This window comes from Mytilus californianus, unplaced genomic scaffold, assembly GCF_021869535.1.
Source record: "Mytilus californianus isolate M0D057914Y unplaced genomic scaffold, xbMytCali1.0.p SCAF_14, whole genome shotgun sequence".
In the NCBI taxonomy this organism is placed as follows: domain Eukaryota; kingdom Metazoa; phylum Mollusca; class Bivalvia; order Mytilida; family Mytilidae; genus Mytilus; species Mytilus californianus.
The window spans coordinates 21,976,801-22,045,264 of NW_026262626.1; the positions used below are offsets into that span (position 1 = coordinate 21,976,801).

The following is a 68,464-nucleotide window of genomic DNA, read 5'->3' on the forward strand; positions in this document are numbered from 1 at the left end:
AACTAAATTTGAACAAAAATTACATTGCAAAATGTATGTTTATGACTGAAAATGACTCAATCTAAACAATGCTGAACAAGTCTGAATATTTCTTTTCTACTTCTGAACTGTAAAATACGCATTTTTGAACGGACGATGTTGTGAACTGATGAATTATGTCTATATTTTAAAGTGTTTTACAGTGTCTTGGTGGGTTCTTGTTTTTTCGATCGAGCGGTTATATCAAGTCAAATTCTTTGAGTGTGAGCTGTTTTCGTTTGGTAAATATGATGAAAAATGTAATTGACAATCAGTCATAGCCTTTAGCTTGAAGACTAACTCAGTGACCAATAAGTCTTATTTCATTTGTGGAAATAGCAATAAATAAATCCGCATTATCCATTTTGACAATACGTGTGAATCCATCGTCCATTTCCACATGATCCTTGCCCAGAAACCTACAGTATCCGACTGTTTCTTTACGAATGACATTTCCCCTTTGAATGATTAAAAGAATTATAAATGTTTGTATGGTTTCCAGCGTCTCTGTTAAATCCAAATACAAAAATACTCTGAAAAAGGACACTTAAGCTGTTGTGTATTGAACTAATTCGTGCCTATATACAAAACTAAGTACCTCATACCCGATTTCTTATAATTATTACATTTATATCAAATCCATAACGTATTTGGACTCATCATAAATACCAACATTAAGATTTGTACGCCAAACGCGCGTTTCGTCTATAAAAGACTCATCAGTGATACCGGCGTCACACATCAGCGTATGGCACCGACATAGGCCGGGCGTGGTAAAAAACCATATACGCTGGCAATACGCTAGTAATTTTGAACGCATTCAACTTGTCAATCATATCTGTATCGTGTTCACAACGAGGTTTAAGCGTGTTAAGGGCGTACGAGAAGCGTACATACGTGTTTATCGGGCGTTCAAGTAACGTATGTTGGCGTATGTCTTGCGTTTGTCTGACGTAGATGAAATGCATGCTACGAAGGAAAAACGTCCCTTGAACGTATTTGAGACGTGTCCCGGTCGTACCTAGGACGCCTATCCGTGCTTTCGGCGTGTCTGGGACATGTACATATGGGGTGTTTCACTGAATTAGTACACATTTTTTTTAGGAGCAAGCTGATGCCCACCTCCGCGTGTGGAATTTTCTCGCTGCATTGAAGACCCATAGGTGGCCTTCGGCTGTTATCTGCTCTTTGGTCGGGTTGTTGTCTCTTTGACATATTCCAAATTTCCATTCTCAATTTTATTGTTTGTACTACTTCTGGATACACATGGTCTTGTAAATTCACGGACATATGCCACTATGTTAATGTCACAGCAAGTTTCGTTGAATGTCAGAATACGTTTTGATACGCCACGGGTACGTTTTATACGTTCACGGAGCGTTGAAACTACGCCAGGCGTATGTTACAAACACGCCCCTCATACGTCCAAGTAAGAGTCCAAGTAAAAGTCGAACGATCTTGGGGCGTATACAACGTGCCCTAAATGTGTCTCAAACTTATCTGTAGCATTTTCAAACGTGCTTGTAACGTATGTATTACGTGCGTGTAGCGAAGAGGTATACGCTTGAAAAACGCTAGAGCTAGATGAAAATTTTTATGCTGCATACAAATTTCCTGGAGTTAAAGTGTTCACCAAGCGTATACCTTAACTTTGCATTTCGACGTACTTCAAACTTATGAACGCGCGTCTAACGATTGTTTAGTATTCCTCTTGCGTGCACCTAACCTATACATACTTAGTCACTTTTCTTTGTACGTCCGATGCACGTCGGTCTATACGCCAATGTGTGACGCCGGCATCGGTAGAATAAAAAAAAGGTAAAAAGCTTAAGGCCAATAAAAGTACAAAGTTGAGGGGCATTGAGGACCCAAAGTTCAGAAAGGTTTTGCCAAAGACAGCTAAGGTAGTCTATTCCTGGGGTAGAAAATCTTTTGCATTTCGAAAAATGTAAAGTTTGGTAAATAGTTTATTCTATGACCATATCAATGATAATTCATGTCAACAAAAAGATGCTGACTACTGGGCTGTTGATAGACTCAGGGAAGAAACTTCCGCCTGCAGTGGAATCGACCAAATGGTTGTGAATAAACTCATCATCAATATAATTAACTTTCCAGTTTTATTGCCGCAGATTACCAATCCTGATCTTAATTAACAATCAACACAGAATCATTGACCACATAATAATAAGTTATATAATAGACATGCAATAGAACGATGTTTACTTTCTTTTAGACTCAATATCTTACTTACACGTTTGTTTAGGGGTAAATTCAGTGAATACATATACGTCATCAGGGACCGCCCATTTGGGGGAGAGCTTTTTGTATAGCACGAAAGTCATGTGCCCTTCTGATTGGAAGATAATGTTTGTAATAAATATTTTTGGATAGATGGCTCAAAACTAGAGTTAAAAAAAAAAAAAAATAAATGAATGCTTGATTTTTTTACTTCAGAGTTGAAAAGTAATGGGGTTAATATAGGGATTTTGTGCAAAACTACAGTGTGTGTAAAAAATCTATACACTGTGCAGCAATTTTATGCCGTACCTGTGAGTGACTGTAATCAGTTGGTCGGTATACACAGGAACGAGGAAAAGGCAGGTAACATAATTATTATGCCGTCTCTGTTTGCTAATGTACAGATTGTAAAAAGTAATTCCAGGGTCGTATTATAATAAAATCACCAGCCACTTTTGTTTTACTTCATTGTCTAACTTATTTTCCTCAGATGTCAAACATGATGAATTGTGGTTTCAGAATGGATGCATTTCTTCAACCAGAGACGAAAGACGCTTTTTACCTGTTATATGCGAAGTTATTGGGCCACTGATGTCATGCACACTTTCAGCTGCTCACGCTCTTACAGGATGTAACGCGTCTTCTTTCTTCGAAAAAACACTTTTATAAGGCGTCGGAATAAAACCCATGCATGTATCAAAGTCTGTCAATCTAGATGCTTCTAATATTGACTCATCTGTTGCAGTTGAAGATCAGTTCATCGCTGATCTATATGACCCCAGAATCAATGGCCAATAAATATGGTGATCTAAATAAACTCTAGAGTAAAGTCGGCGCTTTCTAAGGATGCTTCCTTATAGTACCTCCTTCAGAGGCATCATTCAGACAGCACATTCTTCGAGCTTCACTCTAAGTCTACATCTGGATAAATGCTTTCATCGCCAAACCACCCCTTTGAAATATGAATATGGGGATTAGCTCCATAGTTTCAGTATATTTTGAATCCAATGTCTTCTGATTTTTAACAGGACCTTGTTTGTACACGTCAAGGCAAAACTACTGTAGCAAATCTTGCGTATACGTATGCTCGAAAATGTGTTCGTGCACGATCATTTGTTGTTGTCAGAGCAGTGGTGATTGTAGAAACCAGCTTATTCATCAGAGTGTTTTAGAAGATTGCTACGATGAGGATGATGTCTGAACTATTTATCCCAATGCTAAATACTTCATGTTTTCTGCTGCTTTTTAACCCAAAATCAAATAAACAAACCTACTAGTGGTATTGGATCATGACGTGGTTTGTGTACTTTTAAAACAACTCAAATTCATTGTTTGTGTTGTTTTATAAAAAGGGTGACACAAGTTTTCAATATGCTATTGCTCTTTTACTGATTGACCTATCTACACAAAAAAAAACTAAATATATTATCGTGTTCATACTGACATTTATTCATCAAGACTTTTAGTTTCAACATTAATTAGGGCTTAAATAATTATTAATGAAGTTCATCATTTTTTCATTAAATCATATGGACTGGGTGTTCACTTTACAGTACATATTTTTCTCCATTGTTCTTAATGGCATATAAACAAATTTTTACCAAAAATATCTTTTTATGTTGTCATATATTATTGCATAGCTATATATTAAATATAAATATTTTTTGTTGATAATTTCTGTAGATTCGGATTCATTTTTTATTATCTTACATGTTGAAAGCGGGGGTATACATCTCTCATCTCTGGAAATCAGACATGAATATGAAAAGCTGAATTTGTGCAACATTCCCAGAGCATGATTCAATATACATTTTTTTCTCAGTCATCATGAGGGATCACCGAGAAATTTTCCAAAACGTCCAGACATTTTGGTTTTTAAAACCCCCTTTGAACCTTTGAGAACAGTTTTAAAAATATGCACCACTTTGACCAAAATTGGCCGCGAAGTATTTGGGTCCTTTATTTTTTTTTTAATTTACCTTACTTGTCACCGTACTAGTACAAAAAGTATATAAACATGTCATTTTAAACGGAATGTTAGTAGCTCCAAATGTATACTTAATACTGATGTTTAGATTATCGTTTATTACAGAGCGTTTCTGTATGTGCACTGTAATCCATTATTGTTTTTGAAATATAAAGATGCACAGACAATAACAGACAGAAGCCGTATATCAAAAAGTTAAATTAAAACATTTGTGATAATTCCCGTAAACTGTCCTTTAGCTTTCCCTGATCGTATTTAGGGAGCTAGGATGAAATAATTTTGTCCTGCATTTGTTTTAGTTGTAATCTTTGTCCTGCCTTTTTATTTTTCACTCTATTCGGTCCTGCTTTTTTATTAGTTTATCCTGACTTTTTTTACATAAAATGTCATCCTGCCTTTTTTTGTTGTTGCAAAGTTGCTTATCCTGCCCTTTTTTACTCAAAACTTCTGTCCTGCCTTATTTCAAATTTCATCCTAGCCCCCTCCCCCTAAAAATCAAATGGTAGATCTTTAATATCGTATCATTGAAGTATACTTTGATACATTTATGGAAGGTGTATGTACTTTGGTCAGGTTAATGAATTTTTGTCAGATGTTCGGACTCCTTGCTTTTTTTCTTACGATACAGCTGGGTAAAATATGTTGTCCCATAACACCGATTTTTTTCCATATATTGTTAAAATAATTGACACCGAAGAAGGCTATTTGTTAAGCCGAAATATTTGTCAACACGATTTATTAACAACATCTTCGTATAATACCATCTTATATTAGTATCGTTGTGCAAATCTCTAGACTTATATATATATATATATATATATATATATATATTTTAACAAAACGCATTTGACTAACAGGTCGAACAACAAATGTTCTTAAACCCTGCTGACTGCCATTTGCGATTGCCAAATAAACGGATCACCGATGTAATTAATGGATCTTAATCATAAATTTAATACTAAACAGAACACAATAAACTTGCGGAAAAGATGGTATACCACAAACAAAAGGTGCAAAGGTTTTTGTACACCATATCCGGATTTTGACAATTAATGTCTCTTCAGTGATGTTAGGAATCGAAACGGTATTTGGAAAGCCATACAATTTACCTCAAATTAGGATAGACACTTGAATGTTGAGGAGTCAAAATAGGATGAACGGATCATATAAACCCGAAGGCAAATATAATACAAGCCCAAACGAAAAAATATAAACAAGTCTAAATTGAAAACAACGTTCAAACCTATGATTGCGTCGTATAAAAACCGCAATTTTTATACGTGTGCATGCAAAACAAATTTCTTGTTAGAGGGGTCTAAATTCAGCACAAACAACAATATTTTCAGCTTATTTTGTTCCTAAAATAATTCTCCTCTGACTTATAGTATCAATTTTAAATTGTAGATTTTCTTTAAATTCACCTAGTAAGTAAATCATTAACAGGTTTGCAGGTCTAAAATTACTATGAACATAATACTACTTTATAAATTTCGTACGTCCGAATAGCTTTTTTGATTAATTATTATATAATAACTTTCATCGGGGACGCACAAACTAAAACATTTAAAAGCCAGGAATATCTAATATAGTAGAGATGAAAGGACTTTGACTGATTCAAATATTTGATTTATGACAAGGTTTTGTTACGGATGATCTGACGGATTTTATATTGGAAATGTATTCGTCCTGGGTCAGAAGAGCCAATTGTTGACTCGTTGGCTGAAATAGGTTTTACGCAATTTTCAGTGTCATATTAGCAAATATTTGAAATGTAAGTTAGTGATTCTCTTGGTTTGTCAAAATCGTTGTCTCTCTCTCTCTCTCTCCTCCTCCTCCTCCTCCTTGAACCCTCTTTACCGATTAAATTTCAAAGACAACTTACATTTAAAAAGCTGAATTCTTTTCCAATATGAATTATCTGTTAATTACAAAAAGTGGCGTAAACTACACGTAAACAATACTAGTACATATCTATGTATGTCATCGTAATAATATTCTAATCAGTTTTCAATCATTTAAGTCTAATCGTACGCGTGAAAAAGATAAGAAAAAAGATAGTTAATCAATTATAAGATGTTTACTTACAGGAACATAAAGAATGACACGTCTTTCAATTTGATTATAAAGATCCATCATAATTTTTGGTTTTTAAACAATTAATATCATTCTAAATGCATTTCATTATTTCCCTCTGAACTCTTTACACCCTTATCCTAATTAAAATGTGAATCTTAACATAATACTACATTTTTGTACTATGATTTAAAATTCGATCAATCAAATCTTTTCATAAACTCATAAATTGTTTACCTTGCCTTGGAATCTTTTGGGCTTGACTGCAATTGTTCTTTTGTCCACTATGAAAAAACATGAGATACCTTATCAAATATCTATCGAATTAATCATGGTGAAGTATATTTAGCATTCGTATCTTTTTCACTTAAGAAGAAGGCTTTATACGATTTAAAGCAAATACACTGTCACTTATATTTTAAAAGGACAGTTAAAGGAAAAGTTCTGCTAGATGAGATAATGCAGAAGGGTAGTGTAGAAAATTGAAAGTCTTAACTACCATCCAAGTTCAAAGGGATTATAAAAATCACGTGAAAAAACTACTTGAACACGTTTCGTTGTTGAACATTTTCTGACAGCCGAGATAAAATTAGTTTAGCGGTTGATTAGTATTTGTTTAAAACTAGAATACATATTTTGGTGTTAGTAGCACATGTGCAGACCCAAGTAAATCAAGTAAAAAAATTAAGCACTAGTACACTTGATGATCCCCGAACATACAATTATTGAGAAAACAATATTTTCATTTCAAGGTTTCAAAATACTAGACCAAGTTTCCTAAAGGCGACAAATAACCATGAACTAATTCTGCTAATTCGTAACCCATATTAATGTTTAACAATGCAAATGTGGATACTATCTTGTTATCAACTTTGAATTGTAGTAACATGGGCCTTTCTTTTTTACCTGCTTACCCCAAAGCTTCGTTCCCTTGCCTATATCTTACATCCGTGTACTTTTAAATTGAACCAAGCAAGGGTTACTATCCGGAAACCAATTTTTTTTTTTAATTTTTGTCTACTTATATCAACATTTACCTTGCTTCTTGAACTATTGACCCAAATATCGAAGACTATTTCTCCTTCCATTCATGTTCAATCTATATAAGTTGCAATCCAATCAAGCAAGAAAACTCAAGGTGCAATACGGAAATCATTTCTCTAATTTTAACAACAATGACCTTGACATTTGAACTGGTGGCCGTTTTTAAAATGGCGTCTAACCTTTCCGTGTATCTATTCATGGGCTTCTTTTTACTTTATTTTTCATCTGAATAAGTGTTATTCCAATGTTACAAAGGATACCCAAGTTAACATTCGTAATACACACGGATCGGACACATGGATATACGAAAGAATGAAAGGACTGTCGAACAAAGTGATTACTATATCCTCCCGACATTTTTTCGGGAAGCATTCACCTTACCAAATTGCCATGTACCTAACCTGGGCAGTATTTGTTGTTAGTCACATCTTTCCATAGTTACTATTGACTTATCTTAGATTGTTTCTGCATTGATGCACATTTTTTATAGAATCGGGACTGTTGAGAGCTTCACATTATAAATAGTCGCCAATTTGTTGTTGAAAACTGTCATCAAGTTGCTATCTCATTGACAGAAAACGACAAGCCCTTTCTCCTGTTTAATTTTCCTTGTTTGCATCTGTTAAATGTATTCACCTTTTGGTAAAATATTAGCGTCTAGGGTCTTGATAACGAAATAAAACACTTTGGGAATGCCTTTTTGCTAACTCTTACATCGCATTTAATACAGGTCTCATTGGTCTCATTGTGTCGTTGGTTCAGTGTCTCATTTAATCATACCACGCTTCTCTTTTTTTTTACTTTTCAGTTGTTAAGGACGTTTTTGTCTTTATATATCACGTATAAACTAATCAGTATTGTCATATATCTAAAAATAAAAATGTGAATCATCTTCGGCGAGTCATAAAAACAGTCCTAGGACCAAGTTTGCTTTATTTTGATCTTAGGACAGGTTGGATCAGTCCAGGTAAACTGCGACTAGTCACAATGACTGGTTGCCAAGTTAACTTGCTGTATATGTTAGGACTGCACAAATTGATATTGTTCATCAAGCTTTTTATTAAAGCTAAAGGTTGTACAGAATTGTCAGATTTTGAAGAATGTACATTGAAAACTCAAGTTTTTGTTGTGAACGAATAAAGACTAAAAGACAGAACTTTAAGATAAAATGGGAGAAACTGGTTCTTATTTAAGTTGCGTTCATAAAACAAAAAGAAAAAATCAGGCCAAAGGTTTAATTGTTTATTTTGCTTCAAAACAAAATAAATAAAGTAAGATTACCTTAGTTATCTCCTCTTATATAGAGAAATTAAAAAAACTGAAAAACCGAACAAAAATTATTCTTTATTTGTGAAAAAAGTCGTAATAATAAAATAATGTCGAAGTAATTACTTATAGGTCACCGTACGGCCTACAACAATGAACAAAACCAATTAAAAAGTCAAGATAGGAAGACAGATTTCATAGTTTTTTCATTATTTACAATTCAATTTCATCCAACCTTTCCGTTCCAACAATGTAATCAACAAGTTCAACAGGTATCGACCGGAAATAACTTGAAATTGGTTTTTAGATAAATGCACACTTGATATTTAGTAAGATAATACATAAGGGTCTGGATGGAGGAAGATGGGAGTAAGTTCTTCGTTTCTAAATTTTTTATTTCTTAGACATGTTTCTGTTAGTTTCCTATTATTTGTAAGGTTTTTACCTTTCGTTTTAAAATCCTTTTTTTTTTTTAAATATATATTCTTTTATTCTGTACTTGTATGTTGTTTGTGCCTAATTCTCTTAATACGTTTGTGCAGAGACATATAAAATTGAGAATGGAAATGGGGAATGTGTCAAATAGACAACAACCTGTCCAAAGAGCAGAAAACAGCCGAAGGCCTCCAATAGGTCTTCAACACAGCGAGAATATCTCGCGAACGAAGGCGTAATTCAGCTGGCCCATAAACAAAAATGTGTACTAGTTCAGCGAAAATGGACGTCATGCTAAACTCAAAAACATATTAGTGATTTGGATTGAGAGTTGTCTCATTGGCACTCATACCACATCTTCATATATCAATAAAAGTAAAAATCTTACAAGACTAACAAAGACCAGGGCTCCTGACTTGAGACAGGCTAAAACATTCGGCGGGGTAAAACATGTTTAGTGATATCTCAATCATCCCGCAATACCTCTAGGCAATTTAGAAAAAAGCAAACACACAACGCACAGTAACATTCCGTTTAAAAGAAGACCGAGTCCGATGTCAGAATTGGTAACAAACGAAACTAAGCAAATTGACAATGATACATAAATTAACAAAGGACTATTAGCAGTTACTGACATGCCAGCTCCAGAACTCAATTAAACTGAGTGAAATATTATGTCTCCATCATGTGAAAATCAAGCACAATACCTCCCGTTAGGGGTTTAGTAGTATCATACCATCATCATGGTCATAAAATATACGAGAAGAACAACTTGTTTTAGAATCAATGTGTTTTTTTATGCAAAGACCCAATGAGTGAATCAATATTAATACTCTTTAATGACCTGACAACAGTATCGTAACTATATTCCTTCTGAATAAGTCTGTTGGTTAGCTTTTGAGGTGGATGCCGACATAGTTGTGCTTTTTAAGAATATTGATTGGATGTGAAATACCTGAACTTAAACTATAAGATGTCTGCATGTTGATTTATATTTACGAATGATGTCTTTCAAGTCTTTGTATCGATGACAGAATTGTTTTAAAAAATGTTTTGACTAGTTTGTGATATCGAAAACCCTGGTGTAATAATCTTTCAGTATACAGAGATTTCTTTCTTTAAAGTAAATACGTTGTTACATACACGAGAGAATCGAACAAGTTGAGATATATAAAAACCATAAGATGGTCACAACGGAACGTCACCATCATAAGCCAAATAAGACAAATTAAGCTGTATATGTTCTTCAAGAACTTTTGGCACAGTCTTATGGAATCTGTGTTCTTTTACCATAATTTGAATCAGTTTTTAGAATCTTTGAGTTTACAGTGCAGTTACGTACCATCTATGTCATCACATCGCTTACATCCACACCATTTTGAGTCTTGTGTATATTAGACGTCGCGATCAATGACAATCAAACCACATCCTTATTTTTGTTACAAACACACATATATATATATATAATAAAAACTATAACACAATTTTCCATACGTTTCGGCCATTATGGCCTTCTTCATTGGAATAGATTACAACATTGAAACAACAATTACATCGCTTGGATACATTACGCAATAACAACTACTATGACGTTCATTTCCCGCGTTTTTTACTCTTTTTATAAATATTTTCACTATCGTTCATACATTGTGTTGAGTCCATCAGGTTCTAAAGTTTTTAGTTTTTTTTATCCAAAATGCTTCTTTAGTTTTCCTGTAAATATCTGTGCCAAATGTTCTTTCTATTACAGTAACTTTTAAATTTTTCATCGAATGATTATGTTGAATGAAATGGTTTGCTACTGGATCGTCTGTTTTGTTTGTTCTAATTTTTGAAAAGTTCAATTACATCCGTTAATATAGTGTATCACCTGTTTGTCCTACATAAATAAGTTTTTCGCATTTTGTACAGTTAATTGCATATACTACGCCCACGGTTTTACAGTTTATTTGTCCCTGAATGGTATATTCTTTTCCGATGTTATCACAAAAAACCTTGGTCTCATTAATGTGTGAGCATAATGCACAATTTTTACCGCATGGTCCACGGCCATTAGTTTGTTTTTGAACTTTTCTAAAATAAGAACAAACAAAACAGACGATCCAGTGGCAAACCACTTCATTCAACATAATCATTCGATGAAAAATTTAAAAGTCACCGCAATAGAAAGAATATTTGGAACCGAAATTTACAGAAAAACTAAAGAAGCCTTTTGGATGAAATTTGAAAAAAAGGCAGGACAGGAGTTTTGTGAAAAAAAAAAGGCAGGATGACAATTTATGTAAAACAAGTCAGGATAAACTAATTCGAAAAAGCAAGACCAAAAAGAGAGAAAAATAAAAAGGCAGGACCGAAAAGAGTGAAAAATAAAAAGGCAGGACAGAGATCACAACTAAACAAAAATGCAGGACAAAACTTGTCATCCTAGCCCCTATAAAAATCAAATGGTAGCTCCCTAAAATAAATTACGTTTTTAGTTTTTGTGTCGTTTTGGTTGTTGTCTCGTGAACGAGTTTCTGAAATCAGCTGCTTAAATAAGTGACAATCAAAGACCAATAGTCGAAGAAAGACATACACAATACGAACGTCCCTGTATCTTACCCCGCTCCCTTCCCCGGAAAATAATAGAAACAAAAACAATGATGAAAACCGTACTAATTTAAGGCTCTGCAGTTGGAACACAAAATAGTATATCTGCAATTGATTGATTGGTACTTATCGCCACTTCCAGCCCTATTGTGCTATCGTGGCATTCTGTTTATATTGGTGGAGGAAGCCAAAATGCCCGGAGAGAACAACCGACTTTCTGTAGGAAAACTTTCAATCTTATTCAATCAATATTGGAATCGATCGCACCAGTCACGTGCGGAATTCGAACTCACAACCTCAGTGTCGACAGGCTAGTGATACTGTACAGTAGTTCGACTACTCAGACAACTCGACCACCGAGGGCCCGTATATCTACGACATATGAGATATATCCGTTGTCATCAGGGACATAGCGGTCATCCAAGTCATAATTGAGTTCGTGAAATTTCGGAAAGAAGATTTCAATTTTACCATTCAAAATCTATTTGACAAGAAACACAAGCTATGGCATATAGTATCAACTAGGAGATATATATCTTTAAAATTATACTATAGCTTTATAAAAAAAATTTTTAAATTTCGAATCCAAGAGGAAAACAAAAGACTTTATCGTACCTTCTCCTTTACTGGAAAAGAATATTTATATCAGTTTTTTTTTAAACTTCATGATAAAACCTTTACGAATTTTGAATATCCCCTGAGCCTTGGTGTAGGTATCAAACTATGATGCCATAATTAATTTAATGTGACAAAGGATATTAATTATTGCATATATTTCTTTATCTATCAATTGTATTTAGATGTACTGTTGTCATTGAAATTGAATCAATTTATAACCCATACTTTAGAGCCTCTATCGCTCACCTAGGTATACGTGCATATTCAACAAAGGATACTCTCCAACATTGTAGACATGAATAGAACTCATGACAAAAATCTTTTTCTTTTTTTGTTGATCTTGTTTTGCTGATCATTTAGTCTGTTTAGTTTTTCTCTTTCTTCTTGAGTTTTTTGCTCAAAACACAAAAGAGGGTAAAACAAATCCACATTCAAGGGCAATCATTCCTATGAAGAGTGACAGTCTACTAACTATATCGGGAACATTTGACATGTTTGTAGATCTTGCCTTGCTGATCATTTTTGTAATTTGAATTTTCTATTTATCTATTATAATTTTTATCATATAAGACAAAAAGCTAAATCAATGGTAAAAATTGTCATTAAAGGGCAATAACTCCAATAAGGAGTCGTCGGACAATTTCCTCCATATTGTCTTAATTGTAGATCTTGTCTTGCTGATCACAGAAAAACGAAAACTAAAACAATGCACAAAACAAAACAAAAACAATCCTGAAAATTCAACATATCTTTACTTCCCAAATAATTTCTTTGACATGATTTTGAATATCCAAAAGTTATGTTTCAATTACTTCTTAAAATTTCCAAAATCTATCAAAATTGAAGTTTGGGACAATCATTAAACTTCATGATGTGGTTAGATGTTGGAAAGTATGACACGATGATGAAACTAATTTATTGTACTCATATATGAAACTATGATATTGTGTACCTTAGTAATTAATGCTTTAAAAGATAATCATTGTTACAGAAATAACATCATGACGGAATTGCTTCTTCTTAGTTAGGTAGCAAATTCTTCTTCTGTCGACTAATTTATCTCTTTTACTACGAATTTTCTACCCCAGGAATAGATTATCTTTGCTGTATTTTGGGTCCTCAATGCTCTTCAACTTCGTACTTTATTTTGCCTTTTTAACTATTTTGATCAGAGTGTCACTGATAAGTTTTTTGCAGACGAAACGAGCGTCTCGCGTGCAAAATTTCTAATGCTGGTATTTATGATGAGTTTATTAACAACTTCTGGGTCGAAGCCACTGCTGATTGGAGTTTCCTCCCCGTAGGTATCACTAGCCCATTAGTCAGCACTTCTGCGTTGACATGAATTAGGATCATTGATATGGTCATAATTATAAATTAACTGTTTACCTATTTATGCATTTTTCGAAATACTAAGGATTTTCTACCCCAGGAATAGATAACCTGAGCTGTATCTTGTAGTTTATTTCTTACAGTTGATACAGCACTAACACAATTATATAAATTGTTGAAAATGTATATTCGGAAAACTTCTAGCTGTAGAATTTCCAGTTATAGTATTTTTTAATAAATTACGTTAAAGGATTTTCCCAACATGTGAGCAATATAGGCACGCCTACATATTAAAATTGACAGGATGTAACCAACAAATAAGTGTATATAAATATAGGTTCAAAAGTGTTTATGTATTGTGTCATTGATTCATATAGAGACAAGCTGAGCGACTGACATCAAATACAAGGTAAGATATTATATTGTGATATATACTAATGGTTAATTTAAAGGCAACCACAAGCGTTCCATGGTATTGTGATCCTCGAGAAGTCGATCTCTAAACTTATATTTATTAATTTTCATTAGATTTATATTAGTGTAAGTCATACAAATTTTAAAACAATGCTTATTAAATCATTATGTTATGAATATTTTAAAACAGTAATACAGAAAAGAATAAATGATTTGAATGAAAGCAACAATATATATGTGTAATATTGTCATAAAAGTAATTGGAAATGCAAAATTTCAACTTAATCACACTAATTTTCCTTTTGAAAAATAATGTTATTATAAATTTAGAATGAGTGAATGCACTCTATAAAAAGAAAAGGGCAGACATATAAGACCTTAGAGAACAGAGAATATCAGAAGAGGAAAAATACTTCTTCCTTATTTGCAAAAATATAAAAAAAAATCGAGAGAAATATTAAAAAGATATGAGACCTATAAACAAGAACTCCTTAAATTTCGATAAAATCTAATAAACAAATCAAACACTTTTTTAGATAACTTTGACTATTTTATTAGTTATTCACTTGTCTAGATATATGTATTTCTTCATCCTTCACGGTTTTCAACTTTTTTTTGGTTAGCGTGATTCTGATAAATTTTAAGTTAAATCAAGAATAGTGCTTCCGGCTTTTCATTTAATATCTAAATGTCCAATCACTTCACATATTTATAACCAGATAACTGTATGACATTACTTATATTATGTTTGTAGTTATTTACATATACATCTTTGTTTTAGGAACTGACTAAGATACCATAGTAAGCTTATTGCATACATAAAAGACAATGAAGCTTTACCAGAAAGTCGTTGCTTTAATTGTGATTTTTGCCTTCTGTGGTGATGTTGGCAATCTGATAAATTCGGTATGGACTGGACAAGAAATGATATCACAAAACTCCGCTCTCTTGTTGCCTGGAGCCCATGCAATTTGGGGACATGTGGCAAGGACAGTGGTAAGGGGTTTGTCAAGAAGAGGAAGGAAAAAAGGAGGTAGCGAACATACAAAAGGCAAGAGACCGAGCACCAAAGGCAAACATCAGAAAGGACAAAGCAGAAAGCAAAAAGACCAAGACCGGGCAGGTGGAAAGAAACAAAAAGGTGGAAAAGATGGAAGTAGGAAGAGAGGATAAAAATAAGATATTATTTTGTTACATGTGTTATTCCCTTCTTTATAAAGGATTAACACAGTGTTTAGGTGACTGTTCTAGAGATCAACTTGTACGATTGCGATTTCAACGTAAACTGTATATTTTTTTCGCGATCAATGACAATCAAACCACATCCTTATTTTTGTTACAAACACATATATATATATATAATAAAAACTATAACACAATTTTCCATACGTTTCGGCCATTATGGCCTTCTTCATTGGAATAGATTACAACATTGAAACAACAATTACATCGCTTGGATACATTACGCAATAACAACTACTATGACGTTCATTTCCCGCGTTTTTTACTCTTTTTATAAATATTTTCACTATCGTTCATACATTGTGTTGAGTCCATCAGGTTCTAAAGTTTTTAGTTTTTTTTATCCAAAATGCTTCTTTAGTTTTCCTGTAAATATCTGTGCCAAATGTTCTTTCTATTCCAGTAACTTTTAAATTTTTCATCGAATGATTATGTTGAATGAAATGGTTTGCTACTGGATCGTCTGTTTTGTTTGTTCTAATTTTTGAAAAGTTCAATTACATCCGTTAATATAGTGTATCACCTGTTTGTCCTACATAAATAAGTTTTTCGCATTTTGTACAGTTAATTGCATATACTACGCCCACGGTTTTACAGTTTATTTGTCCCTGAATGGAATATTCTTTTCCGATGTTATCACAAAAAACCTTGGTCTCATTAATGTGTGAGCATAATGCACAATTTTTACCGCATGGTCCACGGCCATTAGTTTGTTTTTGAACTTTTCTAAAATAAGAACAAACAAAACAGACGATCCAGTGGCAAACCACTTCATTCAACATAATCATTCGATGAAAAATTTAAAAGTCACCGCAATAGAAAGAATATTTGGAACCGAAATTTACAGAAAAACTAAAGAAGCCTTTTGGATGAAATTTGAAAAAAAGGCAGGACAGGAGTTTTGTGAAAAAAAAAAGGCAGGATGACAATTTATGTAAAACAAGTCAGGATAAACTAATTCGAAAAAGCAAGACCAAAAAGAGAGAAAAATAAAAAGGCAGGACCGAAAAGAGTGAAAAATAAAAAGGCAGGACAGAGATTACAACTAAACAAAAATGCAGGACAAAACTTGTCATCCTAGCCCCTATAAAAATCAAATGGTAGCTCCCTAAAATAAATTACGTTTTTAGTTTTTGTGTCGTTTTGGTTGTTGTCTCGTGAACGAGTTTCTGAAATCAGCTGCTTAAATAAGTGACAATCAAAGACCAATAGTCGAAGAAAAACATACAAAATACGAACGTCCCTGTATCTTACCCCGCTCCCTTCCCCGGAAAATAATAGAAAAAAAAACAATGATGAAAACCGTACTAATTTAAGGCTCTGCAGTTGGAACACAAAATAGTATATCTGCAATTGATTGATTGGTACTTATCGCCACTTCCAGCCCTATTGTGCTATCGTGGCATTCTGTTTGTATTGGTGGAGGAAGCCAAAATGCCTGGAGAGAACAACCGACTTTCTGTAGGAAAACTTTCAATCCTATTCAATCAATATTGGAATCGATCGCACCAGTCACGTGCGGAATTCGAACTCACAATCTCAGTGTCGACAGGCTAGTGATACTGTACAGTAGTTCGACTACTCAGACAACTCGACCACCGAGGGCCCGTATATCTACGACATATGAGATATATCCGTTGTCATCAGGGACATAGCGGTCATCCAAGTCATAATTGAGTTCGTGAAATTTCGGAAAGAAGATTTCAATTTTACCATTCAAAATCTATTTGACAAGAAACACAAGCTATGGCATATCGTATCAACTAGGAGATATATATCTTTAAAATTATACTATAGCTTTATAAAAAAAAAATTTAAATTTCGAATCCAAGAGGAAAACAAAAGACTTGATCGTACCTTCTCCTTTACTGGAAAAGAATATTTATATCAGTTTTTTTTTAAACTTCATGATAAAACCTTTACGAATTTTGAATATCCCCTGAGCCTTGGTGTAGGTATCAAACTATGATGCCATAATTAATTTAATGTGACAAATGATATTAATTATTGCATATATTTCTTTATCTATCAATTGTATTTAGATGTACTGTTGTCATTGAAATTGAATCAATTTATAACCCATACTTTAGAGCCTCTATCGCTCACCTAGGTATACGTGCATATTCAACAAAGGATACTCTCCAACATTGTAGACATGAATAGAACTCATGACAAAAATCTTTTTCTTTTTTTGTTGATCTTGTTTTGCTGATCATTTAGTCTGTTTAGTTTTTCTCTTTCTTCTTGAGTTTTTTGCTCAAAACACAAAAGAGGGTAAAACAAATCCACATTCAAGGGCAATCATTCCTATGAAGAGTGACAGTCTACTAACTATATCGGGAACATTTGACATGTTTGTAGATCTTGCCTTGCTGATCATTTTTGTAATTTGAATTTTCTATTTATCTATTATAATTTTTATCATATAAGACAAAAAGCTAAATCAATGGTAAAAATTGTCATTAAAGGGCAATAACTCCAATAAGGAGTCGTCGGACAATTTCCTCCATATTGTCTTAATTGTAGATCTTGTCTTGCTGATCACAGAAAAACGAAAACTAAAACAATGCACAAAACAAAACAAAAACAATCCTGAAAATTCAACATATCTTTACTTCCCAAATAATTTCTTTGACATGATTTTGAATATCCAAAAGTTATGTTTCAATTACTTCTTAAAATTTCCAAAATCTATCAAAATTGAAGTTTGGGACAATCATTAAACTTCATGATGTGGTTAGATGTTGGAAAGTATGACACGATGATGAAACTAATTTATTGTACTCATATATGAAACTATGATATTGTGTACCTTAGTAATTAATGCTTTAAAAGATAATCATTGTTACAGAAATAACATCATGACGGAATTGCTTCTTCTTAGTTAGGTAGCAAATTCTTCTTCTGTCGACTAATTTATCTCTTTTACTACGAATTTTCTACCCCAGGAATAGATTATCTTTGCTGTATTTTGGGTCCTCAATGCTCTTCAACTTCGTACTTTATTTTGCCTTTTTAACTATTTTGATCAGAGTGTCACTGATAAGTTTTTTGCAGACGAAACGAGCGTCTCGCGTGCAAAATTTCTAATGCTGGTATTTATGATGAGTTTATTAACAACTTCTGGGTCGAAGCCACTGCTGATTGGAGTTTCCTCCCCGTAGGTATCACTAGCCCATTAGTCAGCACTTCTGCGTTGACATGAATTAGGATCATTGATATGGTCATAATTATAAATTAACTGTTTACCTATTTATGCATTTTTCGAAATACTAAGGATTTTCTACCCCAGGAATAGATAACCTGAGCTGTATCTTGTAGTTTATTTCTTACAGTTGATACAGCACTAACACAATTATATAAATTGTTGAAAATGTATATTCGGAAAACTTCTAGCTGTAGAATTTCCAGTTATAGTATTTTTTAATAAATTACGTTAAAGGATTTTCCCAACATGTGAGCAATATAGGCACGCCTACATATTAAAATTGACAGGATGTAACCAACAAATAAGTGTATATAAATATAGGTTCAAAAGTGTTTATGTATTGTGTCATTGATTCATATAGAGACAAGCTGAGCGACTGACATCAAATACAAGGTAAGATATTATATTGTGATATATACTAATGGTTAATTTAAAGGCAACCACAAGCGTTCCATGGTATTGTGATCCTCGAGAAGTCGATCTCTAAACTTATATTTATTAATTTTCATTAGATTTATATTAGTGTAAGTCATACAAATTTTAAAACAATGCTTATTAAATCATTATGTTATGAATATTTTAAAACAGTAATACAGAAAAGAATAAATGATTTGAATGAAAGCAACAATATATATGTGTAATATTGTCATAAAAGTAATTGGAAATGCAAAATTTCAACTTAATCACACTAATTTTCCTTTTGAAAAATAATGTTATTATAAATTTAGAATGAGTGAATGCACTCTATAAAAAGAAAAGGGCAGACATATAAGACCTTAGAGAACAGAGAATATCAGAAGAGGAAAAATACTTCTTCCTTATTTGCAAAAATATAAAAAAAAATCGAGAGAAATATTAAAAAGATATGAGACCTATAAACAAGAACTCCTTAAATTTCGATAAAATCTAATAAACAAATCAAACACTTTTTTAGATAACTTTGACTATTTTATTAGTTATTCACTTGTCTAGATATATGTATTTCTTCATCCTTCACGGTTTTCAACTTTTTTTTGGTTAGCGTGATTCTGATAAATTTTAAGTTAAATCAAGAATAGTGCTTCCGGCTTTTCATTTAATATCTAAATGTCCAATCACTTCACATATTTATAACCAGATAACTGTATGACATTACTTATATTATGTTTGTAGTTATTTACATATACATCTTTGTTTTAGGAACTGACTAAGATACCATAGTAAGCTTATTGCATACATAAAAGACAATGAAGCTTTACCAGAAAGTCGTTGCTTTAATTGTGATTTTTGCCTTCTGTGGTGATGTTGGCAATCTGATAAATTCGGTATGGACTGGACAAGAAATGATATCACAAAACTCCGCTCTCTTGTTGCCTGGAGCCCATGCAATTTGGGGACATGTGGCAAGGACAGTGGTAAGGGGTTTGTCAAGAAGAGGAAGGAAAAAAGGAGGTAGCGAACATACAAAAGGCAAGAGACCGAGCACCAAAGGCAAACATCAGAAAGGACAAAGCAGAAAGCAAAAAGACCAAGACCGGGCAGGTGGAAAGAAACAAAAAGGTGGAAAAGATGGAAGTAGGAAGAGAGGATAAAAATAAGATATTATTTTGTTACATGTGTTATTCCCTTCTTTATAAAGGATTAACACAGTGTTTAGGTGACTGTTCTAGAGATCAACTTGTACGATTGCGATTTCAACGTAAACTGTATATTTTTTTCGCGATCAATGACAATCAAACCACATCCTTATTTTTGTTACAAACACATATATATATATATAATAAAAACTATAACACAATTTTCCATACGTTTCGGCCATTATGGCCTTCTTCATTGGAATAGATTACAACATTGAAACAACAATTACATCGCTTGGATACATTACGCAATAACAACTACTATGACGTTCATTTCCCGCGTTTTTTACTCTTTTTATAAATATTTTCACTATCGTTCATACATTGTGTTGAGTCCATCAGGTTCTAAAGTTTTTAGTTTTTTTTATCCAAAATGCTTCTTTAGTTTTCCTGTAAATATCTGTGCCAAATGTTCTTTCTATTCCAGTAACTTTTAAATTTTTCATCGAATGATTATGTTGAATGAAATGGTTTGCTACTGGATCGTCTGTTTTGTTTGTTCTAATTTTTGAAAAGTTCAATTACATCCGTTAATATAGTGTATCACCTGTTTGTCCTACATAAATAAGTTTTTCGCATTTTGTACAGTTAATTGCATATACTACGCCCACGGTTTTACAGTTTATTTGTCCCTGAATGGAATATTCTTTTCCGATGTTATCACAAAAAACCTTGGTCTCATTAATGTGTGAGCATAATGCACAATTTTTACCGCATGGTCCACGGCCATTAGTTTGTTTTTGAACTTTTCTAAAATAAGAACAAACAAAACAGACGATCCAGTGGCAAACCACTTCATTCAACATAATCATTCGATGAAAAATTTAAAAGTCACCGCAATAGAAAGAATATTTGGAACCGAAATTTACAGAAAAACTAAAGAAGCCTTTTGGATGAAATTTGAAAAAAAGGCAGGACAGGAGTTTTGTGAAAAAAAAAAGGCAGGATGACAATTTATGTAAAACAAGTCAGGATAAACTAATTCGAAAAAGCAAGACCAAAAAGAGAGAAAAATAAAAAGGCAGGACCGAAAAGAGTGAAAAATAAAAAGGCAGGACAGAGATTACAACTAAACAAAAATGCAGGACAAAACTTGTCATCCTAGCCCCTATAAAAATCAAATGGTAGCTCCCTAAAATAAATTACGTTTTTAGTTTTTGTGTCGTTTTGGTTGTTGTCTCGTGAACGAGTTTCTGAAATCAGCTGCTTAAATAAGTGACAATCAAAGACCAATAGTCGAAGAAAAACATACAAAATACGAACGTCCCTGTATCTTACCCCGCTCCCTTCCCCGGAAAATAATAGAAAAAAAAACAATGATGAAAACCGTACTAATTTAAGGCTCTGCAGTTGGAACACAAAATAGTATATCTGCAATTGATTGATTGGTACTTATCGCCACTTCCAGCCCTATTGTGCTATCGTGGCATTCTGTTTGTATTGGTGGAGGAAGCCAAAATGCCTGGAGAGAACAACCGACTTTCTGTAGGAAAACTTTCAATCCTATTCAATCAATATTGGAATCGATCGCACCAGTCACGTGCGGAATTCGAACTCACAATCTCAGTGTCGACAGGCTAGTGATACTGTACAGTAGTTCGACTACTCAGACAACTCGACCACCGAGGGCCCGTATATCTACGACATATGAGATATATCCGTTGTCATCAGGGACATAGCGGTCATCCAAGTCATAATTGAGTTCGTGAAATTTCGGAAAGAAGATTTCAATTTTACCATTCAAAATTGCATGTCAGTTAACTGCTAGTAGTCTGTTGTTATTTATGTATTATTGTCATTTTGTTTATTTTCTTTGGTTACATCTTCTGACATCAGACTCGGACTTCTCTTGAACTGAATTTTAATGTGCGTATTGTTATGCGTTTACTTTTCTACATTGGCTAGAGGTATAGGGGGAGGGTTGAGATCTCATAAACATGTTTAACCCCGCCGCATTTTTGCGCCTGTCCCAAGTCAGGAGCCTCTAGCCTTTGTTAGTCTTGTATTATTTTTAATTTTAGTTTCTTGTGTACAATTTGGAGTTTAGTATGGCGTTCATTATCACTGAACTAGTATATATATTTGTTTAGGGGCCAGCTGAAGGACGCCTCCGGGTGCGGGAATTTCTCGCTGCATTGAAGACCTGTTGGTGGCCTTCTGCTGTTGTCTGTTCTGTGGTCGGGTTGTTGTCTCTTTGACACATTCCCCATTTCCATTCTCAATTTTAAAATCTATTTGACAAGAAACACAAGCTATGGCATATCGTATCAACTAGGAGATATATATCTTTAAAATTATACTATAGCTTTATAAAAAAAAAATTTAAATTTCGAATCCAAGAGGAAAACAAAAGACTTGATCGTACCTTCTCCTTTACTGGAAAAGAATATTTATATCAGTTTTTTTTTAAACTTCATGATAAAACCTTTACGAATTTTGAATATCCCCTGAGCCTTGGTGTAGGTATCAAACTATGATGCCATAATTAATTTAATGTGACAAATGATATTAATTATTGCATATATTTCTTTATCTATCAATTGTATTTAGATGTACTGTTGTCATTGAAATTGAATCAATTTATAACCCATACTTTAGAGCCTCTATCGCTCACCTAGGTATACGTGCATATTCAACAAAGGATACTCTCCAACATTGTAGACATGAATAGAACTCATGACAAAAATCTTTTTCTTTTTTTGTTGATCTTGTTTTGCTGATCATTTAGTCTGTTTAGTTTTTCTCTTTCTTCTTGAGTTTTTTGCTCAAAACACAAAAGAGGGTAAAACAAATCCACATTCAAGGGCAATCATTCCTATGAAGAGTGACAGTCTACTAACTATATCGGGAACATTTGACATGTTTGTAGATCTTGCCTTGCTGATCATTTTTGTAATTTGAATTTTCTATTTATCTATTATAATTTTTATCATATAAGACAAAAAGCTAAATCAATGGTAAAAATTGTCATTAAAGGGCAATAACTCCAATAAGGAGTCGTCGGACAATTTCCTCCATATTGTCTTAATTGTAGATCTTGTCTTGCTGATCACAGAAAAACGAAAACTAAAACAATGCACAAAACAAAACAAAAACAATCCTGAAAATTCAACATATCTTTACTTCCCAAATAATTTCTTTGACATGATTTTGAATATCCAAAAGTTATGTTTCAATTACTTCTTAAAATTTCCAAAATCTATCAAAATTGAAGTTTGGGACAATCATTAAACTTCATGATGTGGTTAGATGTTGGAAAGTATGACACGATGATGAAACTAATTTATTGTACTCATATATGAAACTATGATATTGTTTACCTTAGTAATTAATGCTTTAAAAGATAATCATTGTTACAGAAATAACATCATGACGGAATTGCTTCTTCTTAGTTAGGTAGCAAATTCTTCTTCTGTCGACTAATTTATCTCTTTTACTACGAATTTTCTACCCCAGGAATAGATTATCTTTGCTGTATTTTGGGTCCTCAATGCTCTTCAACTTCGTACTTTATTTTGCCTTTTTAACTATTTTGATCAGAGTGTCACTGATAAGTTTTTTGCAGACGAAACGAGCGTCTCGCGTGCAAAATTTCTAATGCTGGTATTTATGATGAGTTTATTAACAACTTCTGGGTCGAAGCCACTGCTGATTGGAGTTTCCTCCCCGTAGGTATCACTAGCCCATTAGTCAGCACTTCTGCGTTGACATGAATTAGGATCATTGATATGGTCATAATTATAAATTAACTGTTTACCTATTTATGCATTTTTCGAAATACTAAGGATTTTCTACCCCAGGAATAGATAACCTGAGCTGTATCTTGTAGTTTATTTCTTACAGTTGATACAGCACTAACACAATTATATAAATTGTTGAAAATGGATATTCGGAAAACTTCTAGCTGTAGAATTTCCAGTTATAGTATTTTTTAATAAATTACGTTAAAGGATTTTCCCAACATGTGAGCAATATAGGCACGCCTACATATTAAAATTGACAGGATGTAACCAACAAATAAGTGTATATAAATATAGGTTCAAAAGTGTTTATGTATTGTGTCATTGATTCATATAGAGACAAGCTGAGCGACTGACATCAAATACAAGGTAAGATATTATATTGTGATATATACTAATGGTTAATTTAAAGGCAACCACAAGCGTTCCATGGTATTGTGATCCTCGAGAAGTCGATCTCTAAACTTATATTTATTAATTTTCATTAGATTTATATTAGTGTAAGTCATACAAATTTTAAAACAATGCTTATTAAATCATTATGTTATGAATATTTTAAAACAGTAATACAGAAAAGAATAAATGATTTGAATGAAAGCAACAATATATATGTGTAATATTGTCATAAAAGTAATTGGAAATGCAAAATTTCAACTTAATCACACTAATTTTCCTTTTGAAAAATAATGTTATTATAAATTTAGAATGAGTGAATGCACTCTATAAAAAGAAAAGGGCAGACATATAAGACCTTAGAGAACAGAGAATATCAGAAGAGGAAAAATACTTCTTCCTTATTTGCAAAAATATAAAAAAAAATCGAGAGAAATATTAAAAAGATATGAGACCTATAAACAAGAACTCCTTAAATTTCGATAAAATCTAATAAACAAATCAAACACTTTTTTAGATAACTTTGACTATTTTATTAGTTATTCACTTGTCTAGATATATGTATTTCTTCATCCTTCACGGTTTTCAACTTTTTTTTGGTTAGCGTGATTCTGATAAATTTTAAGTTAAATCAAAAATATTGCGTCCGGCTTTTCATTTAATATCTAACTGTCCAATCACTTCACATATTTATAACCAGATAACTGTATGACATTACTTATATTATGTTTGTAGTTATTTACATATACATCTTTGTTTTAGGAACTGACTAAGATACCATAGTAAGCTTATTGCATACATAAAAGACAATGAAGCTTTACCAGAAAGTCGTTGCTTTAATTGTGATTTTTGCCTTCTGTGGTGATGTTGGCAATCTGATAAATTCGGTATGGACTGGACAAGAAATGATATCACAAAACTCCGCTCTCTTGTTGCCTGGAGCCCATGCAATTTGGGGACATGTGGCAAGGACAGTGGTAAGGGGTTTGTCAAGAAGAGGAAGGAAAAAAGGAGGTAGCGAACATACAAAAGGCAAGAGACCGAGCACCAAAGGCAAACATCAGAAAGGACAAAGCAGAAAGCAAAAAGACCAAGACCGGGCAGGTGGAAAGAAACAAAAAGGTGGAAAAGATGGAAGTAGGAAGAGAGGATAAAAATAAGATATTATTTTGTTACATGTGTTATTCCCTTCTTTATAAAGGATTAACACAGTGTTTAGGTGACTGTTCTAGAGATCAACTTGTACGATTGCGATTTCAACGTAAACTGTATATTTTTTTCGCGATCAATGACAATCAAACCACATCCTTATTTTTGTTACAAACACATATATATATATATAATAAAAACTATAACACAATTTTCCATACGTTTCGGCCATTATGGCCTTCTTCATTGGAATAGATTACAACATTGAAACAACAATTACATCGCTTGGATACATTACGCAATAACAACTACTATGACGTTCATTTCCCGCGTTTTTTACTCTTTTTATAAATATTTTCACTATCGTTCATACATTGTGTTGAGTCCATCAGGTTCTAAAGTTTTTAGTTTTTTTTTATCCAAAATGCTTCTTTAGTTTTCCTGTAAATATCTGTGCCAAATGTTCTTTCTATTCCAGTAACTTTTAAATTTTTCATCGAATGATTATGTTGAATGAAATGGTTTGCTACTGGATCGTCTGTTTTGTTTGTTCTAATTTTTGAAAAGTTCAATTACATCCGTTAATATAGTGTATCACCTGTTTGTCCTACATAAATAAGTTTTTCGCATTTTGTACAGTTAATTGCATATACTACGCCCACGGTTTTACAGTTTATTTGTCCCTGAATGGAATATTCTTTTCCGATGTTATCACAAAAAACCTTGGTCTCATTAATGTGTGAGCATAATGCACAATTTTTACCGCATGGTCCACGGCCATTAGTTTGTTTTTGAACTTTTCTAAAATAAGAACAAACAAAACAGACGATCCAGTGGCAAACCACTTCATTCAACATAATCATTCGATGAAAAATTTAAAAGTCACCGCAATAGAAAGAATATTTGGAACCGAAATTTACAGAAAAACTAAAGAAGCCTTTTGGATGAAATTTGAAAAAAAGGCAGGACAGGAGTTTTGTGTAAAAAAAAAGGCAGGATGACAATTTATGTAAAACAAGTCAGGATAAACTAATTAGAAAAAGCAGGACCAAAAAGAGAGAAAAATAAAAAGGCAGGACCGAAAAGAGTGAAAAATAAAAAGGCAGGACAGAGATTACAACTTAACAAAAATGCAGGCCAAAACTTGTCATCCTAGCCCCTATAAAAATCAAATGGTAGCTCCCTAAAATAAATTACGTTTTTAGTTTTTGTGTCGTTTTGGTTGTTGCCTCGTGAACGAGTTTCTGAAATCAGCTGCTTAAATAAGTGACAATCAAAGACCAATAGTCGAAGAAAGACATACAAAATACGAACGTCCCTGTATCTTACCCCGCTCCCTTCCCCGGAAAATAATAGAAAAAAAAACAATGATGAAAACCGTACTAATTTAAGGCTCTGCAGTTGGAACACAAAATAGTATATCTGCAATTGATTGATTGGTACTTATCGCCACTTCCAGCCCTATTGTGCTATCGTGGCATTCTGTTTATATTGGTGGAGGAAGCCAAAATGCCCGGAGAGAACAACCGACTTTCTGTAGGAAAACTTTCAATCCTATTCAATCAATATTGTAGTCGATCGCACCAGTCACGTGCGGAATTCGAACTCACAACCTCAGTGTCGACAGGCTAGTGATACTGTACAGTAGTTCGACTACTCAGACAACTCGCCCACCGAGGGCCCGTATATCTACGACATATGAGATATATCCGTTGTCATCAGGGACATAGCGGTCATCCAAGTCATAATTGAGTTCGTGAAATTTCGGAAAGAAGATTTCAATTTTACCATTCAAAATCTATTTGACAAGAAACACAAGCTATGGCATATCGTATCAACTAGGAGATATATATCTTTAGAATTATACTATAGCTTTATAAAAAAAAATTATAAATTTCGAGTCAAAGAGGAAAACAAAAGACTTTATCATACCTTCTCCTTTACTGGAAAAGAATATTTATATCAATTTTTTTAAAACTTCATGATAAAACCTTTAAGAATTTTGAATATCCCCTGAGCCTTGGTGTAGGTATCAAACTATGATGCCCTAATTAATTTAACGTGACAAATGATATTAATTATTGCATGTATTTCTTTATCGATCAATTGTATTTAGATGTACTGTTGTCATTGAAATTGAATCAATTTATAACCCATACTTTAGAGCCTCTATTGCTCACCTAGGTATACGTGCATATTCAACAAAGGACACTCTCCAACATTGTAGACATGAATAGAACTCATGACAAAAATCTTTTTTTTTTTGTTGATCTTGTTTTGCTGATCATTTAGTCTGTTTAGTTTTTCTCTTTCTTTTTGAGTTTTTTGCTCAAAACACAAAAGAGGGTAAAACAAATCCACATTCAAGGGCAATCATTCCTATGAAGAGTGACAGTCTACTAACTATATCGGGAACATTTGACATGTTTGTAGATCTTGCCTTGCTGAATTTTTGTAATTTGAATTTTCTATTTATCTATTTGAATTTTTATCATATAAGACAAAAAGCTAAATCAATGATAAAAATTGTCATTAAAGGGCAATAACTCCAATAAGGAGTCGTCGGACAATTTCCTCCATATTGTCTTAATTGTAGATCTTGTCTTGCTGATCACAGAAAAACGAAAACTAAAACAATGCACAAAACAAAACAAAAACAATCCTGAAAATTCAACATATCTACTTCCCATATAATTTCTTTGACATGATTTTGAATATCCAAAAGTTATGTTTCAATTACTTCTTAAAATTTCCAAAATCTATCAAAATTGAAGTTTGGGACAATCATTAAACTTCATGATGTGGTTAGATGTTGGAAAGTATGACACGATGATGTAACTAATTTATTGTACTCATATATGAAACTATGATATTGTGTACCTTAGTAATAAATGCTTAAAAAGATAATCATTGTTACAGAAATAACATCATGACGGAATTGCTTCTTCTTAGTTAGGTAGCAAATTCTTCTTCTGTCGACTAATTCATCTCTTTTACTAAGAATTTTCTACCCCTAGGAATAGATTATCTTTGCTGTATTTTGGGTCCTCAATGCTCTTCAACTTCGTACTTTATTTTGCCTTTTTAACTATTCTGATCAGAGTGTCACTGATAAGTTTTTTGCAGACGAAACGAGCGTCTCGCGTGCAAAATTTCTAATCCTGGTATCTATGATGAGTTTATTAACAACTTCTGGGTCGAAGCCACTGCTGATTGGAGTTTCCTCCCCGTAGGTATCACTAGCCCATTAGTCAGCACTTCTGCGTTGACATGAATTAGGATCATTGATATGGTCATAATTATAAATTAACTATTTACCTATTAATGCATTTTTGAAATACTACGGATTTTCTACCCCAGGAATAGATAACCTGAGTTGTATCTTGTAGTTTATTTCTTACAGTTGATACAGCAATAACACAATTATATAAATTGTTGAAAATGTATATTAGGTAAACTTCTAGCTGTAGAATTTCCAGTTATAGTATTTTTCAATAAATTACGTTAAAGGATTTTCCCAACATGTGAGCAATATAGGCACACCTACATATTAAAATTGACAGGATGTAACCAACAAATAAGTGTATATAAATATAGGTTCAAAAGTGTTTATGTATTGTGTCATTGATTCATATAGAGACAAGCTGAGCGACTGACATCAAATACAAGGTAAGATATTATATTGTGATATATACTAATGGTTAATTCAAAGGCAACAACAAGCGTTCCATGGTATTGTGATCCTCGAGAAGTCGATCTCTAAACTTATATTTATTAATTTTCATTAGATTTATATTAGTGTAAGTCATACAAATTTTAAAACAATGCTTATTAAATCATTATGTTATGAATATTTTAAAACAGTAATACAGAAAAGAATAAATGATTTGAATGAAAGCAACAATATATATGTGTAATATTGTCATAAAAGTAATTGGAAATGGAAAATTTCAACTTAATCACACTAATTTTCCTTTTGAAAAATAATGTTATTATAAGTTTAGAATGAGTGAATGCACTCTATAAAAAGAAAAGGGCAGACATATAAGACCTTAAAGAACAGAGAATATCAGAAGAGGAAAAACACTTCTTCCTTATTTGCAAAAATATAAAAAAAAATCGAGAGAAATATTAAAAAGATAATAGACCTATAAACAAGAACTCCTTAAATTTCGATAAAATCTAATAAACAAATCAAATACTTTAAATTTTAGATAACTTTGACTATTTTATTAGCTATTCACTTGTCTAGATATATGTATTTCTTCATCCTTTGCGGTTTTCAACTTTTTTTTGGTTAGCGTGATTCTGATAAATTTTAAGTTAAATCCAGAATGGTGCTTCCGGTTTCTCATTTAATATCTAACTGTCCAATCACTTCACATATTTATAACCAGATAACTGTATGACATTACTTATATCATGTTTGTAGTTATTTACATATACATCTTTGTTTTAGGAACTTACTAAGACACCAAAGTAAGCTTATTGCATACATAAAAGACAATGAAGCTTTACCAGAAAGTCGTTGCTTTAATTGTGATTTTTGCCTTCTGTGGTGATGTTGGCAATCTGATAAATTCGGTATGGACTGGACAAGAAATGATATCACAAAACTCCGCTGTCTTGTTGCCTGGAGCCCATGCAATTTGGAGACACGTGGCAAGGGCAGTGTTAAGGGGTTTGTCAAAAAGAGGAAGGAAAAAGGGAAGTAGCGAAAATACAAAAGGCAAGAGACCGAGCACCAAAGACAAACATCAGAAAGGACAAAGAAGAAAGCAAAAAGACCAAGACCGGGCAAGTGGAAAGAAACAAAAAGGTGGAAAAGATGGAAGAAGGAAGAGAGGATGAAAATAAGATAATATTTTGTTACATGTGTTATTCCCTTTTTTATAAAGGATTAACACACAGTGTTTAGGTGACTGTCTTAGAGATCAACTTGTACGATTGCGATTTCAACGTAAACTGTATCTTTTTAAGCAAAAGTAGTGAAACAACAAGCTCATCAAAAGAATGTTGATATAGTAGAAGTGTCAAAAATAAAAAAAAAATGAATAGGTTGCCTTTTTCTTTATGAAGAATACTAATTAAGGGTAGAAACTGGTGTATGATTTTCATTCACTTCGGAAAAGGTATTTCATAAGGACGTACACCAAAGACAAAGCTTTACTTTTTGTAATCGTTGTACATGTGTAGCAACGAACGTTGTTGTGTATCATTTTCCAATCTGTGACGTTATCTCGAATTACATAGCAAACTGTTTAACGTCTTTCATAAACCTGAACTGAATCTTCATTGGGAAAAAAATACGGATGTAAAATGAATATAATACTTGATTATTTCTGTGCGTGCGAAGCATCTTTTTGGATTAAGGATTTTCTCTACTCTTGTTTTTGGCTTTTTGTCAGATATTCGGAATCCTCTAGTTTTATCCATGTAGTCCCACTAAAACGCTTGCCTGCTTACCTTTACTTTTTCTTTTCATAATTTTATAACATATAGTTTAAAAAAATAATTTTTAAAAGCTTATAAAATCCTTATTATTTTTTGTATAGCTTTTGAACGAAAAAAGGTTCCAATGTAAAATCTAGAGCGAAATTTTCAATTGCTCTTATCTCAAAAACAAGAACATCGACCTTTCATTTCTGTTCTGCTTTTTAAGTTCCATTATTTATATATATCTCAATTTATAACAGTGTTTTCAAAAGCTTGATATTTTGAAACATAGGAGCGAACATCCTTAATCTTTATCAGGAACGCTTTAAACCAAACAGAATGCAACAAAGTTTTAAGAGACCAACTATGTTTTACTTTAACCAGGGTTGTAGGGGCAATAATAGATCATTTTGCTAAATTTATTTCTCAAGAAAATATAAACTCATTAACATTTAAGTACATACGATTTAGTTTTTATCAAACCACTGGAGTTTTAAAAGATCCGCTTGCAGTTCATCATGAAGCTTGGTTTAAGTTTATCTTCGTTTGAAACAGAGATAATGCAAATATAAACAACGGACTGACGGACATCAAACAGACGCAAGCTATGTCATTACGAATTACATAAACATGTATCATATTTCTGACACTCTATATACATATCTACACCTATGATAGACCGAATATATCACTGTCAACTCGGCTTTAAATTTCCCTACCGTTCTTTCATGTGATTATTAATGGTTTTTTGGTTTTATTAAGACTCACCTGGACTGAACGTCAATGCATATGTGAGCTATTGCCGGTACTTGGCGTCTGTTGTCGTTAACATTTTCCAAACATCTTGTCCTCTGTAAGACTGCAACTATCAGACCATTTTGTTCAATCTTTGCCACAATCATCTTACTATAGTCAGTTTAAAAGATCAAGACCCCGTTCACACTTGGACATTTTGATCGATTTATACTAGATCGGTTCACTTTAGATCGATTTAAGCCAACCAATGTGAACACATGGTGAATACTTTGAATCGGTTTTAAGTAAAACACCAAAAACGGTAGTTTAGTTTAAATTAGAAACATATATAGACGATCTAAATTTAAATGTGAACACAGAGATCGATCTAAATTAGTACTAGAACAAAAAAGATAAACACAACACGTTTGTCAACTACGTCAATGCAACCACAGCTGTAACTTTACTCTTTATAGACGTTTTTTTACGGTTAATGACAATTTAATTTAGTTTTTTTTTATTGGATTGTAAATAGCATTAACACTCGGTCTAACTTGATCTTTAATAAAACATGCACATTTTGAAGGAGGAATTCTATTCTTTTGTTAGATTTTGCATTCTAAATGAAGAAAATAATGTGCTTTATCTTATTACTACGACTGTTTTTACAAATGCAGAATATGTTTTGTTTGATTCATTTTTTTTTCCAAGTTAGCCATATCACAAAATAAAAAAAAAATCAGCTCAATATTTAATACGCCAGACGCACGTTTCGTCTACATAAGACTCATTAGTGGCGTTCAAATCAAAACAGCATAACTCAGATAATGTAACTTTTAAAAAAAAGTAAGTGGTAAATTTTTCAATTTTGTTTCGGAGGTGGAAAATGAATTCCGTTACTGTAATCTTTATTTTTATTTTCTTAAAGCACATTTTAAGAGCTATTATCAGCAACTTCTGATATTTTATCTTAAAATATCATTTCTCTTGTTGAGTCTATTTTCTATCGCACAAAACGGTGTTTTTTTCAATGTGTAATCTATAACTAAAATCTGACAATCTTGCACAACCTGTAAGTGGAAAAAAAAGCTCTGTGACCAATTCTTTTTATTATGTTTTTGAACAAAAACAAAATGATAATAACTACATTTTGGCAAATTATTGAAACATTCTATGCAAGAATATGCAAGAATAGCCTTGTGTTAATCAGAGTCAGCTTCTAAAGTACATATTTGAGTTGTGTAATAAACACGCCACCAGATGCGACAAGAGGAAAATTGCCCCAAAACAGAAACTTTTTGGTGTTAAAGTTGTAATCGTCTCTTATGTAGTATTGAAACGTTGTCGGGTACTGTCTATGGACCATTTCCAGGATTTTGTTTACATTTATATTGTAGACAGAAGTCCAACAACATTTCTTATAGTCTAATTCCAGGGTATGGTTAGGCCTATACTTTCGCTCGAGGACTTTATAACTACAGGTATACCTATGACTTGAATAGGTTAAAGTTTTATTAGGTATGTAATTTACTAGTTTAAAGAATGATTTAATCATATGAAATATCTGCTGGACTCAAGACCCAAGTATCCTCTTTGTCATCTTCAGCTTACATTGTGACTTGGATGGACAGTTGTCTCATTGGCACTCATACCATATCTTCTTATTTATATTTATTACATTACTTTAACAGTTGCGTATAAGTGTGACTAGTAGAACCTGTTCTTATGATTAGATGCTAATCTTTGGCCTTTTTTGTTCACTACAATCAGGAGAAAAGACAAGATAACAAACAAAAATTTCGACTGTAGTTTGTAAATTTACGAAGGAGGTCACAACTTCAGGTGAACTGGTCCAAGTTCCAAAAGTCTGAGACCATTTTGGAGTTATGTCCTTCACCAGAAAAGTTCGTCAATTATGCGCGCCTTTATAAAGTCATTTACCAAATAGAGGGGATTGCCTGTATCCTTGCACTATCAAAGTTCATCAAGCGTCTTCGTGATCGTCACTATGCAGGATAAACTAGAAATAATGTTTGTTCCGTAGGTACTTAATCACAATTCCCTAATGACAGCAGTGCTGGTTATTAATTATAAGAATTGATCAGAATTTAATTTGCCGAATAATTCGAGCAATATAGAATCATATTTTTTCAGCCGCTCGCTCTACATGGGAAGGAAGTGACGATGCCCCTAAACGAACGAATGATGTTTACTAAAATCAAAGATTTTTGACGGAAATGCAACGATCGATCTCGAAAGTTGTTTATTAGTTAACTATTTCATCACTGTCAAAACCAAAGCTAAATCTCAAATGTCATATTTCCCAGTGTGTCCAATTCTAATTCAAATATGAAAAACCAATTCCATTCTGGCTTTACTGTTAATTTTCAGAGTAAAAGTTAACACATGTAAACTAGTCTTGTAGTTCCAACAACGATAAAGGTTTAACAGACAGACAGACAAGTGTAACTACCCTACTGATAGTGGTCGTTTGAAAGGGATAAACAAACTATAGCCGACATTTCAAAATCTAGTTATCAGGTTCAAAACCCGAGGATTAACCAGAAAACTAATATTCAAATAATCAGAATTAGGTATAAATCAATTCAAGTTAATCCAAAGTATTTCGTTCTGTTCTGAATGTGCTTATAAATAACCGGACCGGTCTACATCCGGTCTAGACCGATTAATCGACATACATTTCTGCAACTCAAATTCACAAACCAAATTTCAGAATATGCAAGTACAAAATATCACAACATGAAAGAAAGTGGTCCAGTAGAACTTATTCAAATTAAAATCTAAACAAAGGGGAGTAATCGGGGGTAACTTTATTCACAAAAAATAACCCGGGCCAGTGACAATGCTTTTATCTTTCAAGAATGGAGAGTTACTTTATGGTGTTCACCTTCACTCGTCTGGGTGTTTTGTCCTTTGGATATAACGAATGGCACTTTTTTGTGAGTTTTCACCGATAGAAATAATTCAAAAGTACGTACGTAATATTGAATGAAGATGAAAAATTGCTAAAATGGCTGCTACAGTAACTGGATTTTTAGATGTGAGCAATGATAAAGTACTTGTATTATAATGGACACCAAGTTTCTTAGTATAAACCGACAGTTTTTAATCATGAGTCGTAACTTCATCGGATAAGTATCGTATTCACTAAAATTCAGAAATGATATCCGATGTCAACGATGCACAGTAAAATGTAAACACACTATTCGATTTGAAATATAATTAAAACAAAAGGTTTATTATCCCCTGCATTTCCTGGCTGTATTTCTGTAACAGATAGTATTAGAGTGGGTAAAAACGAGTACTACAAATGCATCTATTGCGTGCTATTCGTCTTCTGTGCATCTTTAAAATTTTAACTGCGTTAACTCAGTTGAATTCTCTCTATTTTAATATTGAACACATATACATAATTCAATGATGGGAATTAAAAAAAAAAAAAGAAATAAAGAAATATCATGCCTCACTGATTTTTGTCCCTTTAATCTAACCGCTTAAGATATATTAATGGTTTTAGTTTAGAACTGTCTGTTTTCCTGTAGAAACGTTCGAACAGAAGCCATAAAATGAAGTTTCAGTATTTGTGTGGCTGCTTAGAATATAGTTTTTATAACATCTTCTAAAAGCTAATGTCTTCATTTATTTTTAAAATCCATCCCATGAACCACTGAAAAAATATCAATGGACGACGGGGCAATAAGGCCCTTATTTGGCCCAAATATAACTGCAAATTTAAAAGTTATCATACATATTCTGAAATTTGTCATAACTAGACTAATGTACCAGGTATTCAGAAAACAAAAACAAATTTCAGGTTTAACGAGTTACCATGGCAACAAACCATGACGAAATTTGTATATTTTGTAAAATTTCTTGATTTTCCTTGTTTTTCATCAAATTTTAAGTATATTTTAGATTGGCAAAGTATGTGCGCACACAAGAAACAACTTTATATTTGGTGAGATTATGTCAATAGTTATAATTAAGCTTCTCTTTAATTATTTTGTTGTTTCTTGGCTGCGCACGATGTTTCCGCAATGGAAATAAAGATGGAAACTGCATAAATTCTGTATTTTTCATAGTTTTCATGAAAACGGTACATATTATGACGTAATTGTGACGTCATCAGATAAAAATTCTTATGTTTTTCACTTATATTTCCTGACTCTATGCATTTCCAAACAAAATGTGCAAATTTGAAAAAGTTGTCAAATATTTTATTTTCTTGGGCCAAAACCGGGCCTTAATGCCCCTACTCCTTTAGAGGCTGTATTTTGATGTCGTTTATACAGGTAAAACATTTACTTAAAGGGGCATTGGTTGTCAAATTCATGTTCACCGATTTGACTCAAATTCTCATATTTGATTTATAACATACTAAAACGTATATCCAAATTATAAAAACTCTAAAATAAACAATTTATAAGGCATGGACTTGATAATATGTATCATCGTTTCGTGAATATTTTAGTCTAGACGCCATCTAATTAACTATCGAGTTGACCTCCGAAGACTACCGACGGTCATATAAGCGATATAAACATAAATATAGATATAAATAGATAGCGAACTCGTGCTATTGGATTATTCTAGGTCTATCTAATTTCATATTATAGGTTGAAAATATATGTTAATCATCGTTTTCACCTGTATAAAAATTAGTTTTTGTGGATCGAATTAGTCAATCAAAAGATTTACCTTTGTTTCACTTCCAATGTTGACATTATTTTCCTCTTAATAATTTAACACGCATAATTTATGCGTAATCCGTCTCTAGCTAATGTCAAATTGAAGGTCACATGAATACGGATTCAATGAGACCGAATTATTAACCTGCAAGTGAATAATTCATTATTGATGTTTCTTAGCTTATTTTGACAAAATTGAACCATACTGGCTCCTAAAAGCGAATTATTATTTCACTATTTCACTTTCATTAATGATTGAACAAAAAAATATCATATTTCATTTTATTTTTTATATATCTCGTAGCTAGTGCCCCTTTAAATTAGACAAAATGGATACTTGGTCGGTGTATATGATACAACAATATTGTTAAATTAATACTTTTTACTTTTCAAGCGTTACCTCCTAATTTCTAAAAAAAATCATATTGCTATTAGAACAAATAGTTCAAGAACTGAAATGGTCGTATTCGGTCTAATCTTAATGTTCGGATTGTTATATATTTTTAATACAGTACTTAAGAATAAACTTTCAACGATGAGGATAACATTGAAATAAGGCTACTGATAATCATTGCATGCGCGCGATTCATATTCAATGTTCGACTGAAACTTGTAACATAACCGATTTCATTGTTGTTATAACAGTGACAAAAATTACAGTTATTTCGACTACATACATCACGAACATAATCTTGAAATATTTGAATGAAATTAAGAAATAACTTTTCACTAAAATTAAAGAAATTACAGAAAGAAATCCAGGAATGTTTGCAATCATACGGACTTGTTTTGAAACTCTATTGTTTCCTAACTGGCGATATGGAAAAATGAATATTACTTCAATTTTGCACGGATTGTCATTAAAAACTTTTATAAAAAATGCATTTCGCCTGGTAATTTGGTAAAAATATATATACTTGTTCTATGAACAATTATTTATAATAAAGAAATAATTAAAATTGTTCTAAGTACGAGAGGCTAAAGATACCAAAGGGACATTCAAACTCATGAGCCGAAAATAAACTGACACCACAATGGTTAACAAAGAAAAAGACCAACAGACAAACAACAGAACACAAAACACAACATAGAAAACTAAAGGCCTAACAAGATGAACCCCACAAAAAACTGGAGGTGATCTCAGGTGAAAGGTAATCAGATCCTGTTCAACATGTGGCACCCGTCGTATTGCTCATATTAGTAAAAACCAGGTAATAAGTCTAATTCGGTAGGTAACATTCGGGGAAAGGGGATCGGGATTGTAGTTATGACACTTGGAACATATTCGCTATCGTCTGTGGAACGGATATTCAATAACGACAACCAACTCGTGGTGGCGTTCTAAAAATGTATGAAGGGATAACTTCAACTTCACCACTTAGAACTCTTGGTTAAATAGCTTCCTTGTGAGCAGCAACCCTCTGTTAAGGAAATCATGATATGAAATACAAGCCCTGGAATATCGTATCAACTTGGAGATCTATATTCCGTATGTGGACGCTGCAAGAATGTTGCTACATATAAATGGAAAGTTCACAATTGGGAAGCTGAAATCTTCTTAAAAACTTTTCTCAAAATATACGATTTTTTCGGGAATCAGTATGATGAAGATAAAAAAATAAAGAATCTTGTTTTAAACGGGGAAAATTGTTTCGTTACCTATTGATTTGTATAGTAAATGAGATAAAACTTAAGTATGGCTCGTTGTAATCAGCAAATCCAAATAAAAAAAAAATGGGATATGCATCAAACACCTTTTTCGTGTTTAATTCTATAATTTCATCTGCTAAATTGTTTGAAATATTGAATAACATTTTGTTTCCGAAAATCACCAAAAACTCGAGCACTCACTTACGACTACAGTGTTACACATGTACGTACAAGGTAAATAAACTTAGTTGCAACATATCATTTTTCGTAGGTGATTCTACATCCTCTATTTATACAATGGAAAACACTCCATCCATATACGACATACAAACATGTTTTTTTTATCTTTCTATAACGGAATTGAGAAAGACTGTTAATCATTTCAAGAAATACAATCTAGTATCGCCATTTGTTTGGACCAGTTTAGTTTTTTTAAATGGCGGGAAAGGCTGAGTCGGACTTTTTAGGATTATATTTGCATTAGTATTATTTGGGTGTTAAATCGAAAGAAAATAAATCTAGAATCTGCATAAATTTTGGTAAATGACCTTTTATGAGCTATTGGAGTCTTATATGAAAAGAAAAATGGGTGTTATGTATATTTACTTGTTTTTGTTTATATGTCTTTTTGATCGAGTTAAGCCATTTCAATTGATATTTTATTGTGTGTCTTTTTATGATTTAATGTTACACTACTGTTTCATGTTAGGATGAAGGTTGGCGCCTGTTAAAACGTTTAAACCTGCTGCATTTGTATGCACCTGTCCTTAGTCAGGAGCCTGTTGTTCAGTGGTTGTCGTTTGTTGGTGTGGTTCATAAGTGTTTCTTGTTTCTCGTTTATTATATAGATCAGACCATTGGTTTTCCTGTTTAAATTGTTTTACACTAGTTATTTTGGGGCATTTTATAGCTTGCTGTTCGGTGTGAGCCAAGACTCCGTGTTGAAGGCCGTACTTTGACCTTTAATTATTCAATTTTTACATATTGTGACTTGGATGGAGAGTTGTCTCATTGGCATTCATACCACATCTTGTTATTTATAGTTATGGGGCAACATATTTTACCCTGTGTCGTAGGAAAATCAAGGAGTCCGAACATCGGACAAAAATTCCTAAACCTGACCTAAGTACATCATTAAACGGTTTAAATCGACACTACATAGACATAGATATACGGCATTCTCGTTCACAATGAATTTGGTTTTAATAACTAAATGATAATGTCATATGTCTAGAATTTAAATATACTTGATGTCGATTTCAGCAACTTTTTTGAATATTTTGAGTTTTAGTCTAGATACCACAATAGGATATTATTACAATATTTGGAAATCATTCCAATCTTTTACTTTATGTGGGATTGTGTGTGTGGCGTTTATACCATAAAAAAAAAAGAAGAAATTGAAATGAACCCTTCAAAAATTTGTTTTTAAAATATTTTTTCTTGACTAACCCCCACCGCGTGAAGAGCTTTTTGATCGGAAGGGACATAGGGAGAATAGCCAAATCCATCTATGGCAACATTAAGTATAGAGGCAGGCAATTCTTTCAATTATAAATATATAAAGAACATAATAAGTTCGATATAATTTTGGATAATTTTATATAGTGTGATCAATAAAAGAAAAATATTAAAACATATGCTTTTCTCAGAATATTACATCATGATATATCATGTTTTCACTTGACGTATTAATTGACCTTAAAAAATACAAAAGACAAACTTGTAATTGAACTTATTCAACACTGTCCAGTATTTTTCACGATGCAAGTAAACCAATGATTTCCAATCTTTCTTTTTCGTGACACACACCAATATTTATTGTGATTAGTAGAGGAACAAGGATTTCTTGCACAAAAGTTAACAGGACCGCAGCTCATAGGATCAGATTTAGTGGTACAAAGTGCATGCCCAGTCGCAATTTTAGCAGCATTATAAGCAGAATGCTCTCTTGCTCCAGGTGTTTTTGCCGCTGTCCACCTTCGATCATGATCAGGTCTATCCAGTGTGTTATAATGATGATGCGTCCTCCCACCTGACATATACGTCTGATAAATTACTCCGTTTAGTGTATTGGGATAGCCTGCGTGGTTCAGTCTGTTCACAACTGTGTATGCAACTTCCAGTTGTCCGTCCAATGATTCTCCACTTGCTTCACCAAAGACGACACGTCCGACTTTTTCCTTGTTTGCAGTGGTACTACAATACAAATATATTTCTACGTTAGATGATAAAATTTTTGAAGCATATTTCAAATACTTACTAGGCAAACCAAAATATTTCTGCAATGGATTGCATGTAATAATGTTTTGCAAGTAGTATATCTTGAGTATATATATAAATATAGCGCTGTGTCTATTTAAACTCATCACATGTATCAATCTTTCTATTAGGTTTGCCAGGTGTTAGTTTCATCCCTAAAACACCTATCAGTGTCGCTCCAATCAAAGCAGTTGAAATGCTTAATAGAATACGAAGTGGAAGAACACTTAAAATTAAATTACCAAGAGTTGTGCAAAATATGATCAGGGCAATCAAAGCTTTGAATAAGAAAACCGTTTCTGTTTCGATTGCTTAAATATGTTATTAATAGTAAACGAGATAATTCAACATCTTATGAAAATGTTTATTGGAAAAAAAAGTTTTTACAAAATCATTATATTCAGCATCCGTGCAGCAAAAGAAGTTAAAATGAAAGCATCCTTAAGACTATCATTATAAACCAGTAAAAGTCTGAAATAGTCTATAGCTGTACTCGACTGTACTGATTTTTACTCGACCAGTCTAAATTGGTCTGAATTTTACTCGATATTACTCCACCCCAATCTTAACCATACTCGACTGTACTGATCCTTATCTTTGCCATTGAAAAAAGTCTGAACTATTACTCGACCAGTCTGAAACAGTCTTAACCCATTCCCGACCTGTTCTCAACCAGTTATCGACCTATTTTTTCAGTCTGAACCATACTCGACCAAAGGTCTGAACCAAACTTGACCAAAGTCTGAACAATACTCGACCTTACTTGACCAAATAACCTGCACTTTTTTTTTTAATTAACTTTTTATATAATTATCTTCTTAACCGACATGACAACATGACAACAGCCTCAATAAAGTAAAGATATATTTACAGATTTTTACATCCTTACAAGAATATCAGATTTATCAAATCGAGATAATCAAATTATCTAATTTTAAAGTCTGAATCTTGGTAAAAAAAAAAGATTTTCTTTTACCTGAAAAACACACCTGAACTGAGGGTAATAAAACCTTATTCAGATGCATCTTGTTTGCCATGTGTTTTTTTTAACAAAACTTAATTAACCAAAATTCTTAAATGTAACTACATAGGTTTCATGGTAACATACAATAGTTATATAACTATCTTTTTAACTGACGTAACAACAGCCAACAAATTCACTGAAATTGTTTAACTTTATATCAGAAATAAATCTATTCTTATTATAATTTGGAATATTTACATATATATATACAATGTATATATAAACACTTCTAAATTGAAAACAACGTTTAAACCTATGATTGCGTTGGCTAAAAACCGCAATTTTTAAACGTGTGCATGCAAAACAAATTTCTTGTTAGAGGGGTCTAAATACAGCACAAACAACATTTTCCAAAAGACCAAAAAAGTGAAAAAGTATATTTAAACAAAACGCATTTGACTAACAGGTCGAACAACAAATGTTCTTAAACCCTGCCGACTGCCATTCGCGATTGACAAATTGCTAAATTATAAAGTTAATACTAAACAGAAAACAATAAACTTGCGGAAAAGATGGTATACCGCAAAAAAAAAAGGTGCAAAGGTTTTTGTACACCATAGATATAAGAAGATGTGGTATGAGTGCCAATGAGACAATGAGACAACTCTCCATCTCCATCAACCATACCCGGATTTCGACAATTAATGTCTCTTCAGTGATGTTAGGAATCGAAACGGTATTTGGAAAGCCATACAATTTACCTCAATTTGGGATAAAATCTTGAATTTTGTCAACATAGGATGAACGGATCATATAAACCCGAAGGCAAATATAATACAAGCCCAAACGAAAAAATATAAACAAGTCTAAATTAAATACAACGTTCAAACCTATGATTGCGTTGGATAAAAACCGCAATTTTTATACGTGTGCATGCAAAACAAATTTCAATGTATATATATATATATATATATATATCTAAAAGGGATGAAAAATTAAAGAAAATATTTAAAATTGTTCTTCTGATCAAGGTAAATCATAAAGCCTCATGCTTGGAGCACACTCGTTAAAAAAGGCACACCTGGTCAGAGTAATAAATTTTAAATATAAAAAATTATACATACATATTAGTGCTGATGAATATGGTGTTTATTGTGAAATTTTGGTTTCAATGCTATGTTAAATACATTTTGGATTTCAAATTGTTGTTCAAATTTCTAGTCAAAGGAAATTATTAGTATTAAAAAGAGTTCCTAAATTGATGAAATACAATTGATATATACAGAAATAGGTCTAGGATGGTTAAAACTTGGTCGAGTATGGTTCAGACTAGTTCTAGCATGGTTCAAACATAGTCTAGAATGGTTAAGACTTGGTCGAGTATGGTTCAGACACTTATAAAATGATTAAGTACTGGCCGAGTAAACGTCGAGTACAAGTTCAGACTGTTAAGTATGGTTCAGACTACAGTCGAGTAATATCGAGTAAATTTCAGACAAATTCAGACTGGTCGAGTAAAATTTAGTACAATCGAGTACAGATATAGGCCATTTCAGACTTTTACTGGTTTGTTGTGTATACGAACAATTTGGAAAAAAAAATTGTCGATATCTTTTACGGTTTCAGAGAAATAAAGATAAGAAGAAAAAGGGGACGCGGGGAGATAACTCCTATAAAAATAAGTGTTTGGTTACGCGTGGTGAATGGACACACCCTTATCACTGTACGATATCATGGGCCAACAATCCTTTTAATATGTCTTGGAACAAAAACAAAAACATCTCAGACGGCAGAAGAAAAAAACTAAAAATCAGAACAAAAGCAATAGGTCTTTCCACGATATTATATAGCAAAAGGAAAGAAAAGTTAATAACATATTGTTAAAAAACCAATAATGCTATTCTGACGTGTTTGATATACTATTTTGAAAACATTTGAATAAACAAGAAATGATTATTGTTTAACGTGCGTGATAAATATGTCAAATACATATATGACTAAAATGCTGTTAATTAACGCATCTGATAAGTCCATTCTGCTCATTGACAAATGGATATAAATAATCTATTTGGACAGCAAGGTTAAAACCTTAAAGGCTCACCTAGGTCTATAGGCAACTTCAGCAATGGAAATATCCAAAACGGTAGACTATAATAGATTTCATAACTAAATCTTTTTTTTTATCTTTTATATCATACAGTTTATTTCTTTTCCTTTTGTTTTTTCAAACATGGGTACATGTAAGGGCAATATCTGCAATAAGGAGTTGTCTAACGACTTCGGTCATCGAATTATTTGTAGATCATGGCTGGCTGATTATTTTTGCCATTGAAAAAGACTATAATTTTAGTTTTCTAGATAATAGACAAACACTAAAAATTGCTAAAATTCACCATTAAAGAACAATAACTACAATTAGAAGTCGATTGACGATTTTTGTAATTTAACTGAATTGTAAATCTTATCTTGCTGATAATTTATGGTATGTTCCTTTTTAAGCAATGTCGGCCTTGTCGGTTTGCAGGCGCGGACACATTTTTAAAACTAAATACCCTTATGATGATTGTTGCTATGTTTGGTCAAATTTGGCCCAGTAGTTTCAGGGAGGAAGAATTTTAAGTTAACGGACTACGACGACAACTGATGAGAAAATATCACTGGGCACGTTAGTCCATGTGAGCGAAAAAGAAAGGATTTGAGGTATGAACAGAAATTTAGCCTTATACAAGGAAATATTTATATACCCCTCACAGTTTACAAGTAGGGTTATTATGCGTCCAGCAAGTATGACACTCTCCCAACTAGGAGTCAGATTAATAGCTCTCTCTTTATAATTGATTACTGGTGTGCATTAAAATTTGTGCCCTTGCCCGACGGAGATATCGTTTTATCTCTGTCAAAATTTAAGGTGTTGATGAAATATGTTACTTACCATAATTGAGAACTTATGGTATGAACAGTCGCTAAAATCACTAGGCAACACACGATTTTGTCCATGGTGGCAGAGGGTGAATATACTTGTAAATTTGATGTCCTCTGTACTTAAATAAATTAAAAGAAGTTCCTCAGGTATTTAAAAAAAATCAATCAAATTAAAAACCAATTGTTCAGAGAACAATTGAAGGTCTTTTCACCCATAAAGATCTATTTTGATATAAAAATATTAAAATTAGGTTTAAAATGTCATTTCCTGCGTCAAATGATAGATTATTGTACGCTGATTCCAAAAATATATGGTTTCTATATATTGTTTTTTAAATAAGGGAGATAATTTGTTACTTCCGGTTTGAAAAATGTTACTTCCGATATAATTTGAATGTTTACTTGACACTGATTCCAAAAATATATGTTTCTATATACTCATATATTAAATAAGTAGAAAAAATAGCTACTTCCGGTTTACACAAGGTCACATCCGGTTGGATTTTTCAAGGACAAATGGCTTGCAACCTAATGCAAAAAATTCTAATGGCTTTATCATGTATACATATGAGGTAAAAGCAAAGGTCAAAATCTAGAACGTCAAATTTACCTATGACCTTGAGCTCAATTTCAAGGTCATAAACCAAAGACCTCAAATCAAAAGACCCTAGGTCTTAGTTATATATGGTAAATGAGTTATATCCCCATACACGTATTTTTAAATACAAGAGGGGAGAAAACTCTAATTTAATGTTAGCGCTCCCTTTTAACCAAAACTGTTTTTGAAAAGAAGTGAAAATAAGCCAAAATCAAAATTTAGAATATGACCTTGACCTTTGACCTTGACCAAATTTTCTTTTTTTTTGGACCAAGGACCTCAAATCAAAAGACCCTAGGTCTCTATCACTTATGGTTTACCAGTTAGAAATGCATATCACTTATATCAAATGCATAAGGGGAAATAACTCTCATATGGAGTCTCCGGAACGCTTCGGTGAAAACCAAACTCAACATCCAGAAGATATAGCGAGCAATTTGGTAAAATAAATTTGTCGTAATCTTTTACGGTTGCGAAGGAGTAGTGGCCACAAGAACAACAGTGTTTGGGGAGATAACTCTTACAACGTAAAGTATTCGGTTAAGCGGTTGTCAGTTTCAAAAGCGTATAAACTGTTCGATATCATATACCAAATATCTAAGCGACATCTTATGAAACAACAATACTACGCAAGAAAAAAATTAGGCGGAAGAAAAAAAAAATATTAATAATAATAATAATCAGAACAAAAGCAATAGGTCTTTCCACGGAAAAGTGGAAAGACCTATTGAATATAAAAGAAAACGAAATAAGAAAACAAACAGATGAAATTTCTTGCTCGGCTTTGACTATACTTTTTGTCCTTTTTTGTTTTATAACTTTTCATCTTTTTAATAAGTTTTGGATTTTCAGTACCAATAATTTTATTAAATCATTGGCTTTGGTACGCTGTTTCTACTGTTAAAATATATAACAGGAATCAAGCAAAACAAATATACACGAAAGATTTTTTTCAAGAATGTATATAACCACGTCTCTCTCTCTCTCTCTCTCTCTCTCTCTCTCTCTCTCTCTCTCTCTCTCTCTCTCTCTCTCTCTCTATATATATATATATAAATTGTGTAAACATAAATTGGTACGTTATCATCGTATTCAATTATTTGAATTTTCGAATTTTGATGTTTTGCATATCTTACATATTTAAAAACTATTTAGTTAACCACTTTGATTTAGAATACAATATATTAAAAGTAGAAAATGCTACTAACTCTTTAGACGAACAAACCACTGTTCTAAAATAAATGTCTCATGTGTTTCGTTTCAATATATATATATATAGTTCAAAGTCATGTTGCAGCCGAAAGTTATGGGTAATTCCCCTCTCAGCGTTTATTGATTCTGTTTTTTTCTTTTTCTTTTGAATTAAGTAGTTTATATTACACATACTTTTGAATTAAGTCACTGAATCCTAGGTGATGTTTTAAATGTCAAATCCGTCATTAATTTAATCATTTATATAACAATTGAACATTATTACATAAGTTTAAGTGTATGTGCTGAACTATTATATAATCCAGACATGCATCCTTGTTCTGTTAAATCACATGTCTCCAAGTTCATGTGAAAGTTTCCAAAAGGTTGATATGACAATATAAACATTTTGATCCTACCTTTTCACAGCTTTCATTCGGTATATCGAGAAAACTTGTCTTGATACATGTAGAAAAAGAAACGATGGTCAAGTATTGCGACTGGATCGTGAAAGATCCGATGTGGGATTGTGAAAGAAATCTTATCGAGAAGACCTATGCAAGGTCAATATATAATCTAATTTATTGAGCTATAAGGACAAATTTTGAAAAAAAAGTAAAATTGACTTTCAAAGTGGTTTAAAATTATGATCAGTATCTGAGAAAATCAGAGTTTAAAAGATTATATACTTAGGCCACACCAATTTGATTCATAGTTCTTTGGATTTTCCAGCTCCTGTTTTGAAGAAATTGACTTTTTAATAAAAACAAATAATTACCGCATCTGCAAATTTTTGGCCCGCATGCCGCTCCAAAATTAGTTTCTCCTTGATTTTTTTTTCATATGGACGTTTTTCTGTTGCATATATTGCTCCAATCGTTTCAAACGCACGTAAGATAAAACGATTTTTAAGTGAAAGGTCAAAATCGGGATGCCAACATCCAGTTGTGTCATCTCTTTTCCGTGGACAAGTAGTTATTGAACACACAGTTATCCGAAATGCTTCTCGTTTTACCTTTGAAGACCTGTTCTAGGATGCAAAAATTAAACTCTTTCGTTAGATGACCACAAACACATCAATATTTGGTAGAACCATCGTCATCCCCGATCCTTGTTTCAACAGACATCTATAGACCTAAATGAATTGTATATTCCCATGAACTTTAAAAAAAAAAACAACAGAAGTATTTGATTTTGACAAATCCCCATATACCCTTGTTAGTCTTTTTGCATGCAAGGATAACTCTTCTTTTGTAAGGAGGAATTTAAAGAGTTCCAACGAGACCAAGGTGATGGTATTGTGATTGGCATGCTCGTAATTAGGGGGGTGTAATTGGTTCGACAACTTCTTGTCAAGCTTAATAGTTTTAAATGCATTGCAGCTTTTAGGAGCAAATGGAGAGAGTATTTTGCTCAATTAGAAAAATGTGAATGTGGTGACGGGTATTTTAAAGGAATATTTTAATACATTGGGATCGACATGTACATTGTACATCAATATAACTATTTTACTCAGGATGTTGTTTTAGTACAAAGCAAGAAATGATCACCTCACTCACTATTTTGATCCTAAATATGGATAAATAGTTCCAACTGGATGTCAAGCAGCTAATAAACAATCATTACCATATGATGAATTAAAACAATGTCTATCAAATATCTTTCATGAGCGTTTTTGTGGATACATACATATACGGGGGTATTTAAGTTTTATTCAACATGTGTCATTTACTTTACTAACATAATTTCTCTTGTAAATCTGCATCTGCTATGCTTCCTAAATATATATGGATTTAAATGAAAATGTACGCAAACAAAGCTTACTTGCAGAAAATAACCAAAATTATCTAAACCACAGTGACCAATAAATCAAATCATATGCATAATAGCATCTGTGCCCTTTGTTTTTTCATGAAGTAACATGTACATAAATTGTACAACTTCTAAATCGCACAATTTAAAAAAAATTATACCGCTCGCTTTACTTTTAGAGCACTCGCCTAAAAGAAACTCATTTTCAAGAAAAAAAATAAAAACAAAAAAAATTCGATCGCTCGCCCCATATTTTGGAGCTTTTGTCCGAAAAACTAGACATCAAATTGGTGTGGCCTTACCATGTCTACAAAACTACAAAAGGCAAATTGCTCTTCAACATTTCAATGACATAAATAATGTAAACAAACATGATTGTTTTCATTATTTCAATAACTAAATTACTATTTCCTGAATGTTAATCTCGTTCTATATTAATGTTTCAAATGGCTCTCGTTTCTTTTGTGGTAGCTTTATCAAAAAGTGAATACATTTATATAAATTTGATATTTATGACCGTGAAAGATCTTGGTATAGATTTGCTTGCTCGCAGTACCTTCTTTTTTCTAGCAAACAATGGTTAATAACATAATAATCCAATACATAATATACGGTGTGGGTTTTTCTCATGGTGGAAAGCCGTACGGTTGCCTATAATTGCTTAAATCCACTTCATTTGAACTAAGTTGGAGGATAGTTGTCTCATTGGCAATCATACCACATCTCCTTATTTTTATATATTCAAATTCTCAACACAACAAAATGTCCAATACATCTAAATGAATTGAAATTAAACTAAATATTATAACCAAACATTAACATGTGACAATTGACGGCGAACTTATTGACTGTCGTAGATTTAAACCGGTGGGATTGATGCGTTTCCCTCAGTTTCAGTGTGTAACCCGGATTCTATATAAAAAAACATTTAATTCAACCCACCATTTTTTCTTAAATCGTCCTGTACCAAGTCAGGAAAATGGCCATTGTTATATTATAGTTCGTTTCTGTGTGTGTGTTACATTTTAGTGTTGTGTTTTTGTTGTGTCGTTGTTCTCCTCTTATATTTGATGCGTTTCCCTCAGTTTTAGTTTGTAACCCGGATTTGTTTTTATCTCTATCGATTTATGAGTTTCGAACAACGGTATACTACTGTTGCCTTTATGTAGTTACTGTGAGCATCTTCATTGAACCGACACCCCAAAAATTTCTTTATATAGTAAACGGAACCCAACCTTTTAAACCGTCAAAGCAATTCACGTGCAGATATTACCCATATTTGAAATTCAAAAACAAGAACCCGTTATACAACTAATCTAACCAGTTTTGAACATATTGATAGTATAACTAAAGCACATGTAATGAACAACCCCAAGTCTCAAAGAAAATAAATATAAAAAAAGACTAATGGATAACAATAAAAATTAAAAAGAAATTTGAGGTATTTCATGTATACGTTTATGAGACAGCAGCCATTCAACACAAATAACAAAAAAAAAGATCATTTTAAAAAAGGAGATGGGGTATAATTGTCAATGAGACAACTATCATAAATATCTAAAATGTCGTCTTTTAATCAACTATCTGTCATCGTACGACCTTAAAAATGAGCAAAATCTATACCGTATAAGTCAGCTATAAACACCCCCACATGACAAAATGTGAAACAGTTAAAAAAAATATAATAGATAGCAACAAATGGCAACCACTGAACAACTACTGAAAAACAAAAAGGTGTCATTCAAAACTCTTAAGTCGAAGACAAAGCTATGACAAAAACAAAAACCGAAAAAAGACGTGAAGACGAGCACTCAAAACACTACGCAGACACTAAGCAACACGAACCCAACAAAAAACCGGGGTGAACTTAGGTGCTCCGGATCGTTAAGCAGTTTCTGCTTCACTTGGAAACTTGATTCAATAGCTTTATTGTTTCATGGATCTAGATAAACCATGAAACAAGCATGTTCATAGTGCAGTTCCAAGTCGGAAATAGTATTTTGACCTTTATATGTCTTTTAATTTGGTGTCTTGTGTCGTTAGGTTGCTGTCTTATTGATGCAAAAACAATTTCCATGTATTCATCAGTAATCAGAAAAATATCATAACACATCTAGACTAGAAGATAAGGTAAAACATTTATTGATTCAAATCAAATTGTTGTTTTCTACTGCGAACATACCACACATGTCAATTCTCTTCCTTCGACATATGGAGGACAAGACAACGTATTGCAGCTTCCGATTTCTACCGGATAAACAACGCCCTCGTTATCGTCTGCATCACCGCCAGGAATAGACTCCATATTTTCGTCTACGCATATATACTCGGTTGGCGAACGACTAGCTTCACTAGCCTGTACCACCAAATAGCCAGAAAACTCTTTGTTCCAACCACCATAGCACGTCTTTTTGCCTGGTACCATCAACACAGATGATTTCCCGTGAGTTTTACAAACAGCGCAAGGCAGGTCTTTGTTAAGTTTGGAAGTTCCGAAATCTTGATGGTTGTTAAGAACATCCATTTCCACTCCGTATATTTTTCCCGTTAAGCCATTGCCTCCATCGGCATAGTGGTTCCATTCAGGGTCATTTGGAAGGCATAAAATATTGGCACCGGAGCCACCAAGAGAGTAATGCTTACCAGCGACAAATCCTTAAAAAAATGTATCTTTATGATTATTTAAGAATGACTCAGTACGTCTTTTTTTATTCCAGGGGGTAGGAAATATTACGGCTACTTTTAATCCCTTACTTGAAAGGCTTGTAAACATAAAATAAACTGCTTACGACATATTGGATGCATAATCTAGTACCTTGTTCACACTATGAAATCTAATCCGGGTCGAACCAGGGATAATTATTCCGAATTAAATACCCCAGCTCACACTTAACAAAAAATCAAACCAGTTTGGGATTTTCCCTATCAACAAAAATAGAAATGCCGGTAAGTGCGCCAAAACTGTAACCCGCATCTGTCCACTGTACATATTTACATTGTTTTGGTTTTTTTTTTTCATCTCAGATGCCTTATTTAAAGTCTGAAATGTTTTACCGCACTTCTGACCCCTTCGGAGGAGTTCCACATCAACCACTCTCCATACTTTTTAGTAACGTCACTATATCCAAATTGCACCCATTTTGCCCCCCCCCCCCCCCCCCCGCCCCTCCAAAAAAAAAAAAACGACGGAAATCGTATAGGTTTTATCATTTGTCATTATGCAGGTCTTTCAACATTATAAGTAATTTAATATGGTTATATAATTCGTGACCCAGTAAATACGGTAGCTGGACGTCTGTTACGTAACATGTCAAAATATGAAGTCATTCGATATGTGACGTTACGTTGGGGGCCTATTTAAGCAAACGTTATATATCACCATAGCAACAAACTCACATTAACTTCACTTTGCATATAGAAGACGAGGTTATTAACCCGGGTTTGCCCCACATTAACTCCGCCTAAAATGAGGGGTAGTTTTAATCCGGGTTCGCCCCGGGTTAAGGCGTTCACACTACCGAAATATAACCCGGATTAACTAATTCGGGTCGAATCCTGTTTAAAAAGGTATAGTGTGAACGGGGTATAGGTCATTATCGATATGTTAAGGACGTCGAAGTGACAAAATAATGGCTATCTCTGCACTTAAATATTCTACATTCATTTTGTGTAACTGCATCCTTACTTCTGTGTATTTATCAAGGTCTGAAATGGGTCCTTATATGTATTTTTAACTTGTTATATCATTTTTCTCTGTTCTTTATATTTAAGCGCCCCATTATTCTCTATTCTTTTTTTTTTTTTTTTTTGAGCCCTGTTTTTCTCTTTTCTTTATTTTTGGCCCATTTGTCTGTAGATTTGGTCCATTATAGTAGGGTGCCCAGGCAACAAATTTGATCGATTTGGGTTAACGGAATAAAACACGGCTATATTTTATTTCATTGGAAAGAGGAGAACAAGCCTCGTCGAAATATTGATGTCGTCGTTGTCTACAGTGGTCACGATTTTCTTAAATTTGAGTCAAAGGTCAAATCTAAAATTTCAAGGAAAACGTAGAGTCACGTTTAGACAGCTGGTCACTCCTACATATTTGCGTTTATAGCAAAATAAATTCGAATAATTCAAAGGATTATAACTAAAGTTATATTTATATGTAGGACTAATTTGATAATTTTATTGCCAAATATGGTTCGAGATTGACATTTGTACTGATAGGGTGCACATTTACAATTTTCATTCAGCTGTTAAATACCAGTGACCTTGACCTTTTAAAAGTTCCAAAATCGGAATTTTTACATAAGATTCGATACAAGTGATCTTTAGAGATGTTTTTAGATATTAACATTTATAAGTTGCCCTCCCAAAATGTTATTTTTTCCGTCTTTTGATCAGAAGAAGGTGTTCGTCATGATTTTCTGGGTAAATATCCAATTTTCTTTTGGTAAACGTGGAAGCACATCAAATAGTACTTAGTTCCAAAACTGATGAATATTAACGCAGAATTGATTGAATTAGCAGGTCTGAGTATATATTTGCTTTACAGATGTAAAAAAACAAACTGCAAACGGTGAAAAAGGGGGAGGGTTTATGTTACAAGTTATGAAAACAAAATGAGAAGAATTAGAAACAGCAGGCTAATCACTCCGTCTTACACACTTATATCAAGTGTAATGTACATGACTTATCAAACATAAATTGACCTACAATTGACATGAAGTTAAAGATTATCTACAAAAAGAAAGTTTTGTACAGCACTGATCGATGTATTTTACAAACACTTGTAAACAACATCAATCTAATTAAAATATAGATCTCTGATTTCGTTATCCTCATTTGAACTTATATGTAAGAGCACGGGAGTTAATAAAGATCTGTTGAAAGCCCATCGACTAGGTTTAGGTAAGAGAACTAATTTCAGTTGTTCTTTTTTAAATCGCATTCGACGCAAGTAGCAGAATGCGAGGCATACAGAATACAATCTGATGGTGGTGGCGGCAACACCGTAAACTATTTGTATAGCTTTATATTTCAGAGGGCAGAGGAACTGGATGATTCATACCTTTATATATAGATCCATTGTGTTACGAAGTTTCTGTCATATAATCATTATCCTTTACCTCATATTCATGGTTAAGTGACTTCTAAAAAACTGTACGTGATTTTGTGGCAGAGTTCATCTGACCTTACCTCATTTACATGGAACATTGATATTGTTATTTTTATGTATTACTTGTTGTATAATATAAAAATTAGATGTGGAAGCAAGCAATTATAGGCAACCGTATAGCCTTCAACAATGTGGAAAACTCATACCGTATGGTCGGCTATAAAAAGGCCAGTTATGAAAAATATGAAAGAATTCATTTAAAAAAAAAATAACGGCCTGATTTATAACAAAAGCTAATTTTTACGGTAATGTAGTTTATGATCATACTTTTCTCAGACTATTGATGACGTCATTTCATTAGTTTTCAGTAAGGGAAAACAGGGAGGGAATGAGGATTTTGAAAATGAATTACTTGGCCTGATATGAACTGAAATAATTGACTTTGCACAAGACAGGATGAGAATGAACACTCTGCAACATGAAATGCAGGATAGTTGAGGATATGAATGTGTACAAAAGTGAAAATAAATTTCCGCTCCTCCAGCCCCATCCCTATCTTCAGAATATAAAATGTTCTACCCTAACGGCGAGTACTATTATATCGGTATTTTGTGTTTTTTGTCCTCATGTTAGTTGTTTTTGTGCTTCATGCCGATTTGATAAGTCAAGCCATTTCAAACTGTTTTTCAGCAGATTTTTCTTATGCTGTGTTGTTATACCATTGTCCAGGTCAGGGGAGGGTTGAAGGATCACAAACATGTTTAACCCCTCTAAATTCTGTATATGTCTGTCCAAAATCAGGAGCCTGCTATTAAGTGGTTGTCGTTGGTTGCTGTCTGTTGTATCCGTTTTTTGTTGTTGCACGAATTCGAACGGTGGTAAATTGTTGTTGTCGTTCCCACCGAGAGGAATTTAGGTCGAAAACATCATACAAGACTTTTGATTTGCCATATTCCGGGTGTGAAACAAAACCGACCGATTTGATTCTTATACAACAATTATAACAAAATATTTATTCAATAAAAAGTTTAAAGTTTTGAAAACAGACACAAAACAGATTTCTCCGAACAAAGTGACTTGATCAAATAAAATACTGGACAAAGTAATTATAGATGTAGATACCTTTATAGACTAGTACGGCATCTCCTGCACATTCTGTTCTTCCCCATCTGATATAAGTTGGCCCATTTGTTCCTGCTGTAAAATTTTGATAGATTCAGATCTTTAACGTTTTTTTAGACATGCATCGATGTAAATTTCAACTTTTGGAAAGGCTGTTTTGTATTGATGATTGCCATTATTTATGTTGATCAAATACTATTTTCTGATTTTCTAATTTTTTTTAATTGTCTAATTTGTCTGATTTGTTTGTCCCTTCTTGAAGTTTAAGTAGAAACAAAACATTATGCGCTCATAAAATAATCATTATTTATAACTTTGCAACATGAATCTAATTAATATAACTGACAATAACAGTACAAACTTGCAGTAACTATGTCCATGTTTTTTTTTTGTTTTTTTGTTTTTTTTTATATATTGAATTCGCTATATTCAATAATACATTTTATTAACAATATATGGCTGTTATACATTCTTAATATTTTAATGCAAAATTCTTTTTGCATTTTGCTGTTTTTTTCGTCTGTGGTTTTATAATAATTTTTATCTCTATAAACACCAAGGTTGGAAAATGTATGTATATACATTAAATCGAGACGTCATAAGTAAAACACAAAAGACGTAATGTTCAACAATTCAGATGCTCATAGTACATTTTACACTTTCGTCAAATGTAATCGTTTTCATTGGATAAACGATGGCTCGAATTTAAAAATTGTTTTAATTTGTTACAACACCTGACTATGGGGGTCTGTATCAAAGTAGTTTGACAGACGATGTCGCAGTACACACATATGTTTGAAATGACACATATACATTAAAACTGTGTAAGACAGTGCTCAATAACTTAGTTTTTTTTCACCTCTATGTTACAAGAGGTACACGAAGGGTCGACTTCATTACCACCGTTAGTTCCCCAATATCAATATAGATAGTTTTTAGTTAATCATAGTTCAGCAAACCATTTTTTTTCACCCACATAATAAGGACACGATTGTCCATGGAAGCAACTTGGCGATAAATTCAATACACATGGTACGGTAAAGAGAGTCGCTAGCAATCTTTACTGTCACAATTACTACCATTTACCTTGGGATTGTAATAACGAAACCTCCGAGGATAAGCTTGATACCTGTAAAATAGAGTATGTTTATTATATTGAAATAATTTAACTAGAAATATTATCTCAACTATAAAAAAAAATGCATCTTTACCTAGCGAAGTTTGGCGTGGGTTGTTTCTACCAAATCGTTAGTTTTATGTAAATAAATTCTTGAGGAATGTTGTTTGTCATTTTTTTGGGTTTTTTTTTTCTATTGTTGCATTGTGGTCATGGTGGTATTTTATTTGTTAAAAGAACAAATTCAATTCGATTTAATTTGGCAATATCCTCGTATATTTTTATGTGAAAAAAACGTCACACAATCATCACCAGACTGATTGCTTTTATAACGCAAAAAAAAATGTTTAATCGCGTACAACTACAGTCTCGTCTGTAACAGTAAAACGTACAAAAACGTACAGTTGCCAGCAAAACGCACTGTGGATAAGTAAAGAAATGTATGTAAAGAATAGAGAATGGAAAAGAGGAATTAATGTGTCAAAGAGACATCAACCCGACCAAAGAGCAGAACACAGCCGAAGGTCACCAATGGGTCTTCAACGCAGCGAGAAAATCCCGCATCCGGAGGCTGTCTACAGCTTGCCCCTAATCCATAATGTATATGTTTTTCATAATTTGGTATCACATTTGTTTTTTTTTTTCAAATTTGTTTCAAACATGCATGTTGAAAGAAGATTATGTCTAATTAAATACTACAACAGTATTGCTATCAATAGATATTATATAAATAACACATAGCTCAGAGGGTAATAGAGCAGATTGTTACCCCAAGAAAACATAGTCAACTGAGGCGAAGCCAAGGTTGACAATGTCTTTTCGAGGGGAAACAATCTGCTCTATCACCCTCTCAGATATGTGTCCTTTAATTTATTATACTGAATGTTATGTTGTTACTGTCTGTTAAATTTCAAATTCAAAGTAATAAACTATGTCGTCTTGTACATAACAATCATCCATATTTATTAAAGCGCACACTTGAGCAAGCGTCTCTGTGAAGTGTAATAGAGTATTTGCCATGGGATAGAGTAAATTGTCTCCCTCGTATTAACCAATCAAAATCTGGCATTTTGACATGAAGTAAAATAATATATAAATAACACATAGCTGAGAGGGTGATAAAGCAGATTGTTACCCCAAGAAAACATTGTCAACTGAGACCTGTTTTACTTATATTTGATTGTTTATACAGGTGAAAACACGAAATAATATCGATAACAAAAAAAACAAAAAAAAAATATAATAAGACATGGGTTGCTTTTCTTTATTAAAATATAATAGTGATGTCGTTGATAAAACAATTTTTGGAGTCTTGTAAATAGTAAACGTCTTGTTCATTGGTAATCAAAGTACGACATGTTCAGGTTCTCTTAAAGAAGACATTTAAATTTTGTATGTATTTCCAAAGGGTCCTATGTTAAACTAAATCCATCTCTGGCGGCAATCTTCGATGATTGATCGACTTAAAAAAAACAACACTTGGTCAGCACCTCATTAGAAACCTTCATGCCATGTTTGGTTTTATACTATTCAGTGGTTTTCTAGAAGAAAACATTTTTATGTATTTCCCATAGGGTCCTATGTTAAACTTACTCCCCTTGCTGGCAGCCATCTTGGATGATAAATCAGCTACAACGTAACAATACTTCGTCAGCATCTCAAAAGAAACATTCATACCATGTTTGGTTTCAATCCATTAAGCGGTTTTCTAGAAGAAGACATTTGTATGTATTTCCCATAGGGTCCTATGTTAAACTAAGTCCCCGCTGGCGGCCATCTTGGATGATGGATTGACTACAAAGTTACAACATTTGGTCAGCACCTCATAAGGAACATTCATGTCGTGCTTTAATTCATTCCTTTTAGTGGTTCTCTCAAAGACGACATTTGTATGTATTTCCAATAGGGTCCTATGTTAAACTAAGTCCCTCTCTGGCGGCCAACTTGGATGATGGATTTGCTACAAAGTAACAACCCTTAGTCAGCACATCATAAGGAACATTCTTGTCATGTTTGGTTTCATTCAATTTAGTGGTTCTCTAAAAGGAGACATTTGTATGTATTTCCCATGGGGTCCTATGTTAAACTAAGTCCCCGCTGTCGGCCATCTTGGATGATTGATCGCCTACAAAGTTACAAAACTTGGTCAGCACCTCATAAGGAACATTCATGTCATGCTTTAATTCATTCCATTTTGTGGTTCTCTAAAAGAAGACATTTGTATGTATTTCCAATAGGATCCTATGTTAAACTAAGTCCCTCTATGGCGGCCATCTTGGATAATGGATTTGCTACAAAGTAACAACCCTTGGTCAGCACCTCATAAGGAAATTCATGCCATATTTGGTTTCTTTCCATTCAGTGGTTCTCTAAAAAAAGACATTTGTATGTATTTCCCATAGGATCCTATGTTAAACGAAGTCTCCCGCTGGCGGCCATCTTGGATAATGGATCCGCTTGAAAGTAACAACACTTCGTCAGCACTTCACAAGAAACATTCATGCCATGTTTGGTTTCATTCCATTCAGTGGTACTCTAAAAGAAGACATTTCTACGTAATGTCCATATGGTCCTAGTATGCTAAACGAAGTCCCCCGCTGGCGGCCATCTTGGATGATGGATAGGCTACAATGTAACAACACTTGGTCAGCACCTCATAAGGAACATTCATGCCATGTTTGGTTTCATTCCATTCAGTGGTTCTCTAAAAGAAGATATTTGTATGTATAGTCCATAGGGTCCTATGTTAAACGAAGTCCTCCGCTGGCGGCCATCTTGGATGATGGATCGTGTACACAGTAACAACACTTGGTCAACACCTCATAAGGAACATTCATGCCATGTTTGGGTTCAATCTATTAAGCGGTTTTCTAGAAGAAGACATCTGTATGTATTTCCGATAAGGTCCTATGTTAAACTAAGTCCCTCTCTTGCGGCCATCTTGGATGATGGATCGCCTACAAAGTTACAACACTTGGTTAGCACCTCATAAGGAACATTCATGTCATGCTTTATTTCATTCCATTTAGTGGTTCTCTAAAAGAATACGTTTTTTATTTCCAATAGGGTCCTATGTTAAACTAAGTCCCTCTCTGGCGGCCATCTTGGATGATGGATTTGCTACAAAGTAACAACACTTGGTCAGCACCTCATAGGGAACATTCATGCCATGTTTGGTTTCATTCCATTCAGTGGTTCTCCAAAAGAAGACATTTGTATGTATTTCCCATGGGGTCCTATGTTAAACGAAGTCCCCCGCTGGCAGCCATCTTGGATGATGAATCCGCTTCAAAGTAACAACACTTGGTCAGCACCTCATAAGGAGCATTCATACCATGTTTGGTTTCATTCCATTCAGTGGTTCTCTAAAAGAAGACATTTGTATGTATTTCCCATAGGGTCCTATGTTAAACTAAGTCACTCTCTGGCGGCTATCTTGGATAATGGATCTGCTTCAAAGTAACAACACATGGTCAGCACCTCATAAGGAACATTCATGCCATGTTTGGTTTCATTCCATTCAGTGGTTCTCTAAAAGAAGACATTTGTATGTATAGTCCATAGGGTCCTATGTTAAACGAAGTCCCCCGCTGGCGGCCATCTTGGATGATGGATCGGCTAAAAAGTAACAACACTTGGTCAGCACCTCATAAGGAACATTCATGCCATGTTTGGTTACATTCCATTCAGCGATTCTCTAAAAGAAGACATTTGTATGTATTTCCCATAAGATCCTATGTTAAACTAAGTCCCTCTCTGGCAGCCATCTTGGAAGATGGATCCGCTTCAAAGTAGAACGACGGACGACGGACGACGGACGCCAAGTGATGAGAAAAGCTCACTTGGCCCTTCGGGTCAGGTGAGCTAAAAAGTAAGTAAGTACATTATAAAATGGGAAGTTGAACAATCAAAAGAAGCATATACTAGGTGCTTGAGGACAGAACCCTATGTGAACATCCAATGTCCTCTCCCTTTATTATTATAAATCTCCGATTGCTAATATATATCATTTATTTGTACCATATGTTTACCAATATACCATATTTTTTACTCTAAATATACATGTATATTATCAATGTGCCACTCGACTATAGAGTATGCACATCGAATAAGTTATGTTATATTTTATTACATTTTAAAACACCATTCCTTGGAACGAAGTTAGCAACCTTACGCTTCGCTCTATAGTCGAACGGGATTTACATGTATAATAAGAAAGGAAGAAGGACTAGGGGGGGGGGGGGGGGGGAACAAAACTCATGTATACTATAAAAAAACAAAATTTTATATAAATTACAACAATAAACAATAAATAACATGTAGAATCATGTGGAAAACAGTGTAGCCGAGACCATTGATTGGCGCGCTAAAATATCCCATTGACTGGGTCAGATTAGGTGAACGTTCGTCTGTAACGCCCACAACTCACGACGTATTTATTATAGACATTTAAACTGTGGGGTCACCAAAGGGTCTCAACGCCTAAATAAAATAATTCGAAAAACTAATCAGGAATAACCTTTGTGTTTTGATTTATATTGAATACTTAAACGTTCTTTACTTGTGTTTTTGTTATGTTTTGATAATGAATTTATATGATATCGGACGTTCTTTCAGCAAAAAAGGATTTAACTGGCTTTAATAGTTACAATGGATGTGTTGATTATTATCTTTTTTTCGGACGTCAAAGCGATTTAACAATGGCGGTTGTCAAATTATGTCATCTTTTAACTTTTATCTGGTCAAAATTTTATTTTAGAACGAATGCATGATCAACTTTAAAAAGTGTGCAAACACAAAACATTTAGACAAAATATACTTCTTTCCTGTCTTTTTCGTACTTGCAAGTTATTAGACAGTAAAAAGGCTATTTGGATCAAGCCTTGTGAAATTTGCATTTACGTTTTTGAATAGGTAAAATGTAAAGTTTGGTGATCTTTTCTGCTAACTACTATACTTGTGAAAAACCATTGTCAACAGAAACATATTCAGCTTTTTTTTAATCGACCCAATTTACATAGTAATGGACGACTTCGTACATTTTATGATCGCAAATAAAATATGTATATAATATACTGTGCACTGTAGTTCGTATATATACTGAGACCCTTTGGCAACCCCACAGTTTGAATGTTTATAATAAATAAGTCGTGAGTTGTGGGCGTTACAGACGAACGTTCACCTAATCTGACCCAGTCAATGGGATATTTTAGCGCGCCAATCAATGGTCTCGGCTGCACTGTTTTGCACATGATTCTATATAAAACAAAACAAAAATAAATCAGAATGTCTGATTTTTATATTCTATTATTCAAATATAAGACCCAAATTAAGCCTTTATATAGCCTATAAATTATTGCAATACATACATGTGTTGTTACACATTTAACGTGACGTTTTATGGAATACTATTTTTAACTTGTTATGTCTCAGTTAAATATTTATGGTATTGCGCTTTTAACCTTACTATTGAATTTCCCAACAGTTAGAAAAATGGACAATACATCGTTTTAAGATTCACACGACGATTTTATTACACCACAGAGTTTATTTACAGTAGTTTATTTGACGTGTATAACTTCATTCTACGTGTAAGTATCACATGTTTTAATCGTTACCTGGTTATTATTTCTATTTATATATTTAAAAAATTTCCCTGTAAGACTGTCAGATTTTTCTGAAGCTATAAATAGCATTGATTAGTCAGCTATATTTTCAACTGTGAAAAACGACTTTCTTTTAAAAGATTGATGTGTACAAGACGAAGGTAAGGTAGGTATTTATTGAATTATATTTTCACACATAAGTAAATTGCCAGAAACAAACAAATCAGGGCGCACCTCCTCTCAGTAAAATATGAATGGAACATATTATAACTATTTAACATGTTTAATAAATGTGACGTACCTAAAATCGTGGGTCAGCGACTAAAATTGTTTACATGTCTGATCGTTGTTAACGTAATTATATACGACACATATAATATATAAATTCCTACCCATACATGTATTTCATAGCTATCAAACATACCACATGGGATCATTCATATTATTAGGTGAAAAGAAAAGTACACAGTATTTAAAGACATCTTAACACAGAATGAATATTTATGACCCATTGCCATATAAGTTTCTACCCATTGATATATTTGACATTCCGAAAAAGTTACCCATACCAGCGGCACGTTTATATAGCAAGAGACACACACACTTGTGGAATACAAAAGGGGTTGAAATTATAAAAAAAACAAGAAAAAAAACCAAAAAAACAAGGGGGAATGGGAAGAGGGTTGTCACATAAAAAAACAAATGATGAATAACTTTCGAAAGGGTGGAATGTAAGTTATTTAAGATTTGTTTATCTTTTTTTTCACTCTGTAAATACAATTTGGATTTATAAATAAAATGCCTGGTTGTTCGTTTTATACGATATTTAAGTGTATTGTATTTAAGTTTAGGGTCTTCAATTATAAATTGATAAAAAAGCATTGAATTACATTAATAAACGAAATATGTTATATATGTATATCTTTTTTTATCTGATGATTATCACAATTTTTTTTTTCTATTTGTCTAATTACTCGCCAGATCATTTTTGAACATCTTATGACATAATGTTTAATTCAGGGGAGTGTATTTTGTTATTTAGACGATAAGTTAAAAGAACGTCCGGATTACGGTACTTAAACATAAGTATAAATTCAAATACAAAATGTGTATATCAAACATGTGACTTCAGTGTATGTGTTTAGTACAGTATGAATGTATCTTTTGTTTGGCCTGTATTTCAGAGGCTCAATAATTTCATATTTTCTTATGGTCCCTTTTCCCGGAAACCATACCATATGATGACGTAGACTTTATACAATAAAGGCTTTTTTGATTGAGTTAAGCCTTCTAATTGATATTTTATAGTGTGTTTTTCTATGTTGTGATGTTATACTATTGTTTCAGAAAAGGGAGAAGGTTTGATACCATTAAAACGTTTAATCCCGCTGCAAATGTTTGCACCTGTCCTAAGTCAGGAATCTGATTACAGTAGTTGTCGTCTGTTTATGTAGTTCATACGTGTTTCTCGTTTCTCGTTTTTATATAGATTAGACCGTTGGTTTTCCGTTTGAATGGTTTTACACTAGTAATTTTTTGGGGCCCTTTATAGCTTGCTGTTCAGTGTGAGCCAATGCTCCGTGTTGAAGGCCGTACCTTGACGTATAATGGTTTACTTTTATAAATTGTAACTTGGATGGAGAGTTGTCTCATTGGCACTCATACCACATCTTCCTATATCTATTTGTAAGCAACACATTATCATGGGTCTAAATTCAATGCTCTTCTGACATAATGTTTTTTTTTAATATTATGTTTAATAGCACGGTCAGTGATCATTTATCGCCTGCATTGCACTTACAAAGGTCGTCGTGTTACCATGTTAATTTTATAATGACATTTATAATGATATTAACTTGCTTAAATATGTTGTTTATATTTTAGGATTATATAGATAGAAAATATTACTACTCTACACCAGTACACTTATCCTAACACAAAAATAACAATGAGGTTTCATCAGTAGGTCGTTACTTTAATTTTGCTCTTTGCCGTCTTCGGGGATGTTGGTAATTTCATTAATTCGGTATGGAATGGACAAGAAATGATTTCACCAAATTCTGCTCTAATATTTTCTGGAGCAAAAGCTGTCTGGGGACATGTGGCAAAGGCAGTGGTCCGAGGCGTGGCAAAGAGCATGGCGAAGAAAGGGAAGAAGAATGGAAGAAGTGAACACACCAAAAACCAAAGACCAAGTACAAAAGGAAAGCACGAAAAAGGACAGAGTAGAAAGCAAAATGACCAAAACCGAGCAAATGGGAAGAAACAAAAAGGAGGAAAAGATGGAAGTAAAAAAAGGGGGAAAAATAAGTTTAAATCGAACGTATCTTTGATGAAGAAATTGTTTAAAAGTTATTATATACCACACAATAAAATAACACATATAGAATAGGTTATCAAGAAAACAATGTGTCATAAGAGTGTACTGTGGCAATGTGAAAGGTTAGAACTTAATATTACAAAGCAACATTAGCTCTAAACGAAGATCCTTCAAGTGTCTAAAATAAAGGAAGATTTAACTAGTTTGTTTTATTTATTACTGTGTTTTTTTTTAATCTGAGGTCGCCGTATCTAGCATATAAAATGTAATTAAGAGTGTACGATGATCTCGCCTTCCCAAAATAAAATTAATGTCAAGACTTAAGGTAAATGTATTGTGAAACTTTTGTCTTTTATTTTGACAATCTGGCATATTGCCCTTCGAATTTTACCATATTTTTTGTTCATTTTTATACGCTCGTTTACGGGACGTAATATGGTATACCGTTGTCCGTCCGTCCGTCCGTCCGTCGTCAACATGTCGCACGATAACTCAAAAACCAATTTGCATTTAACTTTGGTGAATTGTTTATATCTTTTGACCTGAGCCACCCTTTCGATTTTTTATGAATTTTAGATTTTACGTTTCCGAGTTATGGGGTTTTATTCATTAAAAAAGGGGGGATTTTCAAGTTTTCGGACAATAACACAAAAACACTTTCACCAATTTGTAAGAAACTTTGGTTAAATGTTTATATCTATTGATGTGAGCTCTCTTTTTATTTTTATGGAGTTTAGATTTTTCGTTTCCGAACTATGGGGTTTTATTCATTAAAAAGGGAGGATTTTCCAGTTTTCTGACAATAACTCAAAAATGCTTTGAGCAGTTTTCGTGAAACTTTAGTGAATTATTCATATCTATTGACATAAGCTCCCTTTCGTTTTTTTTTTTATAAATTTTAGATTTTACGTTTCCGAGTTATGAATTTTTTTTTATAAAAAAAGGTTGATTTTCCAGTTTTCGGACAATAACTCAAAAGTGCTTTGAGCAGTTTTCATGAAACTTTGGTGACTGGTTTATATCTATTAAAATAACCTCCCTTTAGTCTTTTTTAATACATTCCTGATATGACATTGAAAAGTTATTGAACTTAAATTATTCTTTCCAAAAGCGGCGGGCGTATCATGCGCTCATGTCGCAGCTGTTTATTGTCTACTACTTTCTTTAAACTATAATTTAGAGAAAGATGATTTAAATAAAAATAAAATAATAAGCAAGATAAGAACTACAAATATGTCAACATGACCGAAATCGTCAATGGATCCTTATTGAAGTTGTACTTAAATGACAATGTTTACCAATTTTTTATTTTGCTCATTATCTATATATGACAAAGCAAAACTCTATATAGCAAACCATACCAACTATGCCAAAATTCAGATGTATCTTCTTCTTATATGAGTTGAGGCCCTTGGATGCATTTTTAAACAACCGCAACAAATTTTGCGGTCGTATATTGGTATCACGTCGTCGTCGTCGTCGTCGTTGTCGTCAGCGTCGTCCGAATACAGTTGGTTCCCGGACAATTACTTTAGTATAATTAAATAGAGATCTCTGAAATTTAAACACAAGGTTTATAACCACAAAAGAAAGGTTGGGATTGATTTTGGGGGTTATGGTCCTAACAGTTTAATAATTAGGGGCCAAAAAGGGGCTCAAATAGGCATTTTTCTAGTTTCTAGACAATAACTTGTGGAACGGTGTATGGATCTCTCTGAAATTATACCACAAGTTTCCCTACCACAAAGGGATGGTTAGGATTTGCTTTGGGGGGTAATGGCTCAAACCGTTTAGGAATTAGGGACAAAAAAAGGGGGAAAAACAAGGGTTTCCTGGTTAATGGACAATTACTTAAGACAATTTAAAAGCAGTGTAAGGAAGGTAATCCAAATACAACGTTTTGATTACCTCCCTTACACTGCTTTTAAATTATGTATAACGAAATGTTGTATTGTCTTGAGATGATTAGCTGTCAATTTATTTTTAGAAGTTACTATTAAGGAATATTAATTTTAGCCATTATTATGTATGTCATTTTCTATTTTAAGACTTTTATGATGTATTCGAATTGAGATTATAACCAGATCTTGAGGAAAATAATTTTTTTTGGGGGAAAAAAAGGGGGGGGGGGGGTGAAAAAAGAATTTGGGGGGTGGGGGGTGAAAAGAAATTGTTCGGGGTCAATTTTTTCTCATTTCAGATTTCAGAAATTAAAAAGTAAAATTCTTCAAATATTATTTTTTGGGAAAAAAAAGTGGTGGTGGTGGTGGTGGTGGGGGGGGGGGGGGGGGGGGGTCAATACGCAACAGCATAGTGTATTGCACAAAAGCAAAAAAAAAGGGAGGGTAAGTTTTTTTGTTTTTTTTTTTTGTGGGGGAGGGGGGGGGGGGGATAAATTCAAATCATATAACCAATTCTAAGTTCTTTGACTACAGTTACTCTGTGTCAGAAACTTATTATGTGTCAAATATCTAATTACAATCCAAATTCAGACCTGTATCAAGCGGGAATATTGTGTCCATTTTTGCCCCAACTGTTCAGGATTGGACCTCTGCGGTCGTATCAAGCTGCGCTCGGCGAAGCAATTTATTTACCCCTTTTTTAGCTCACCTGGCTCAATGGGCCAAGTGAGCTTTTCTCATCACTTGGCGTCCGTCGTCCGTCGTCAATTAACTTTTTCAAAAAAATTCTCCTCTAAAACTACTGGACCAAATTTAACCAAACTTGGCCACAATCATAATTAGGGTATCTAGTTTTAAAAAATTTGCCCGATGACCTCGCCTGCCAACCAACATGGCCGCCACGGCTAAGAGTAGAACATAGGGCTTAAATGCATTTTTTGTCTATTATTTTGAAAACCGTTATGAATAGAGAAAATCTGACAGGGGTAACAATGTTCACAATGTTGAACTCTACCTATTGTCTATATACGTCGAAATTGTCAGACGACTTCTTATAGGAGTTATTGCCCTTAAATGACGAATTATACAATGTTTATTTCATGTTCGGCTATTATCTTGAAAACTATAATAGATACAGAGAAACGTTAAACTGCAAATGTGATCAGCAAGACAAAATCTACAAATAAGTCCAAAAGGTCGAAATCGTCAGCCGACTCCTTATTAGAGTTGTTGCCCTTTGATGATGATTTTTACCAATTTTTTGCGTTTTTGCCTTTTTTCTTAAAAATTATAACAGGTAGATAGAAACTTAAATAAGCACAAAAATGATAAGCAAGACAAGATCTACAATTAAGACAATAGACAGGAAATCGTCCAAGGTCTCCAAGGAAAAATTACCCTTAAATGACGATTTTTATCATTTTTCCGGGGTTTTGCCTTGCATGATAAAAATTATAACAGATAAATAGACACTTTAAATCATAAAAATGATCAGCATGGCAAGATCTACTAACAAGTCAAATTTTGCCGATATTGGTAGTAGACTGTCACTCTTTATAGAAGTGATTGCCCTTAAATGAGTATTTTTTGTACATTGTAACCCTCTTTTGTGTTTTGAGAAAATCTAAAGAAGATAGAGAGAAACTAAACTGACTAAATGATCAGTTACAGTTTTTGTGGACAAACCCAAGTAAAAATGACCACCACATGGGAACATAAATAAAACCATACAAATAGTACATGCATGCATGTTCTCAGATACCATCTACCATATCAAAATTCCATCATGCAGAAATGCACCTAATGTGTTCCTCTCCTAGCTATCCAAAATCAAAGATATTGAACATATTTTATCATAACCATTTGGTAATCAATGCAATTAGTGTCTCCTCCGTGACAGTCTTGAAGATTAAAAATTAATAATAAATAAACAACACTGCTAATATTTAGTGTTTGGTTCAGGTTCAACTTGGCTGTCATTGTGGAACACAGTTTAATATAGAACCCTATGGAAAAAAAAACCCGAGAACTCTTTTTGTCAGAAAACACTGTCAAACATCCTTACATACTATCCACACTGATCTGTGTCCACACTTGTAGTAGAAACAAAATAAATTGTAAACAGAAAATGACCAGCAAGACAATATATATATACAAAAAAATCAACATAGCCGGAATTGATTTTTAAGTTTTGGTAAAAACTATAGAAAATAGGCATACACTGTTATTGTTGATGGTGCACATAGATCCAGGTGATCGATACAGGCTCTTAAAATGCTCTATTTTTGGAAAGTAGTCACTTAATTTTTGAACATTTACATTTGAAATTTGAAATATTTTTCTGAATTTTTCTCCATCCGAACTGTACATAATTACCTAATATGCAAATGTTTATGTATATGCAATGGCCATATTGCAAATTTCTTGACGCAATAGTGCGTCTATACTAGCACTATTTGAGCATTAAAAGATTAGTAAGATACGGTGGTGTGAAAAGAAAATGGTATACACGTTGAAAGAATTGTACACGAACAGAATTTATAGATACCTGTACAATTTTAATAGAACCCAAATGAATATAATCGTTCCTGTTGTATGTGATGCACATTTTGAAAAGAGTCTGAATATTGGTACATATAAAGAGTAGAGAGATAGAGATATGATAGAGAAGTTCCCTGCCACGACTACCTACTGTAATCTTTATTCATATATAATTTTGTAGCTTTTGGCTTAACAGCCGCTAACGGACTGTTAGTCGTCTCGAGTGTTCTGTTCGAAATAGTCAGTTTTCGGCCCTAAACAACATTTTACAATAAGTTTTCCTTAATCCTCAGTTTTCCGGTTAGATAAATACATGTAGGATAATAGCATTACAACCGTTGGTTACAACAGTATATTTATCTGACATAAAATTAAAAGACATAGAACTCTCGTTGTATAGTTGGAAAGGCAGATATATCATTGCGCCTTGGTCTGGAATACATTCACATCTTTATGATCATCATGAATGTACTTGTGATCGACGAAAGAATGTACATTTATTGTGCAGCAACTATTTCGAACAACATTTAGTTCTAAGTACAAAATAATGCTTTTTAGAATTAAAATAATGCAATCTTACCTTCAATAGACGTCTTTTATGGATGTTCGGGAGATATAAATCGTAGTTATGTTCGTTTTGGATGTGGTTTGAAATTAATTCATGACATAGAATACAGATAGTGGCACACTGTATGCGCGTTAATATACCATTCAAACATACAAATTTTCCATACACCTCTTTTCTCTTTACTTAAATGTTCTTCAAATTATAAATACTGTTTATGTAAAACTGTTTGCCCTAAGGCTTACAAAGTCACATAACAATACTACAAGTAAGCCATCGACACTGTCAACTGTCAACTCCAATCCTCCCCGCGAGTTGACTAGGATACAGATGTATAATTATCTCTTGACTTGTAAATCATGGTAGACACAGTATAGACGTTTAGCTTACTATCTTACAAGGGGTTTGCTCGTTGTCAAAGGCCGTATCGTATCATATATAATCATAATGGTTTCCAGTTACTTGTATTTTAATCATCTGGTTTTAAGATTTTGGTTTCTCACAGTTGATTCGTTTTTAATTCAATAATATAGGTTGGAAA

The 68,464-nt window shown here is 33.1% G+C and overlaps 6 long non-coding RNA genes across 6 annotated transcripts; all 6 read left to right on the plus strand.

Moving 5' to 3' along the window:
- Positions 1–13,254: 13,254 nt before the first annotated feature.
- On the plus strand, positions 13,255–15,396 carry LOC127724384 (uncharacterized). The gene is made up of 2 exons (XR_007992467.1): positions 13,255–14,012; positions 14,799–15,396. It is a non-coding gene; the product is annotated as an uncharacterized LOC127724384 (long non-coding RNA).
- A 1,073-nt stretch (positions 15,397–16,469) lies between these two features.
- Positions 16,470–22,787, plus strand: LOC127724402 (uncharacterized). The gene is made up of 2 exons (XR_007992487.1): positions 16,470–17,149; positions 22,483–22,787. It is a non-coding gene; the product is annotated as an uncharacterized LOC127724402 (long non-coding RNA).
- LOC127724385 (uncharacterized) lies at positions 18,539–20,244 on the plus strand. The gene is made up of 2 exons (XR_007992468.1): positions 18,539–18,860; positions 19,647–20,244. It is a non-coding gene; the product is annotated as an uncharacterized LOC127724385 (long non-coding RNA).
- A 1,203-nt stretch (positions 22,788–23,990) lies between the features above and the next one.
- On the plus strand, positions 23,991–25,576 carry LOC127724386 (uncharacterized). The gene is made up of 2 exons (XR_007992469.1): positions 23,991–24,192; positions 24,979–25,576. It is a non-coding gene; the product is annotated as an uncharacterized LOC127724386 (long non-coding RNA).
- A 3,345-nt stretch (positions 25,577–28,921) lies between these two features.
- LOC127724393 (uncharacterized) lies at positions 28,922–32,121 on the plus strand. The gene is made up of 2 exons (XR_007992478.1): positions 28,922–29,034; positions 29,825–32,121. It is a non-coding gene; the product is annotated as an uncharacterized LOC127724393 (long non-coding RNA).
- Positions 32,122–60,687: 28,566 nt separating this feature from the next.
- On the plus strand, positions 60,688–63,117 carry LOC127724397 (uncharacterized). Its single transcript, XR_007992482.1, has 2 exons — positions 60,688–60,757; positions 62,481–63,117. It is a non-coding gene; the product is annotated as an uncharacterized LOC127724397 (long non-coding RNA).
- Positions 63,118–68,464: the final 5,347 nt, after the last annotated feature.